The 72089-nt window shown below is 35.4% G+C and overlaps 3 protein-coding genes across 3 annotated transcripts in view; all 3 read left to right on the top strand.

Annotated features, from left to right (window-relative positions):
- Positions 1-14139: 14139 nt before the first annotated feature.
- On the top strand, positions 14140-17120 carry LOC131864833 (ankyrin repeat-containing protein At5g02620-like). Its single transcript, XM_059215301.1, has 3 exons — positions 14140-14870; positions 15281-15840; positions 16111-17120. Exons 1-3 carry the CDS (start codon positions 14351-14353, stop codon positions 17008-17010), a joined length of 1980 nt encoding a protein of 659 aa, XP_059071284.1. The 5' UTR covers positions 14140-14350; the 3' UTR covers positions 17011-17120.
- Positions 17121-43045: 25925 nt separating this feature from the next.
- LOC131864829 (ankyrin repeat-containing protein At5g02620-like) lies at positions 43046-46026 on the top strand. Its single transcript, XM_059215297.1, has 3 exons — positions 43046-43776; positions 44187-44746; positions 45017-46026. The coding sequence occupies exons 1-3, from the start codon at positions 43257-43259 to the stop codon at positions 45914-45916; spliced, it is 1980 nt and encodes a 659-aa protein (XP_059071280.1). The 5' UTR covers positions 43046-43256; the 3' UTR covers positions 45917-46026.
- A 25928-nt stretch (positions 46027-71954) lies between these two features.
- Positions 71955-72089, top strand: part of LOC131864830 (ankyrin repeat-containing protein At5g02620-like) — a 2981-nt gene continuing 2846 nt past the window's right edge. Inside the window, exon 1 of the mRNA XM_059215298.1 lies at positions 71955-72089. This exon is cut by the window's right edge and continues 596 nt beyond it. The gene's annotated coding sequence lies outside the window, so the exon portion shown is untranslated.

Here is a 72089-nt window from a genome sequence, read left to right as displayed (position 1 = left end):
TAACTGAAATACTAAAGTAAATTCTATATCATAATACCTCAAATCAGTAATGACTTATTGAAGTTGATTGTGCAATCCTCTTTGAATGTGATCACATATGTCAATGCAATAACATGACTTGACATAACATGAACATGACCTAATAGAACATACATGCTTGCATGAGGAATGATACAATTTTCTCCATGATGTTTTAAGAATATGGTGGGATGAAATCCTACCTTGAGTGCTTAAGAATGCTTGATAACAAATGATTGGTGTATGCACAAATGATGGGGTATGAAAATGATAATCAAATTTAATTGATAGGATGCCTTTATATATAGTTTCATTGGTAAATTACCAGTAAGGATTACCTCCAATGGTTACATTGAGGTATGTGGAGAAAAATAAATTGAGGAGGCATAGTGCCCAGTCCTATTTAATTTAGGACTTGTTTAAGGGGGACCATGGCACCCAAGACATCCTGGTCTAGATAGGGGTCCCCCAAGCGCCCTTCTCCTCCCAAAATAGGAAAAACAAGGTTGTATCTTGGAGAGCAACATTCTAGGATGGGGTCCACTAGGTCATGCAATTAGGTGACATAAAATTTCAAGTAAAATGAGCCAAAATAGGTGTAGGGAAGAACTAGGATTGGATGAACTAAAGTAGGGCCACAAGAAGGAGGTGTGAATTATATCGATTACAATTTACGATGTTATGTTTATCCCCCACTTTAACAAGAGTACGATTTTATGCAAATACTCACGATAAAGTAGAAAGATGAGGAAAAAAGAGAGGAGAAAATAGGAGCAAGATCACAAAGAGATAAGCCATCACTAATTTTGAGGAACCAAGCCCCCAATCTTAAGATCTTTACTCATCCAAACACATGCAAGGGAACACAAAACAAGACAAAATAAAAAAAGTCAAAAAAAGGAAATCAAAGACAAAAGACACAAAACAAAGGGATTAGTACTAAAACAAAAATCTCTAAGTCAACCAGTTGAAGAGACCTCAATAATAAAAATAAAAATGTCTTAGCCACTAATTTGATTCTCGGAATGTTATTACAAGAACACAAGTAGTCACCTAGAAAGAGAAAGAGCATGCATCAAATAATGAACTTGTGATCCAACAACTAGCAAAGCTATGAGTTCATGGGGAGAAGAAATGAGAAAACGTGGATGCCATAGACTAGCAAGTTGTGTTATGTTGGGTGATCTATGAGAGAGAGAAACAAGGTAACATGGATTCTACGAGCTAGCAAGCTATATCATGCTAGGCGATCCACAGAAAAATGAATTCTCATAGGACAATAAGTTGTATTATGTTGTGTGATCCATGTAGGAAGGAAGAGTCAGAATAGTCTAGAAAGTTCTATTATGTTAGTTCCACTCATCAAAAAATGCATCAAAAGGAAGGTTGAAAGGTCTAGAAAGTTTTATCATTCTATTCAACCCACCTTAAAGAAGTTGAAAAATAGGATGAGTCGACATCTATTTATATATATTGTTTGGCTTCAAGACTTAAGCATCTCGTCTAAGGCTTTGATCTGGTTTCGTGCATGTAACAACCTATCTAAGACATGTAATTAAAAATGTCTAAGACAAATAATAATTAAAATACTAATAATTGTATTTTGAATTTTATTTATATAATAAATTAAATTTCAAACTACAAAATCTAAATTGAAATTTATAGGATAAAAGAAACTACCTTTTAATTAAACATTCTCTCTCTCTCTCTCTCTCTCTCTCTCTCTCTCTCTCTCTCTCTCTCTCTCTCTCTCTCCTCCTCCTACTAAGTGTAGACCTCCAACTTAGATCTAAGACCATAAACTCATCATATAAATACATATTTAACAATATGTAGTAACTTGTTCTACTTTGTTTCTTGTTTCCATGTGGAACTTGGCTTTCACTACTTTGAATATCTACAGACTAGCCATTTTTTTTTTTTTGAAGAGTTCTCATTATGTCACAAGGAGATAAGTTTTTCTAGTTCAACCTCTCAAAACCATACAAGGATCAAATATAGTAAGCAAGGACCCTCAAATATGATTTCATCTTTCGTTTTTTGTGCACAAAATCCAATTTTTTTATGTTGATCCTCCTTTAACATTCTTAAATAAGAAATATTGTTTGAGGGATTAGAGATGTAAAATGAATGCAATTAAATGACTTAAAATACTACCACATAAAACCAATCATGTAAATGTGTGCTCAATTGATATGATAAAACATTTAGGTTAAGTTCAATTGCAATATCAAAAGGATCTATAGAAGGTAAGGGAGCATTAAATTCATGTATGTAAATAAAACACAATTTATAAACAATTTACTAGAAAATGGATACATGACATCATTTATACATAATGATTGTAGTATTTACAATTGATATTTCATTGTGGAATTGAATGAGAAATAGTAGGATGTTGGTTTTGGTAGGATCAAATCAAGGAAAGAAGTGAGGTTGGGAGTGGCTATAGGCACACATAATCATAATTTATGAATCGCTCAAGTAGCTGGTGTGGTTGAAATTTCCCACTTCCATAGCCTAGAGTGATCATGCTTATATCATGGTCTCCTCTTCCAATAACTCTTCAACTTATTCTAGATGGACAAAGATGTATGTTTGTATCCTCGCTGCAAATTAATATAGTTAAGCCTAGTCATTCCCACTTCCATAGCCTAGAGTGATCATGCTTATATCATGGTCTCCTCTTCCAATAACTCTTCAACTTATTCTAGATGGACAAAGATGTATGTTTGTATCCTCGCTTGCAAATTAATATAGTTAAGCCTAGTCATTGTAAATGTAGCTAGAAGATTGAGATTTGTAATTAGTGACAAGAGGCAAGAGTATAAGAATGAGGTAGGAATCTTTAATGGTGATTATTAGGTTTAAGATTAGAATGTGCAAGTTAAAGGGCTCCATATTATTTAATTCTACAATTATTTGATAATAAAATGTGAACCAAATTTATTAAAATATGAAATATTAATATTTTAATAAACATTTCCAATAAAATATATAACCTAATGTTTAAGAGACCTTCAAATATTATTGAAATTGTGCGGAAGAACTAATAGATGATCATCTATGCACAAATACATTGCTCATTACTTTTCCGTTTTAGGTCTATCATACAACTATTATTAATCTTTTATACAAATACTGATCAATTCTTTAATATAACTACTTCAACATTATCATCCGCATAATAAATGAACTATCTAAAATGCAAATCACCATTTAAACACTGAACTGAACAACATTTGTGCTATTGCTCTGCTGCAACCAAATGTCCTTGCCACGCTAACAAAACTCCATATTTGAGCGGTACGTACATATCAACTCACCAGTTTTTCTCTACAGGACTTGGCTTCGTTTCAGAGCTCACATGACAATTTTGTCAATTAGTGGAACTTGGCTCTTTAATGATGAAAGCGCTATAATTATCAACTTTGCGCATGTGAGAAATCCCTGCAAAATGCAGATGCTTTACAACTGTGTTTTTACAGTACACCTCTAAGTTGATCTCAGGATCATTTTCATCAGTTGCTAGTTGCATCGCTTGGCATGTGAACTCTGAAATAAGGTCATTAATGCACAGGAAAACAATCAAGTTGATCTGTGTGCACGATCGAACTACTGACGGAGTTTAACTAGACTTTAATGATAGTGTTTACTTGGTAATGTGCCTAATGAGCCGTACGTACATATCGTCTCATCTGTTTTTAGGCGCTGGCTATGGGGTCCTTTAAACAGCACCCCATGGCCCCCTACTTCCTAGCCTCCTCCTGCAGCATCGTGCAACCTATGAAGTAGGGAGCTATGGGGTGCTGTTTAAAGGGCCTCATAGCAAGCGCCATGATGTACCACCCAAACCCTTTTTTAGCGAGAGCTGCAAGCAGCGAAGTTCCTGTCGGGAGTGGTAGGAAGGAGGTGTGATTGGTTTGAGTTGTTGTTGAGAAAGTCGGTGGAAGCGAAGTTGTATGAAGATCTAATAGTTCTTTATTTTGATTTAATGAAAGTTAAATTTCAGATAATTATAAATGCAACTATCAGGATCATTGTGTAGGAAAGCACAAATGAACAATTTCATTTTTAAAATGTACGACGGAAAGGTCGAGATTGCTGCTATGGCTCCTTATAATAGATCTGAGTATTATAGAGAGAGCCTGAGTGAGCTAGCAGAAGCGGTGACATAAAGAATCGATTCTTGCTATTACAGTGGATTCACCTTCATGAGGGATCTGAAGCTTATTATAGCTCAGATTGCAGCCAAGGACTGGACTGATATTGACAGCAAGCGAGTGGCTATGACAGTTGATATCCTGAGGAGAAATCTTACGTCTGCGGTCCACATGGGATGCCTTTCTGTGACAGATACAAATGAAGAATTAAGGGTTTTGGATAATTTCAACACACAGGAAGGAGTTCCTGATTTTCCTGTTGCTGTCGGGGAGTCTTCTATAAGTTCAAACACCACAGATTTTTGTGATGATGACGAGGAGCAAAGGTTGCAGCTAGAGGCTAATGTAGCTCTTGGCAAAGTAAAGCAAGGACTATCAGTTTGTGGATGCAAATGTTCTGTTTGCTTCTGGAGATGTGTGATGGAGAAAGGGCATGGTGACCGTCATTCTTGCATGGGGAGTCATTTGTGTACAGAAAACTGCAGTTATTGTACTCGAGAAGGAGACAGCTTAAGCTTATGCGGGGATTTAGCAGGGCATGAAGGAAATCACAATTGCAAAAGGAAAAATCATACATGTGGCCAGAGCTGTTACTTATATGAGACATCTTCAAATTGTAATGAGAAATGTTCTCTGTGGCCAGGGCAGCCTGGCCAGCACAAGTGCGATTCCCCTCAACATATGTGCAACAGAAAATGCTCTCTTCCAAGCTGCATTAATCCCTGTGTTGTGGCGATTGAATCGAACCATAAAGCACATCAGTGCAATGAGAAATATTGTCCAACCAAATGCACGATAAATGGGTGCAGCAGCTCATTTCAGTCCTCCACCATACTTGAACAAGGTTTCATCATAAAAAAGCCTCTCCAAGAGGTGACAATTTAGAAATCCTTCTTGTATCAATTTAATAATTATGTTGAATATTGTAATAACAAGATTCTTTTTTAAAGGCAACAATACCACAATCACCTAAAGAATTTTCAGCATCCCTGATAACAAAGTCCCTCAAGGAAGCTCCCTTAAAGGTCCATGATGTATTGCTAGAAGGGAAAGAATGTGTGGAACAAGTGGATGAGTGATGAAGGCTTATGCTTGTGAAAAGAAGTGAAAGTATCATGACATGATAGAGACTTCAGATCAACAAGTATGCTTTTTGACTTAAAATTGTAGAACTTTTGCCCCCAGTTATTTTGATATTAGGGGAGATCAACTCTTGTTCTTTTTCTTTCATAGGATTTTTATCCTTGACCTTGATTTTTTCAGAGTCCAATAGCTTTTGATTTTGATTTGAACTAAAAGACTTTTCTTTAGTTTTCACTTTTAGTTTTTTCTTTTCAAGGCTTAATTTTTCATCCCCAATTAGTAAGGGCTTTTGTAATTCTTGTTGATCCAAGTCTGGGAGAGGACTGGAAATGGAATAAGTGGATGATATGGTAAAGCTATGTGAGTTATCAAGAGGGTTGGTGATATGCTCAATAGATTCTTTGTTGGAACCACTCTTAGGACTATTGATATCAAGAGCTGCTTGCAGCACTAGAGGTGATTTGCATTCAGACATAGTAGCCACAACACTAGGTGGTTCACACCCAATTCCTTGGCATTGCAAATTTTTTGTAGGTTGTTCCTGTCGACTGAATGTCTTAGGAGATAGTGGGAGTTGATCAGCATGACAGATATACTCACCACATCTCATGTCTTTAATCTTGAATTTTTCTTTTAGCTCTATTTGTTTGGATGTAGAAGCCTTTAATGATTCTGGATCCACATAAGTTGATGAAGGAATAGCCTCTAAATTGATTGGGATTGTTATTTCTGATCTAGGTCATAGATTGTTGCAATATATGAATGGGTTAGGATCAGCTTTGATGATAACTTCAACTCCATTGTGTGAAAACTTGATACATCGATGGTATGTAGATGGTAATGCGCTCATCTCATGAATCCATGGACGTCCTAGCAATATGTTGTATGTGAGATCGAGGTCAAGGACTTGACAAACCTCATCTTTTGTAATTGGCCCAACTCTAAGAGGTAAAGTGACTATGCCTTTGGATGAATGCTCTTCATCATCATATGCTTTGATGGTAATTTTGTTTGTAGAATTCACAGCTTTATCAGAATATCCCAATTGTTTGATAGTGCTCAATGTACAAATGTTTAGACCTGCTCCTCCATCTATCAAGACTCGCTTTATTCAATGTTTATGTAGGAAGGTTTCAATGTGTAAAGGTGCATTATGTGGTTGGCTCACAGAGGCGTCATCAGCTTCTGTGAATGTAAGGGAGTGTGGAACAGAAAGGTATCCCACCAAGGATTGAAACTGGTCCATGTTTAGATCAATAGGGATGGAAGTGTCTCTCAAGGTTTTGTCAAGAATGGCCTTATGTGCAGGGGATATGCGTAAAAGTTCAAGGATGGAGATAGGTGTGGGTTTCTTCCCTAACTGTTCTACAAGGTCATACTCAAGTTTGGTTGATAAGGAAGTAGTCTTTTTAGCTGGAGCACCTTGTAAAGTGAATTTTCCTCGATGAGTTGTAACATTACACTAAGAGGTAGGTTCGGAAGAAGATCTAATTCCTTTCAGGACAACCTTGGGTCTTTGGGTAGAATTCTCATGCGTTTTGTCCTTGATGATAATGGTAGAGACATAATTGTCCATTGAAATGTGATCAACAATTGAATCATAGTTATAGGATTCTTTGGTATAGTTGGTTTGCTCATCTATGGCTTTAGCTTTTTCCTTGTCATGTTTTGGGAATGGATCTTTAAAGATCTGATTTTTTAAGAATTTTTTTGCATCAAAATTAAAATCACAAAGAACAGATGTTGTGTATAATTATGAGATATTTCCAAAAATGTAAGAAAACCCGAACAATTCACTGATTTGCTCTCAAAATTAATTGTTTATGAAAAATCATAAAAAATTCATAGAAAATGAAAATGTGCTCCAAAAATTCTAAATTTTGGATTGAAATCTATTGATACTGTCTTCAACTTGCCAATAAAATTCTGTGCAAAAATTCTAATACGTTTGTGAGATAGGATCAAATCTCTCCAAGATCTTGATTTTGTGTCCAAAACCCTAGCTGCACAAGGTTTTCTCCAAATTGTTTTACAAAACAGCAATATAGGGTTAGAAAAACCTGCAAAAAACATAGATCTAACAAAAATCTATGTCCCATGGGGCGTGCCAAAATGTATATGGTGAAAATGGAAAACAACAATATTGAAAGACTAAATGAATTCAACCACAAAACCCTAGCCTAACAACAACAAAGATCCACCATAACTTATGAAGATTACCTAAGACAATGCAAATCAAATGAAATCACAAAGATTATACCATCACATGTCCAATAGGGTTTAGATCTCCATTCTTCCTATCTCCATTTATCTTGCTTGATATATTTGCTCTTAGATTTTATATGTGCACAAGAGCTCAACAAAGAACGGAAATGTGGTTGAAAGTAGGCTTGATCGCATATGCAAGTTTGAAAGTGTAATGTAGTTGAGAAGTCAACTAATCAGGGTTGATAATGAAGGAAGTGTCCTCTTATATAGAAGACACTGTAGGAAATGGAGGGATAAGATTGGAGGTGTAAGAGATAAATAGTCAGCTAGGATTAGAGGGTAGGTAGAGAAAATAAGAAAATAATGAAAGGGTAGGTAGTGTAGGAATTAAGAGATGAATGACATGTGTCATGGGTAGAAAAGGTTAATGAATTAATTAAATAAATAAAGATTTATTTAATTAATAGAGGAAGTGGGATCAATTAAATAAATAAGATATCTATTTAATTTAGGAAAAGGATAATTTAAATAAATAAAAGTATTTATTTAAATGAGAAATAAGGCTAAAAGAGGATAAATGAATTAGTTAAATAAATAAAGATTTATTTAATTAATAGAAGAATTAGGCTTAAAATAATTAAATAAATAAAGATATTTATTTAATTAGACTAAACAATTTTAGGTGTCTACAACTATAATTTAGTTGCATTTCATTTAAGTGAATTTGTTATAAAGAACATTCATTCATCCATGTAGTGCATTCATTTTAAATATGCATTCCTTTCATCATCCTTTAAGTTCATTTAGAATTCATTTCATAGGTGCATTTTTCCCCATTTTGTTTCATCTAGATTCATGAGATGCATGCATTATCCTCCAATTGCACTAAGGTGCAGTTATTCATTATCCTTTAATTGCATTAAGGTGCAGTTATTCATTATTCTTTATCCCCTATTTGCATTTATTTGCATTATCATTTCAATCTCATTTATCACTTAGTTATGTTTTGAATCATTTTAGTCATTTAGATTAATTTTAAATACATCTCATAAACATTACATCATTTAGATACATTCATTTAAGTGCATTCATACATAAACATTTGTATCAACATTTGTTCATCCATTTAAAGTGCATTCATACATCACATTTGCATACACATTTGATTCACTTAGATTCATCTTACAACATGCATCATTTACTCATATCATATCATAAAAAATGAACAAGTATTATCTATCACAAACATCATTATGCATTATTTCAACTCATTATTTTTGCATACATCATCATCATTACATCATAATTAACATCATTACCACAAGCATCGTCCATCTTCTACCTGCATCCACATAATTAGACAAATCATCCATAGCATGCATCTAGAAATCATATCATCACCATGTATATATAGTAATCAAATCATCCATAGCATGAATCTAAGCATAACTCATAATCATCATCCTGTATCAACAATATAGGTGTCATCATACATATGCATATAATATCAAAGCATGGGATCTCTTCATATATCACATTAAAAAAAAAGATTACATGTATCATAGTACAATGATGTCAAAATATATCGACTACCAAAATCCATCCAAGTCACAGTCCAAAATAATAATGTAACAAGTACCTAAAATATCTCAAATGGCACTCTGGCCAGATGCTGCACCACGACTACCCCCTACTCCTCCCCCACCACCTCACTGAGGAGGACCCATAACACCCCCACTTCTCTGAGCCCTCTGTGACCACTTTGATCTTGCCCACCGCATCTTAGAATAGCTCAGTGCTTGCTGACTAACTGGCACAACCAGCTCATATATTCCCCACCAATAGTCAATCTCTCCACTTGCCTGTCACATCTCCCTCAACACCACCTCAGTTGGACCCTATGCCTATGCTCCCTCCAAGACTTGGACTCTATCCTGCACCTCCCTCAACCTGTCCACCAGATCATCTCTCTCTTTCCTCACTACAGTCAGCTCCACCTCCCATGCAAATAGTTGGACATCTCTAGCTGCAATCTCTGCCTCGCTATCCTCTAACCGAGTCTGTGAGTGTAAAATCATATACTCCCATACATCTCCATCTCCTCCACCTATCTCTCCCCCTCCCATCTCCATAGGAACCTCTCCTCCACCTATGGCTCCCTCTCCCATCTCCATAGGCACTACACCCCCACCAATATCCCTACCTCCTTCTTTGGCAGCCCCTCGTATCAGTGGACCCTGTGATAGTCGCAACGACTCTCCCCCTCTACCTCTCCTCTGTAATCATCCTCCTCCACCACCTCCACCTCCAAATCCCCCTCCACCACCAAATCCTCCTCGTCCTCCACCTCCTCCTGCTCCACCAAATACTCCACCACCTCCATCTCCTCCTCCACCTTTTCCTGCTCCACCAAATCCTCCTCCACCACCTCCATCTCCTCCTCCTACTCCTCGACCTCCTCTCTTCCTCCTTTATCATCTCCTCTCATCCTCAAAAGGTGGTATAGGCTCGATCGGATCTGAAATCTATATAATCAGATGTGCAGTATGATACTGTGTGTACTCCTCTGTCACCCCTGCATCGACAATCTCAGGCCTCATATGCCCTGGTCTCGCCTGTAAATTCTGGAACTCTATCAAGGCCTGATCATATGGTAACATTGGTCCCCACTAAAATCTCTCCCGTACTACCCATGCATACTCCCCTGAGCCTCTCGACAATCCCTACCTCCGTCAAAACTGCCTCATCACTCTCCCTGGCACCTGTCTCTCTATAAGGTAGGATGTGCGCCCAATCAAAAAGTGTGTCATAAATACATACAGTAGCACTTCTGCATCATCCTCCCAAGGCTCACACTCGATATACAACCTCCATATCACTGTATCTAGGTCATCTAAAGCCCGTCACAAAAAATCCAACTTCCTCAGATGGGGCTGGCTCATCATCCCTCCATACATATAAACATAGGGCTGATATATCACCCTAAATATCAAGTAGACTGTTCGTGTGACTGGCAAGTGCTCCCAAGCCCAGATGTGTAGTAATGTGATCCCTACTGCTAGTGATCTCTTCTCTCGGTACACCACCTCGTGTAGCTCCCTATAAATATGTGCTAGCACACATGGTCCCCAGGCATAGTGGGTCCTCTCAGTCATCATCTTCTCAATCACCTGGTCCCAACCAACGGCTAGTCCATGTGAACGTCAGTCGGGGCACACCAAACCCCCGACGATCCTGGATAAAACTATTGGTAAAGGCTCATACAATGCTACTATGTCCTCCTAGGATACAAAGTCATCCTCAATATAAACATCATCAGCAAATATTCTCTACACCGTCGTCGTCCCTAATGCTTGATCATAGGTCACCAGCTCCCCTCTAATCAGGATGTGTAGTATCCTCCACACATCCTCTAGCATCACTGTCATCTCTCCCATCGCCAGGTAGAAGGTACATATCTCACTATGCCAATGCTCGGCCAGTGCTGTCATCAGTCCGCAATTCATCCGAATCACGGGACGATAGATCATATCGTACAAACTAGTCGCAGCGACGCAGAATCTGTCTGCCTCTGTCAGCTGCTATGTGGCAGGATGCTGCTCCGGCATCTGTAGAACAGGCACGTCCTCTTACACACATCAACAAACATTAGTTGTTTTGGTACAAACTTTCTTAAGTTTTCAACCTAGACTATCAACAGATACTTTGATCAAGTATCTTCGGGTCTCAATAGGTAATCGATTATGGCAATCCTAGACTACAACAGACATTTATCATAATGACCTAGTCTCAAGGGGGCTGCTATAATTCACCAAAACAACCAATCAAACAATCAACTGAGACATCAGGCTATGTTCTCTAACACTGGGGAATTTTTATCACAATAGTGCTATTCTGCTCACAATAGCGCCACAATTTGTGCACAAAAGTGCTAAACAATCAAACACGCTAAATTAACTACACAACAATGCTATTCAATAACAACAGCACTACAACAAACATACAAACGTGCTAATACTACAATACCACTACTACTATGTAATGAAAGCACTAAACCTAACACAAGCGCTACAACTACTATACAATAGCACCATTGCGGCATAATAGTGCTATTCTAGGCGACAATAGCATTAAAACATGGTTTTAGCGCTATTATCTTGATTGGACTTTGATGCCTGAAAAAACATGCCAAAAATGCACAAAACACAAAATTCAAAATTTGTGTATAGCTGGTTTGTAGTTGTCTGGCTGTTGGAATCGACAGATCCACTCTAGCCGGTGATCTTCTATAGGCATAGGCATGATGATCGTTGCTCACTCCTTCACCAAAAATTCCCTATCAGAGCTCTAAACTGCCAAGGAGATAGGTGCAAATGAGCCTATTTTTTCCCCTTCCCCCCCATATATACCATCCAGCCCTAACCCTAATTCACCCCGCTTACTGTTGTGGTCCCTCTAAACTTCCAACGTCTCTCATTTCCTCATTTTACCCCCATTTTTCTCCCATCATTTCACCGTTATTGCTAATTTCTTGTATTCTACCTCCCCTCAACTTCTTGTTCTTTTTCGAGAGATCACCCGATTTTTTGAAATTTTTTAGCCCATCTGTCGAGGGGACATAGCACCCACTAAATTAACATTTATGGGGCATATTTCTTCACACCTATTTTTCTTTCTTTGAAACGATGTGATAAACCGCACCGTCTCAAAGAGGGGCAAAAGTAGTCACATAAATCTGTCCATTTAATTAAATGAATATTTACTATTTATTTGATTATTTAACTATTAATAATCAGTTAATTAAATTAAAATTTAATTAATTCATCCTCAGCCTCTTCTCCTATTAATTAAATAAATTATTCAATTTATTTAAATATTAATTAAGCTACATTCTTAAGGAATTAAATGAATAAAACATATTTATTGAATTTAACCCTCTTTCCTCTTTTAAATAAATAATAAAATATTTATTTAAATCCTTAAACTACTCCCCCCCTCCCCCCACTTGCATTCTCCTACAAATGCAAGTTGCACCTATTTAGTTGAAATAAATGAATTTTATTTTAATTAAAATCCTATTTTCCCTCACCCACCAAACCCACTTACATCTTAAATCCCCTTCTAGACAATTCTAACCACTTTCTAAATTCTTCTAAACCATTCCTAATTTGCCTAATCCATTTCCTAAATATTGTCACATTCCTAGGCAACTTGAAGTCACTTCTCAAAGCCTCAAAGTCTTTGAAAAGCATTAAAGGCTTTATGTATTCAACAGGTTAACGCCTAAAGTATTCCAAACCATTAATGGCTCTTACATGACCATTAATGCTTAACTCAACTCACCCACATGGTTAGAGACTTTCCTCTAACTTAACCATCCTTTTGACTCATGGGTCTCTTCAAGCATTAATGGTTAACTCAACTCACCCACTAACTCTTGTACAAGAGTTTAGCCATTGGATAAAGGCATTATTCATTGGATAGCGACTTTATTCATTCAACTCAAGCTTAACCTTAACTCCTAACCTAACCTTCATGTCATTTCAAGCATTTAATGCTTCTTCCCTCTCCTCTCAAGCCATCTCATGTTGGCATTTGTCATCCTGGGATTGGGTTGAAAGCCCTCACATGGATCATAAATCTTTCTATCTTGACCCTTGTTGAGATTACTTAATCTCAACCATCCATTGCCCTATTTTTCCTATAAATAGAGCCCATTCCTTCATAATTCAGATCCAGAAATCTTGTATGCATCTAATCTATAGTGAAATTTAAGAGATCATTTTAGGAGTCATCTAATCTACATTGTTATTTTGGTTAAAACCAAGATAGCTTAATTAGGCTTTCTCATATTTCGCTTGCATTTGCATATTTTAAATCATTTTTCATAAATCTTGAATCTCCATAAGACTTCCATAGTAGTGCAAAGAGCTAAGGGCTACACTCATGTGGAACTTGGAGAGGAGAGGAACAAGGGAGAAGCTACTATGAACATGTTGGCAAGCATTTGGAAGGGTCTTGTGTCTTTCTTTTGTTTTTGCATACTTTCCATTAAATGTTTGATCTCTCTTCATATGCTTGCTTAGGATCGTATTTCGTTTATGATACTAACACTAACAGTTGATTCTTGAGTCTTTTGTTTGTGTTCCTAACATCCTATTTTGCAGTGCATCGGTTATAGTAAATGGTACATGTATAAAAATGTGTGTAAATAAAGACAACATAATGTGCAATGTATGAAAATATATGTAATTGAATAAGAATGATAGAATGAAAAGAAAGAAATTAATTTAAACAACAGTTATATCGTTTATTGAAATATAACTATATTAAATAATTATCTAATCCACTGAAATAAACTCAACATTAAATAAAATGTGTACATATTTCACATAGAATAAATTATTAAATTATAAATGATAAAAAAAATTTGTATTTGATTTCAATGTACACTTTCATCTAAGAAAAATAGACATTCCAACTATGAAAAAGTTGTAGTAATTTTGACGTGTAGGATCACTTCAAGTATTAAAAAAATAATGTTCTAGCAGAACACCCCATAGTCATATTATTCGCACCAAACTAGAGTAATTACTTGGCACCCAATCAAAGCTAATTAACACTGGTTATTTGCACCCAGTCAAGGTCAAAATGTTGTATCTGTTCCAACGAAAGAAAAAGTGAGATTCCAACTAAAGTTGTGGAAACCCTGAAGTGTAAGATGTGGATACTTGTATTTTTAATGTTTCCCTTGTGGAAAAACTGAGACCACATATTCTATTATGTAGTTTCTGGCATAATACTGAATGTAGTATTATTCAATCCTATTACAAAGAAGCGTGCCTTGGTGTTGAAGGCTGTAACGGCAGATATTTAGCATGGCCACTGAGGGTCAACAACTCGGCGGAAGGATCGATCCTGACGCCTTCAAAGCTGCGGTAACGCGTTTAAGGATCGATCAACAACTGAGTTCCCAACTTAAAGCAGCTCTCAACAATATTACACCTGGAGGGGAAAATACTCTTCTCCATTTGGCTGCTAGTGTAGGAAATCTACACTTCATTCAACAGCTCCTGCAACTCAATCGTCAACTTCTGAAGGAAACCGATCCCGAAGTGAAGCCTCTGCTTGTGAATGCTACCAATGCCGAAAAGGATACTGCGTTACACTTGGCTGCGCAGGGAGGTTTCTCCAACGTTGTGAAGATTCTACTCCAACAACCAGAAAGTGGTGTGGATCTCCGCAATAAGCTTGATGAAACAGCTTTGTTCAAAGCCTACGAAAGCGGCAATTTAGAGACAGTGAAGGCAATATTTGACGCATCTCCGTCGAGCTTACTCGAAAGTACGGTGCACAAGAGGAACTGTTTATCTGTTGCAGTAAACAGAGGAGATTCAGGTTATTTTATTTCGATTTTAGGATTTCTTTGCCTATAAGTTTGTAAAAGTATCTGCTAAGCATCTCCTAATTTAACGGTTCAAGACAAATATCATTTTGTCCCCAATTTTTTCTTTATCTTAAATAACACGAGGATGATTGTCTATCATGTTTCAGTTCTTTCTATTTTTTCAAGTCGTTTGATTATGTTGTTTCTATTTTACTTCAGCTTCTGTTCGTTTACAGTTGATAACCAATGAGTTCTTCTTTACTTCTTCGTGTATTTAGTTGAATTCTGTATTTATGTTGTTATATTAGTTGAGGTCTGTATCGCTTCAACAAAGGTAAATTAGGCATTCTCTTACCCTTGGCCCTTCTTGAAGAACATCTTATCTAACTTAAGGCAATGATTTTGGATGCTTCTTTTACAGATCTAGTTGATCATATACTAAATTTATCAGATGCGAAGCAGTTAATCCAACGTAAGGACGAACTTGGCAACACAGCTCTGCATATAGCTGTTGAAAGAAACTACGTGCATATAATAAAGAAGTTAATAAAATTTGAGGCCGAACTGTGTTATTGGGTTAATGACAGCCAAGAAACTCCCATCTGTGTGGCAGCGAAATTGGGTCATCTGGAAGCAGTACAAGAGTTGATAAATGAGAGGCCAGACGCTGTCGAAATACGGAATAGTTGTGGAATGAACGTTCTGCACTTAGCTGCCCTAGTTAGGCAAGTGCGAATTGTTGATTACCTGAACGAAGAGGTAGGCTTATCATACTTGGTCAACAAGGGACTTGACAAACCTCCACATGAAGAGCCTCTGCGAAGTGGAGGAAAGACAGATCCGGCTGAAAAGAAAGATCCAAAAGATGAGCCCGTGAAAAGTGGAGGAAACACAGATGCGGGTGAAATGAAATCTCCTTTTTCGAGGATAAGTGAAGGAGACACACCACTGCATATTGCAGCAAAGAAAAAAGACTTGAATGTAAGTCTCTTTTTATACAAACCTCTGTTTGTCACTGCTGAAGTTTGTTCTTTCAACCAATTACTGTGTACAGCTATATAAGTTTTGGGTTTGTGTAGATTCTTAATCTAATCTCGTCTATATATAGAGTCAAATTACTGAAAGTATTTCTACTGAAGACAGAAATTAAAATCATCACGGCAAGAACTTCCGTAGAAGAAATCTTTATGCATAGTTAGTTCCAATAGATCATTTAATTTTTATGAACTTATTTGAGTTTGCATTTTTCAGATGGTGAAGTCGTTGCTTTGTATAGCGGGGATAAACAAGTTTGCTGTCAACAAGGCAGGCTTAACGGCCTTTGATATCGTGAGAGAGAACACGCACTATCACGAATCTGACAAGATAATTTCAGTTCTGGCCAGTTATCCTTCCAATCGCAAGCCATTCTTGTACAGCGCTCCAAAGGTGAGTGCAGAGAAACATGAGGTTGCTGTTGAGATGGTGGACAAAACATATGAGGACAGGCGCAACACAGAACTAGTGGTGGCAGTTCTATTAGCGACAATGTCATTTACGGCAGCTTTCACTGCTCCGGGCAGTTTCGTGACGGACGATGGGAATGGAAATGGGGACTCAAAGGGATCGGGAATTTCGCCTGCGCCTGCGCCTGGAACTGGCTCAGACAAGAGTTTAGGTTCGCCGATTCTGCTTCCGTTGGCCTCCTTCAAGGTTTTTCTCATCTTTGATTGTGTGGCATTCTTTCTGTCGCTCTTAGTGGTGCTGATGTGGCAGATGAGTACACCTATTACCACGGGAAATAAGGTATTGTTCCTCTGTATTACCAACCTATTGGTTTGTGCCACGTTTGCCTTTACGGCCTATGGCTTCATGCTTGCAGTGTATGCCATGCTTTCCAACATGAATCCCGAGCTGGCTTGGTTCATTCTTGGGGCGTGCTTGATCATCTGCTTCTGTGGTAATTTCACTTTTTTCTACATGGCTGCAAAGTTTACAGTGAAGAAGGCTAGGTTTAACCACCTGAACGGTCTACTTCCTTTTCTTTCTGACCGTCTGGGGGAATACGTGTGGATAAAATTAGAAAGATGGGGGCTTTTGGACTTGGTGCGCCGGTCCAAAACCAAGTGGCTTGCTATCCTATACTACCATAGCAATGAGAACGATAAATAAGGTTTGGGAAAGTTGCTTTTGCAAGTCTGATACAGTGTTGCAGCTTCTTATTTCTACATGACTTTGATCGTATTCAACTATGTCTTATAATATTAAATGTTTTCATATTATTAGAAGTGTACAAAGTATCTACATCTGTGTTCAAATCAGATACTTGCGTGCTTAGAGCTGATTTGATATGTGTATGCTTCAAGTTGAATGTTAGATTTACTGTCAATAATATTTTTGTAAATTATTTTTATATTTAAATGATTATATTTATGATTCTTGAAAACAAATAAAGTGTATAAGGGTGTTTAGTCTTTTGATTGAAGATTGTGGGTTCTTGATGAATGGATAGATTATTTTGCCTTTGTATTTGGAAATGCAATCTCTCTTCATTACAAAAGAGGGTGGGTCCATATAAAGTAAGGGACCTTATCTAGACATGATCATACAAGTACATCATTAAAAATGCATTCCTTATGAGAGCCTAAAAGATAGAAGAAAAATATTCCATGAATAGCTTCCATCTCACAAGTGAACTTTTACGAATAAAATAGGAGATTGCTCAACTAAGTAAGAAATATGAACATTTGACTAACCTAAATTTACATTTATAAATATGAAACCAAAAAATCCAACAAAAATCATTTGTAAACATAAAAATTAATAGGTAACACAGTAACACAAAACATCTGATCATCCAAGCTTGTACTTTTGCAACTCTAGATGGGGAAGGTAAAGAGCATTAGTTGGTAATTTATTTATTTATTTTTGTTTAAATATGAGGCTAAGGTGTGTAATTATGTGGTCAATCATGTGACTATAGAAATGATCCTAGACAATCAAATGACTAGATCTAAGGAAAAAAGAACTAGATGAGAGTTCGTGTGTGGATAAGTGTCATAACTTCTTAGATAAGTATAATGTATGGTAGTGTGCGCATATAAAATTAGGTAACTATTCATGGGAATGCATATGTATATTAATATACCTAAGGATAGGAGAATAGTCAAAATTCCATACAATATTGCAGTATTGTTCATAAGATATATGTATCCAAGCATTTCCTAAAAATATTCACAATATTGCATAGAAAATAACATATATATGCTAGTTTCATAATTATATTTTCCGTTACATTGAATTGTGTCTGAATCCTAATTGATCATGCATCAAAAATATTATAGCACTCAAAAATGTTCATGTAAATTTGATATCTAATTAGATATAGATTATATGAAGTTGATGTGTCCATATAAGTAATCAACCCTATTAAGACATGATAACTTAAATAATAATTTAACTATATACTTTCAACATGCTCTCATCATGAGAACCTACAAAATAGAAAAACAAATGTCCCATTGGTAGCTTGTATCTTACAAGTGAAATTTGAGAACAAAAGAGAACATTACTTATCAAAATGTCCCCTTAGTTTGAATTAATTAAAGATAGGTGGGTAATAGAAAATTGATAACTATATCTATTATATTTAGAAATACATATCATGAATAAGGGTATGTAATATTTTGATTAACTAATTTTGATTTCTAATGAAGATTCTAGATTATTTTATCTTTGTAATTTAGAAAGGCAATCTCTCTTCATAAATATGGTCTCAAATTCTATATTAATCCTTTGTTCTATAAAGTTAAAGATTAGAATTATGGGTCGAATTTGTGATCATGAAATCTTTATATTCTTATGGCTTGACAAACATTTTGCTTCCCTCTAGGTGAAACTCAATCTAGTCTTATCTTCTTAAACATCTCGAGACTATCAATAGTTTGAAATAACTTGAATGATCTTTATTATGTCTTTAAGAGATAAATTTCCTTAATTAAATCCCTAGAAAATGTACAAATATTGATGATAGCAAGCAAGGGCTATCAATTACAAGTTTGTTATTCTTTTTCATTTATTAAATCTAAATGTTTCACTATTTATTCTACTTTAATACTAGACAATGAGAGAGGATTCTTGAAAGATGACAAATATGGAATAAATAAAACTAAATTTCATTAAATTGTAACTCATAACACCTAATGATGTAAGCTTCTTTTTTTTTTCAACTCTAGGTGAAAGTAAAAAGGATTATTTGGTGAAAATTAATTATATTTATTAATTTTTAAATATGAGGCTTAGGTGCCGAATTTTGTGGTCAATCATGTGACTAGAAAAATAATCTTACACAATCAAATGATTAGATCTAGACAAGTAAGAACTAGATGAGATTTTTTTGTAAGGGTGAGCGTCATAACTTCTTAAATATAAACAAAATGTATGGCAGCATGCACATATAAGGTTGGGTAACTATTCATGGGAATAAATGTGTGTAATAGGTAGATAGAAGGATATGGGAATAATTTCAACTCCAAATAAAATTTCACCATTGTACATAAGATACATGTATCAAAATATTTCCTCAAAATAATCACAACATTGCATCGAACATAACATATATATGTTAATTTATGTCCTATCCTTTTGGTGGTTCTTTATTCTCTATCTTTTGATGACAAGACTCCCTTTTCAAAATAATGTGATGATTAGAAAAGTTCATTTGTCTGCTTTGAAGGTGCCTACTCCACTACTCTGAAATGTTTTACGAGTAATGTTGATGCTTCTTTGACTATTGTTCATTGTAAGAAAAGAAGTTAGTCCTTGATTGTTCCTAACATAAATGCAACCTGACTAAAACATTGGAAATATGTCATATTGTTCTCTTTTTAATTTATTAAATACAATAAAGCTATTATTCATTTTCAAAACAATTTACTCCACTTCCAAAAACTGACAGCCATGAAATCAATTTCTTCAAGAGAATCACCTTTCTGTCATATTGTCATTTCATGTCTTTTTTAACAGCTATGCCCATTTTTCTACTTTAAAGTGAGGATGCATTCTAATGTGTAGAGCCGTATCCATTTCACAACAGAATAGTTTATGTCACATTATTCACTGATATTATAAGGAAGCATCTTGACCAGCCTTAGAAAATGACGAAAGAAAGATGTCATGTCAACTAACCACGAATAGACAAACAGAACGATTAATCACTTTAGTGTTGGCACTCTTTCGCGAGGTCGTAGTCATGGGGTTAATGTTGACGATGGACACTTCTTTCTGTCATATATTTTCCACGCCTTTTAGACTTGATGTCCATTTTTCTCTTTATGTTTAAAGAAAGTCTATTATTGCAATATGTGGAGCCGCATCCATTTCACAGCATAATACTTTGTAATCACATTATTTAATATTGTGTAAACAGATGTTCAAGACTATCGTCAAGAGCCTAGCAGAATGATCAATCACCCTAGAAAAAAAATTATCTTGAATCTAAGGGTCGGTAGGTTAGATAAAGCTAAGAGTCGTCACTAACCTGCAAATTTTTTAGAGTATAAATGTAGTAGAAAAATAAAACTTCATGGCAATAGAAAAGAAATTTCATGGCAACTGAGCGTGAATAGCAAAAAAAAAGTGAAAGGTCACTTCAGGTAGCTACTATTTGAAAAAAAAAGGTTAAAAAGTTCTATGAGAAGGCAACGAGACTCACATTACCACTATTTTGGCAGTGTCACAGTCGTGAGATTTATCTTGTCGATGGAATCTCCTCATAGTCTTATTTCTTCCACGCCTTTTGGACGGGTATTCCCTCTGTAGACACGACATAATACTAGTGTTGAAGGTTGAAACACAGAAATTTGCTATAGATCATACTGTAGGTTGAATTATTTGATGACATTATAATAAAGCATATTTGATAGCGCTGAAGGTAGCAATGTAAAAAAAAATCTATGGCAACTGAGTATGAAGAGGCCAAGAAAGGGATCGATCCTGACGCGTACAAAGACGCAGTAAGCCTTGGAACAAAAATTGATGAATTTTATTATGGTGTTCTTAGTATATTACTTCAGCTTTGGATTCTTTACAGTTGATAACTATATTATATATTTTATATATACTAATTTATTTTTCAATATTTTTGACGCCTAATGGTTTTATTTCACAATTCAGTTAAGGGCAAGAGGTCCAAGGAAATTCATTTTATTCTCTTCTTTCCTCTAAGGGAGTTCCTATTCCTTCTTACAAAGAGATTGTTGAGGAAGCCATTAGAGTTTTTGCAGAATTGTTAAAAGAGGACTCTATTTTGGCCAATGTATAGGAAGGGTTTGTGCTTGATAGTATTCCTGCCATTACTAGTGATGCAATGAATGAGGATCTCCTTAGAACTATCTCTCTTCTTGAGAGTGGAAAAATTGTGTTTCTCTTGAAGAAGGGGAAAATTCCCTAGCCTAGATGGGTTCCCTATAGAATTTTATCAAGAGTTTTGGGATATAATTGTTGGAAAAATGGTGTCTCAACTTGGCATTTACATGATGTTACTATTTATAGTTAATTTTTGTTTATAATTCACATATTGGTATCCATTGGTGTTAAGATGGACAAAGAGGAGAAATGTGGCATCTTGCTTTGTTCTTTGCTTATGTTTATTTTTTTGATGATTTTAGTAGGACAGGGGTATACTTACTAAAGAGTAAATCTAAAGTTTTCAATCGTTTTAAATAATTTAAAGAAATGGTCGAATTGTAAACTAGAAAAAAAAATTAAATGTTTGAAGATTGATAATGGTGGTTAATTTTCTCTAATGATTTTGATAGATTCCATAAAAATTATAAATCTGTATTCTCTACAACAGAATGGAGTTGCAGAAAAAATGAACAAGATATTGATGGAGAGGGCTAGGAGTATGCTGAGTTGTGCTGGCCTAAAATTAAAAATTTGGGCTGAAGCAATTGTCATTGCTTGCTACTTGATTAACGGTCTACTACATCAACTCTTGTTGATAAAATGCCTATGGAAGCATGGTCAGGTCACAAGCCTTCTTTGAGACATCTTAGAGGTTTTAGTTGCGAGGCATATGCTCATGTGCCAAAAGAGAAGTGTACGAAGTTGGAGGAGAAGGTTGTGAAATGTATCTTCATCAGTTATAGTTATGGTGTAAAAGGATACAACCTTTGCGACCTTGTTGCATAAAAGGTAATTAATAGTAAAAGTGTTATTTTTAGAGAAATTAAGTCTCCTTTTGCTACATTGCAACCATAATAGACTAAACAGGAAGATATGATTCAATTCCCTTCTATGCCTAAAAGAGTTGAATTGAGTCAACTTGATAGGAAAGAAGTTGAGGAGAGCTCATCTAGATCTGAATCTTTAGAAGATGAGGAAGAACCTCCAACTTGGCTTGTTCAAAGGTGTACATGACATAGACAACCAACTAAAAGGTATTCACCTAATGATTGGAGATGTATTTTTGTTTTGAATACTAATGTGGATGAACCTATTTCTTTAGAAGAGGCATTAGGTAGGAATGATGCAGAATCTTGGAAGAATGCTATGGAAGAAGAAATGAAAGCTTTGAAAAAAAATGATGAATGGGATCTTGTACCATTGTCTAAAGGACGAAAGCCTGTTGGTTGCAAATGCGTGTTCAAGAAAAATATTGGTTCAGATGGAAGCATTGAGAAGTATAAAGTAAGGTTGGTTACAAAAGATTACTCTTAGGTTGAGGGTATTGATTATGGTGAGATATTTTCTCCTGTTGTAAAAATGACATCCATTAGATTTTTGCTTTCTATTACTACTTCTTGTAATTTAGAGGTCGAGCAAATGGATGTGAAAATTACTTTCCTTCATGGTGATTTAGAGGAAGGTATTTATATGACACAACTAGAGCACTATGTGGTGAAAGGTAAAAGTAATTTGGTCTATAAATTGAAGAAATCATTGTATGGCCTCAAACAGAGTCCTGGGATGTGGCACCAAAAATTTAATACAAATGTGTTGATTTTAAGATCTGAGCATTCTAAATCAGATCACTATGTCTTTTATAAATCTAATGGTGATCATTTCTTGTACATTGCATTATATGTTGATGATATGTTATTCATTGGTAAAGGAAAATGTATGATTTCAGAATTGAATTCTCAGCTTGCTGCTAAATTTTAAATGTATAATCTTGGTGCAGCGAAAAACATTGTTGGGATGTAAATTAGAAGAGATAGAGTGAACATAAAGCTATGGCTAGGGCAGAGTAAGTATGTGAATTCAGTTTTACAGAGGTTCAACATGCAGGATTGTAGACCATTATGTGTTCCCTTCACAGTTTGAATGAAATTATCTATTTTAGATTGTCCTACATCTCCATCAGAGATGAAAGAAATGAGTAGAGTGCCTTACCAGAGTGCAATTGCAAGTTTGATATATGCAACGGTTTGTACTAGACCAAACATTACCCAAGAAGTGGGAGTTCTTTCCAAACATATTTCTAATCCTGATAGAGTTCATTGGGATGCAGTCAAAAGAGTCTTTACATATTTGAAGGGTACCTCTAAGTATTCTCTTTGTTATCATGGTAATTTGGTTGGAGATGTGATTTACCTTGATATTCATGGATATGTGGATTTAGATTGGGCAGGTTATATTGATAGCAGAAGATCCACCATTGCTTATGTATTTACTTTATTTGGCGGTGCAATTAATAGGATGAGTAAGCGGCAAGTTGTGGTTTCTTTGTCCACTACAAGAGAAGAGTATATGGTAGCTACTCATGCTTGTAAAGAATCCATTTGGGTTAAGAGACTTTGTTAAAATATTCAAATAAAACAAGAAATAGTGACACTTTACTGTGACAGTCAGAGTGTGATCTGCATTTAACTAAGAACCCAGCATTTCATGCCCAGACTAAGCACATTGATGTTTAGTATCATTTTGTCAGAGATATGGTTGAAGATGGTAAGGTGAAGTTGGTTAAGGTAGAGACTTTGATGAATATTCTAGATTCTTTAACTAACACTGTGAGCATAAAGAGGTTTAAATGGTGTTGTGAGTCTATGGGCCTCATGGCCCCTAGTAGTTAAATTATTGTGTTGATACTCCCTTTGCTCTTGAAAGTTCTTCGACAAGTGAGAGAATGTTGGGACATGGTGTCTCAACCTTCAATTTACATGTGTTACTATTTATAGTAAGTTTTTGTTTAAGCATGAAATGGTGCGAAATTATCCCTAAAGCTTCTAGTTCGCTAGATAAGCACGTCGGTAAAAATTTGTTGTAAGATCATAGCTAGTTTTGAAAATATTAAAGTTTCCATTTTGGAGGGGTGTGATAGAGCATTTCTCTAGCTTTCTGATGCTTCAAACAGTTCGTCAATCAGACACACGGTTCACAAGTTATGGCCTTCGGAAGTTTGGACTCCTGAAATAGAAAATATAAAATGCATTGGACACATAAATGAGATGTATAATGGAGGAACACATGTTGATGTGTGTTTTGACACATCATAACACATCTATAATGGGGATAACCTCTGCTCTAGTTTATTGGGTGGTTTTAGCCCATGGTTTTGTAATTCCGTTTGATGCTTTCTTATATTGTATCTCCTATATATGAGGTGTGTGAGATAGAGGTTGTGTGTAAGAGTCTTACGGCTATTGTGTTACCTCTGAGTCTTTGATTAGTAGTTCTCTTCTGAAGAGATTTCTCTGCAAGTATATTGTAATCTGTTATTGATTGTTGAATAATTTATTGAGCTACTTTTGGAGTGTGGGGTTTTTCTCCTGAACGGGTTTTCCCATGTAAATGATTGTGTTGGTGAGTTGTGGTATGCATGATATTTTGTTTATTTGTGTTAAGTTTCTGTAACTGCTATAAGGATCTGTAAAATTTTTTGCATTATACTCCTCTCAAGGTTAGTGTAAGAAGTTGTTTCACTACTTCACTTCCTTCCAATAATTAAGTTGGATATTTTGAAGGTGGTGTGGGAGTCTTATATAAATAAACAGAAGCTCAGGGATATGAACGCTACTTTCCTTGCTCTCATACCTTAGAAGGAGGGAGAAAATTCTCTGAGTTCTTTCGATCCTATAGCCTTTTGTAACGTGGTTCATAAAACAATCACTAAACTGATTGTTGAAAGGCTCAAGTCATGGCTCAATAAACTTATTTCAGAAGAGCAACATGGTTTTGGGGTTGGAAGGCAAATTTTGGATGAGATTTTTATAGCATCAGAAGCCATTCATTCTATGGAGATATCTAAGGAGAAGGCTATGTTTATTAAATTGGATATAGCCAAAGCTTATGTTAGAGTCAAATGAAAATTCCTTTATAAAGTGCTTATTGCCTTTGGCTTCAAAATTGAATGGCTTCATTTGCAGCCCTTATTAACAGTGAGCCCATGGATTTATTTGGTGCATGCAGAGGTCTTCGACAAGGGGAACCTCTTTCCCAATTCTTATTCACTCTCATGGTAGAGGGTCTCGGTAAATTTATCAAGTCTTGTGTTCGGCAAGGTTTAATTTAGGGTTGGAATTGGGGTGATCGCCTTCATCCATATGCTTATCTCCAATTTGTGGATGCCACTGCATTGATGGGTCTTGCTAGAATTAATATTTAACCCATTATGATGTCGAATATTCCAAGATGCACCACAATTAATTATTAATTTTATATTTTATATTATTAAACTCTCATTAGTCAATGTGTCCAACACATCTATAACAATAGTACATATCTCAAGATGTGGTGTGCACATCATTCATAATTAGATGACCAATCAAAATTTATTGATAAGTTCTTGAAGACCCATTTTGATTTCTTTGTGTATAATAAACAATGTTAGACAAAACAGTTACCACGTGTAGAATGGTTTTATAATATAATTTTCAACACCATAACCAAGCTATGAATGGACAATATCCCCTATCTATCCAAATATATATACCAAGTAGTTCCGAAGTACAAGTCATGGATTCCACCCTTCACACACATGACACAATTATATAAACCCTTAAGGATTATTTTTAGATCACATATATTTACATATGAAGTAAAAAACAATCAAGATTACTCCAAATAAAATTTTGACATTGATGAAATGGTCCTTTTTGCATCTAACTGTATATAAATAATCTTCCCTAAAGTTGAAGATTAAATAAAAACGAGCACAAATGATTCATGGGACCTACATTTTTTTACAAAAATATTAAATCTATGGCATACAAATTGGAGCTTTCTCTTTCCTCCAAGTTCCACCTAGTAATCCATTTTTTTTTTTAAGATGAATATTTTCTAGTGTATTCACGCTTAGTTGGTACATTACCTATGTTTGATATGAAGGGAGTAATCCATTTTTGTTTTTAAGATGAATATTTTCTAGTGTATTCACGCTTAGTTGGTACATTACCTATGTTTGATATGAAGGGATTTATGCTCTTGGCACCAGAATGTATACTTGATTGTCATTCATACCAAATACAAATCTACATTATAATTTAAGTTCTCTTCTAGTAGCATGCTATGCAACACAAATATGTAATGTGGTCTAATCACTCTTCGAAAGGCAACAAAAAAATTCTCATCTCAAGATTTGATAATAAATCCTCGTTTAAGAGTGAGGGCATATAAGGAACCATAGTCCTAACTATTTTATTAAATAATTACTTTTGCATTGAGGTATACATAAGGAAAGAATTGGATATATACGCTTTGTAAATCATCTCTTTTCCTATGTTAGTTAATCTCACATGTTTGAAAATAATAACCACGTATTAGGTAAAATTAGTACATGTAGAGCGTATGTATACTACTATAGTCATTTATGAATTTTATTGTTGCAAGCATGAACTCATGATATTGCCCCCTCAAAGAGACCAATGATGTTCTACATTGAAAATTTTCTTAATTCAATATATTAATATATGTTTTGTCTCAATTTTGTGCAATTATTTCTGTACTTTGTGATTTGCTAATATATTTTAAGAGGTTCATTGTAATAGCATTGGGTAATAAATTTTACTAAGAAAATTTGTGTCTAAACCCACAATAATAGATACAAGACACAAAGAAAGTATTTAATTTTTTATATAAAATCATCAAAGCTAGTTTTAAATTAAATTTATTCCATCACATTAATTATAAAACTAAGTATCATTATCCATCATGTTTCTTTTGATGCTTATTTTTCTATTCTAAATTGACACTAGAACACAACTATTGTTTACTAATCTAGATTAATTTGTACCATTAGATTTGAATAGCCTAGATCAAAATTTGAAAAGGTTTATTTTCCTTTTGTACATATACATGTATATAAAAATATTAAAAATTAGATTTTAAGATCTGATAAATTTAATTTTTTTTAATTCGAGCCATTATATGCTCCCAATAGCACATCTAAATCTATTTTTATAGGAGTAATTATAACCAAACAAAACTTCTAATATTTCAATAGTATACCATTTCCAACACCAAAATTTTATAATTCCCTGCCCTAAAATTTTTTCTTTTTTTCTTATGGCCCATCTTCTCATGGTAGCCTAATTAAATTTTTATTGGTGCCTCTAATTCTCTATGTACACTTGCAGTGTGGATTTTAAAGTAGATTTCTTTAGCTATTCTTGAGTTCAAGATTGATTATGTTTCCTAGTACATTATTTGAGGTTGTTTGATCAACTATTCTTGAGTCCAAGATTGATATTTTTGCTTAGTAATTTATTTATCAAGGTCTTCCATTTATCTCTCACATCTTTCATCTATGAATTATTAACCCCTAGGGTCCATTTTTGTGGAGAACTTGAAACTCTCAAGAACTTTTTTTTGTTGTATACTATAGCGAAGAAATTTTGTGCTTAGTTTGATGACTTCAAACCATCCAAGCCTACTCCCTTCTTATGTCATGTGATTTTTCCGAGAGATTTGTCCTACTTCCCTTTCAAATTTACCTACATCTAGCGTAATTTTAAAGGGAAAATATTTCAGCACTTGTATACTATAATGAAGTAATCTTGTACTTGGGTTGATGACTTCAAACCATCCAAGACTACTCCCTTCTCCTGACATATATTGGGAGATTTGTCATACTTCCATTTCAACAACAAAAAATAGGTCATTAAATAGTACAAATCCGAAACCCTCACATAAGTTTTTAAACAACAACAACAACAAAAATTATTTGATACAAAATAAATTTGATACCATTTTGGCAATTTGTTGTTAATGTTTCTTAGAGAATAGAATGGATGCTAAAAAGAATGAAATGAAGCCTTCTGAATTTTTTTGGGGGGAATACCCAACTAGAAAAATGTTCTATTTTTATTGATATAATTAGGAACACATTTTGGGTTTAGAAATAATCTTTTCCATTGCAAGTCACCATTGAAAAAAATCTTACTTCAAAACTATATAATTAAATTATACAAATTGTAAGGTATTGATAAATTAGGGTTTCACCACCTGGATTGATAATAAAGCCACTAATTTCACTTGGGACCAACCTCACATCAAGGGAAGGAATTTAATTTATTCAATCCTGAAATAACTAAACTCGGATCAAGTTAATCCTTACCTTGTTAGAGTTAAATTTGAATAGCAATTAGGGTTAAGTTGTAATGCTAGATCTAGGAAAAATAATGAGAAATGGATATTGAATAATAGTAACATAATGTTCTAGATATCATGCAGAGATGTAAACTTAGATCTGAGGTGGGAAAATGGATCAGAACCTACAAAGAAATATTTAGGCATAATTGTCAAGACTAAGGGAGCAGATTGCCCTAGTCCTCCAAGTATCAGGGGCAAATAGACTGGATGTTTTCCAAATTAGGATGACATACATAATCCATCATTGAAAGGTTGTCAAAAATTCATGAGATCGAGGGGATTTGATCACCCTAGTCCTCTACTTTTTGCACCTTCAAAAGTTGAGTCTGATCGTTGTCATTGACACTAGTACCAGATTTCCCAATCACAACTCTTGAGATAATTCCCTTCACACAAAAAGAAAGAAATAGGGTTGTTGATGGGGATTTGCCTTAAAGGTTAAACCCCAGTTCAAGAGATAAAGCCTTGAATTAAATTCAACTTGTAACTGAAATACTAAAGTAAATTCTATATCATAATACCTCAAATCAGTAATGACTTATTGAAGTTGATTGTGCAATCCTCTTTGAATGTGATCACATATGTCAATGCAATAACATGACTTGACATAACATGAACATGACCTAATAGAACATACATGCTTGCATGAGGAATGATACAATTTTCTCCATGATGTTTTAAGAATATGGTGGGATGAAATCCTACCTTGAGTGCTTAAGAATGCTTGATAACAAATGATTGGTGTATGCACAAATGATGGGGTATGAAAATGATAATCAAATTTAATTGATAGGATGCCTTTATATATAGTTTCATTGGTAAATTACCAGTAAGGCTTACCTCCAATGGTTACATTGAGGTATGTGGAGAAAAATAAATTGAGGAGGCATAGTGCCCAGTCCTATTTAATTTAGGACTTGTTTAAGGGGGACCATGGCACCCAAGACATCCTGGTCTAGATAGGGGTCCCCCAAGCGCCCTTCTCCTCCCAAAATAGGAAAAACAAGGTTGTATCTTGGAGAGCAACATTCTAGGATGGGGTCCACTAGGTCATGCAATTAGGTGACATAAAATTTCAAGTAAAATGAGCCAAAATAGGTGTAGGGAAGAACTAGGATTGGATGAACTAAAGTAGGGCCACAAGAAGGAGGTGTGAATTATATCGATTACAATTTACGATGTTATGTTTATCCCCCACTTTAACAAGAGTACGATTTTATGCAAATACTCACGATAAAGTAGAAAGATGAGGAAAAAAGAGAGGAGAAAATAGGAGCAAGATCACAAAGAGATAAGCCATCACTAATTTTGAGGAACCAAGCCCCCAATCTTAAGATCTTTACTCATCCAAACACATGCAAGGGAACACAAAACAAGACAAAATAAAAAAAGTCAAAAAAAGGAAATCAAAGACAAAAGACACAAAACAAAGGGATTAGTACTAAAACAAAAATCTCTAAGTCAACCAGTTGAAGAGACCTCAATAATAAAAATAAAAATGTCTTAGCCACTAATTTGATTCTCGGAATGTTATTACAAGAACACAAGTAGTCACCTAGAAAGAGAAAGAGCATGCATCAAATAATGAACTTGTGATCCAACAACTAGCAAAGCTATGAGTTCATGGGGAGAAGAAATGAGAAAACGTGGATGCCATAGACTAGCAAGTTGTGTTATGTTGGGTGATCTATGAGAGAGAGAAACAAGGTAACATGGATTCTACGAGCTAGCAAGCTATATCATGCTAGGCGATCCACAGAAAAATGAATTCTCATAGGACAATAAGTTGTATTATGTTGTGTGATCCATGTAGGAAGGAAGAGTCAGAATAGTCTAGAAAGTTCTATTATGTTAGTTCCACTCATCAAAAAATGCATCAAAAGGAAGGTTGAAAGGTCTAGAAAGTTTTATCATTCTATTCAACCCACCTTAAAGAAGTTGAAAAATAGGATGAGTCGACATCTATTTATATATATTGTTTGGCTTCAAGACTTAAGCATCTCGTCTAAGGCTTTGATCTGGTTTCGTGCATGTAACAACCTATCTAAGACATGTAATTAAAAATGTCTAAGACAAATAATAATTAAAATACTAATAATTGTATTTTGAATTTTATTTATATAATAAATTAAATTTCAAACTACAAAATCTAAATTGAAATTTATAGGATAAAAGAAACTACCTTTTAATTAAACATTCTCTCTCTCTCTCTCTCTCTCTCTCTCTCTCTCTCTCTCTCTCTCTCTCTCTCCTCCTACTAAGTGTAGACCTCCAACTTAGATCTAAGACCATAAACTCATCATATAAATACATATTTAACAATATGTAGTAACTTGTTCTACTTTGTTTCTTGTTTCCATGTGGAACTTGGCTTTCACTACTTTGAATATCTACAGACTAGCCATTTTTTTTTTTTTGAAGAGTTCTCATTATGTCACAAGGAGATAAGTTTTTCTAGTTCAACCTCTCAAAACCATACAAGGATCAAATATAGTAAGCAAGGACCCTCAAATATGATTTCATCTTTCGTTTTTTGTGCACAAAATCCAATTTTTTTATGTTGATCCTCCTTTAACATTCTTAAATAAGAAATATTGTTTGAGGGATTAGAGATGTAAAATGAATGCAATTAAATGACTTAAAATACTACCACATAAAACCAATCATGTAAATGTGTGCTCAATTGATATGATAAAACATTTAGGTTAAGTTCAATTGCAATATCAAAAGGATCTATAGAAGGTAAGGGAGCATTAAATTCATGTATGTAAATAAAACACAATTTATAAACAATTTACTAGAAAATGGATACATGACATCATTTATACATAATGATTGTAGTATTTACAATTGATATTTCATTGTGGAATTGAATGAGAAATAGTAGGATGTTGGTTTTGGTAGGATCAAATCAAGGAAAGAAGTGAGGTTGGGAGTGGCTATAGGCACACATAATCATAATTTATGAATCGCTCAAGTAGCTGGTGTGGTTGAAATTTCCCACTTCCATAGCCTAGAGTGATCATGCTTATATCATGGTCTCCTCTTCCAATAACTCTTCAACTTATTCTAGATGGACAAAGATGTATGTTTGTATCCTCGCTGCAAATTAATATAGTTAAGCCTAGTCATTCCCACTTCCATAGCCTAGAGTGATCATGCTTATATCATGGTCTCCTCTTCCAATAACTCTTCAACTTATTCTAGATGGACAAAGATGTATGTTTGTATCCTCGCTTGCAAATTAATATAGTTAAGCCTAGTCATTGTAAATGTAGCTAGAAGATTGAGATTTGTAATTAGTGACAAGAGGCAAGAGTATAAGAATGAGGTAGGAATCTTTAATGGTGATTATTAGGTTTAAGATTAGAATGTGCAAGTTAAAGGGCTCCATATTATTTAATTCTACAATTATTTGATAATAAAATGTGAACCAAATTTATTAAAATATGAAATATTAATATTTTAATAAACATTTCCAATAAAATATATAACCTAATGTTTAAGAGACCTTCAAATATTATTGAAATTGTGCGGAAGAACTAATAGATGATCATCTATGCACAAATACATTGCTCATTACTTTTCCGTTTTAGGTCTATCATACAACTATTATTAATCTTTTATACAAATACTGATCAATTCTTTAATATAACTACTTCAACATTATCATCCGCATAATAAATGAACTATCTAAAATGCAAATCACCATTTAAACACTGAACTGAACAACATTTGTGCTATTGCTCTGCTGCAACCAAATGTCCTTGCCACGCTAACAAAACTCCATATTTGAGCGGTACGTACATATCAACTCACCAGTTTTTCTCTACAGGACTTGGCTTCGTTTCAGAGCTCACATGACAATTTTGTCAATTAGTGGAACTTGGCTCTTTAATGATGAAAGCGCTATAATTATCAACTTTGCGCATGTGAGAAATCCCTGCAAAATGCAGATGCTTTACAACTGTGTTTTTACAGTACACCTCTAAGTTGATCTCAGGATCATTTTCATCAGTTGCTAGTTGCATCGCTTGGCATGTGAACTCTGAAATAAGGTCATTAATGCACAGGAAAACAATCAAGTTGATCTGTGTGCACGATCGAACTACTGACGGAGTTTAACTAGACTTTAATGATAGTGTTTACTTGGTAATGTGCCTAATGAGCCGTACGTACATATCGTCTCATCTGTTTTTAGGCGCTGGCTATGGGGTCCTTTAAACAGCACCCCATGGCCCCCTACTTCCTAGCCTCCTCCTGCAGCATCGTGCAACCTATGAAGTAGGGAGCTATGGGGTGCTGTTTAAAGGGCCTCATAGCAAGCGCCATGATGTACCACCCAAACCCTTTTTTAGCGAGAGCTGCAAGCAGCGAAGTTCCTGTCGGGAGTGGTAGGAAGGAGGTGTGATTGGTTTGAGTTGTTGTTGAGAAAGTCGGTGGAAGCGAAGTTGTATGAAGATCTAATAGTTCTTTATTTTGATTTAATGAAAGTTAAATTTCAGATAATTATAAATGCAACTATCAGGATCATTGTGTAGGAAAGCACAAATGAACAATTTCATTTTTAAAATGTACGACGGAAAGGTCGAGATTGCTGCTATGGCTCCTTATAATAGATCTGAGTATTATAGAGAGAGCCTGAGTGAGCTAGCAGAAGCGGTGACATAAAGAATCGATTCTTGCTATTACAGTGGATTCACCTTCATGAGGGATCTGAAGCTTATTATAGCTCAGATTGCAGCCAAGGACTGGACTGATATTGACAGCAAGCGAGTGGCTATGACAGTTGATATCCTGAGGAGAAATCTTACGTCTGCGGTCCACATGGGATGCCTTTCTGTGACAGATACAAATGAAGAATTAAGGGTTTTGGATAATTTCAACACACAGGAAGGAGTTCCTAATTTTCCTGTTGCTGTCGGGGAGTCTTCTATAAGTTCAAACACCACAGATTTCTGTGATGATGACGAGGAGCAAAGGTTGCAGCTAGAGGCTAATGTAGCTCTTGGCAAAGTAAAGCAAGGACTATCAGTTTGTGGATGCAAATGTTCTGTTTGCTTCTGGAGATGTGTGATGGAGAAAGGGCATGGTGACCGTCATTCTTGCATGGGGAGTCATTTGTGTACAGAAAACTGCAGTTATTGTACTCGAGAAGGAGACAGCTTAAGCTTATGCGGGGATTTAGCAGGGCATGAAGGAAATCACAATTGCAAAAGGAAAAATCATACATGTGGCCAGAGCTGTTACTTATATGAGACATCTTCAAATTGTAATGAGAAATGTTCTCTGTGGCCAGGGCAGCCTGGCCAGCACAAGTGCGATTCCCCTCAACATATGTGCAACAGAAAATGCTCTCTTCCAAGCTGCATTAATCCCTGTGTTGTGGCGATTGAATCGAACCATAAAGCACATCAGTGCAATGAGAAATATTGTCCAACCAAATGCACGATAAATGGGTGCAGCAGCTCATTTCAGTCCTCCACCATACTTGAACAAGGTTTCATCATAAAAAAGCCTCTCCAAGAGGTGACAATTTAGAAATCCTTCTTGTATCAATTTAATAATTATGTTGAATATTGTAATAACAAGATTCTTTTTTAAAGGCAACAATACCACAATCACCTAAAGAAGTTTCAGCATCCCTGATAACAAAGTCCCTCAAGGAAGCTCCCTTAAAGGTCCATGATGTATTGCTAGAAGGGAAAGAATGTGTGGAACAAGTGGATGAGTGATGAAGGCTTATGCTTGTGAAAAGAAGTGAAAGTATCATGACATGATAGAGACTTCAGATCAACAAGTATGCTTTTTGACTTAAAATTGTAGAACTTTTGCCCCCAGTTATTTTGATATTAGGGGAGATCAACTCTTGTTCTTTTTCTTTCATAGGATTTTTATCCTTGACCTTGATTTTTTCAGAGTCCAATAGCTTTTGATTTTGATTTGAACTAAAAGACTTTTCTTTAGTTTTCACTTTTAGTTTTTTCTTTTCAAGGCTTAATTTTTCATCCCCAATTAGTAAGGGCTTTTGTAATTCTTGTTGATCCAAGTCTGGGAGAGGACTGGAAATGGAATAAGTGGATGATATGGTAAAGCTATGTGAGTTATCAAGAGGGTTGGTGATATGCTCAATAGATTCTTTGTTGGAACCACTCTTAGGACTATTGATATCAAGAGCTGCTTGCAGCACTAGAGGTGATTTGCATTCAGACATAGTAGCCACAACACTAGGTGGTTCACACCCAATTCCTTGGCATTGCAAATTTTTTGTAGGTTGTTCCTGTCGACTGAATGTCTTAGGAGATAGTGGGAGTTGATCAGCATGACAGATATACTCACCACATCTCATGTCTTTAATCTTGAATTTTTCTTTTAGCTCTATTTGTTTGGATGTAGAAGCCTTTAATGATTCTGGATCCACATAAGTTGATGAAGGAATAGCCTCTAAATTGATTGGGATTGTTATTTCTGATCTAGGTCATAGATTGTTGCAATATATGAATGGGTTAGGATCAGCTTTGATGATAACTTCAACTCCATTGTGTGAAAACTTGATACATCGATGGTATGTAGATGGTAATGCGCTCATCTCATGAATCCATGGACGTCCTAGCAATATGTTGTATGTGAGATCGAGGTCAAGGACTTGACAAACCTCATCTTTTGTAATTGGCCCAACTCTAAGAGGTAAAGTGACTATGCCTTTGGATGAATGCTCTTCATCATCATATGCTTTGATGGTAATTTTGTTTGTAGAATTCACAGCTTTATCAGAATATCCCAATTGTTTGATAGTGCTCAATGTACAAATGTTTAGACCTGCTCCTCCATCTATCAAGACTCGCTTTATTCAATGTTTATGTAGGAAGGTTTCAATGTGTAAAGGTGCATTATGTGGTTGGCTCACAGAGGCGTCATCAGCTTCTGTGAATGTAAGGGAGTGTGGAACAGAAAGGTATCCCACCAAGGATTGAAACTGGTCCATGTTTAGATCAATAGGGATGGAAGTGTCTCTCAAGGTTTTGTCAAGAATGGCCTTATGTGCAGGGGATATGCGTAAAAGTTCAAGGATGGAGATAGGTGTGGGTTTCTTCCCTAACTGTTCTACAAGGTCATACTCAAGTTTGGTTGATAAGGAAGTAGTCTTTTTAGCTGGAGCACCTTGTAAAGTGAATTTTCCTCGATGAGTTGTAACATTACACTAAGAGGTAGGTTCGGAAGAAGATCTAATTCCTTTCAGGACAACCTTGGGTCTTTGGGTAGAATTCTCATGCGTTTTGTCCTTGATGATAATGGTAGAGACATAATTGTCCATTGAAATGTGATCAACAATTGAATCATAGTTATAGGATTCTTTGGTATAGTTGGTTTGCTCATCTATGGCTTTAGCTTTTTCCTTGTCATGTTTTGGGAATGGATCTTTAAAGATCTGATTTTTTAAGAATTTTTTTGCATCAAAATTAAAATCACAAAGAACAGATGTTGTGTATAATTATGAGATATTTCCAAAAATGTAAGAAAACCCGAACAATTCACTGATTTGCTCTCAAAATTAATTGTTTATGAAAAATCATAAAAAATTCATAGAAAATGAAAATGTGCTCCAAAAATTCTAAATTTTGGATTGAAATCTATTGATACTGTCTTCAACTTGCCAATAAAATTCTGTGCAAAAATTCTAATACGTTTGTGAGATAGGATCAAATCTCTCCAAGATCTTGATTTTGTGTCCAAAACCCTAGCTGCACAAGGTTTTCTCCAAATTGTTTTACAAAACAGCAATATAGGGTTAGAAAAACCTGCAAAAAACATAGATCTAACAAAAATCTATGTCCCATGGGGCGTGCCAAAATGTATATGGTGAAAATGGAAAACAACAATATTGAAAGACTAAATGAATTCAACCACAAAACCCTAGCCTAACAACAACAAAGATCCACCATAACTTATGAAGATTACCTAAGACAATGCAAATCAAATGAAATCACAAAGATTATACCATCACATGTCCAATAGGGTTTAGATCTCCATTCTTCCTATCTCCATTTATCTTGCTTGATATATTTGCTCTTAGATTTTATATGTGCACAAGAGCTCAACAAAGAACGGAAATGTGGTTGAAAGTAGGCTTGATCGCATATGCAAGTTTGAAAGTGTAATGTAGTTGAGAAGTCAACTAATCAGGGTTGATAATGAAGGAAGTGTCCTCTTATATAGAAGACACTGTAGGAAATGGAGGGATAAGATTGGAGGTGTAAGAGATAAATAGTCAGCTAGGATTAGAGGGTAGGTAGAGAAAATAAGAAAATAATGAAAGGGTAGGTAGTGTAGGAATTAAGAGATGAATGACATGTGTCATGGGTAGAAAAGGTTAATGAATTAATTAAATAAATAAAGATTTATTTAATTAATAGAGGAAGTGGGATCAATTAAATAAATAAGATATCTATTTAATTTAGGAAAAGGATAATTTAAATAAATAAAAGTATTTATTTAAATGAGAAATAAGGCTAAAAGAGGATAAATGAATTAGTTAAATAAATAAAGATTTATTTAATTAATAGAAGAATTAGGCTTAAAATAATTAAATAAATAAAGATATTTATTTAATTAGACTAAACAATTTTAGGTGTCTACAACTATAATTTAGTTGCATTTCATTTAAGTGAATTTGTTATAAAGAACATTCATTCATCCATGTAGTGCATTCATTTTAAATATGCATTCCTTTCATCATCCTTTAAGTTCATTTAGAATTCATTTCATAGGTGCATTTTTCCCCATTTTGTTTCATCTAGATTCATGAGATGCATGCATTATCCTCCAATTGCACTAAGGTGCAGTTATTCATTATCCTTTAATTGCATTAAGGTGCAGTTATTCATTATTCTTTATCCCCTATTTGCATTTATTTGCATTATCATTTCAATCTCATTTATCACTTAGTTATGTTTTGAATCATTTTAGTCATTTAGATTAATTTTAAATACATCTCATAAACATTACATCATTTAGATACATTCATTTAAGTGCATTCATACATAAACATTTGTATCAACATTTGTTCATCCATTTAAAGTGCATTCATACATCACATTTGCATACACATTTGATTCACTTAGATTCATCTTACAACATGCATCATTTACTCATATCATATCATAAAAAATGAACAAGTATTATCTATCACAAACATCATTATGCATTATTTCAACTCATTATTTTTGCATACATCATCATCATTACATCATAATTAACATCATTACCACAAGCATCGTCCATCTTCTACCTGCATCCACATAATTAGACAAATCATCCATAGCATGCATCTAGAAATCATATCATCACCATGTATATATAGTAATCAAATCATCCATAGCATGAATCTAAGCATAACTCATAATCATCATCCTGTATCAACAATATAGGTGTCATCATACATATGCATATAATATCAAAGCATGGGATCTCTTCATATATCACATTAAAAAAAAAGATTACATGTATCATAGTACAATGATGTCAAAATATATCGACTACCAAAATCCATCCAAGTCACAGTCCAAAATAATAATGTAACAAGTACCTAAAATATCTCAAATGGCACTCTGGCCAGATGCTGCACCACGACTACCCCCTACTCCTCCCCCACCACCTCACTGAGGAGGACCCATAACACCCCCACTTCTCTGAGCCCTCTGTGACCACTTTGATCTTGCCCACCGCATCTTAGAATAGCTCAGTGCTTGCTGACTAACTGGCACAACCAGCTCATATATTCCCCACCAATAGTCAATCTCTCCACTTGCCTGTCACATCTCCCTCAACACCACCTCAGTTGGACCCTATGCCTATGCTCCCTCCAAGACTTGGACTCTATCCTGCACCTCCCTCAACCTGTCCACCAGATCATCTCTCTCTTTCCTCACTACAGTCAGCTCCACCTCCCATGCAAATAGTTGGACATCTCTAGCTGCAATCTCTGCCTCGCTATCCTCTAACCGAGTCTGTGAGTGTAAAATCATATACTCCCATACATCTCCATCTCCTCCACCTATCTCTCCCCCTCCCATCTCCATAGGAACCTCTCCTCCACCTATGGCTCCCTCTCCCATCTCCATAGGCACTACACCCCCACCAATATCCCTACCTCCTTCTTTGGCAGCCCCTCGTATCAGTGGACCCTGTGATAGTCGCAACGACTCTCCCCCTCTACCTCTCCTCTGTAATCATCCTCCTCCACCACCTCCACCTCCAAATCCCCCTCCACCACCAAATCCTCCTCGTCCTCCACCTCCTCCTGCTCCACCAAATACTCCACCACCTCCATCTCCTCCTCCACCTTTTCCTGCTCCACCAAATCCTCCTCCACCACCTCCATCTCCTCCTCCTACTCCTCGACCTCCTCTCTTCCTCCTTTATCATCTCCTCTCATCCTCAAAAGGTGGTATAGGCTCGATCGGATCTGAAATCTATATAATCAGATGTGCAGTATGATACTGTGTGTACTCCTCTGTCACCCCTGCATCGACAATCTCAGGCCTCATATGCCCTGGTCTCGCCTGTAAATTCTGGAACTCTATCAAGGCCTGATCATATGGTAACATTGGTCCCCACTAAAATCTCTCCCGTACTACCCATGCATACTCCCCTGAGCCTCTCGACAATCCCTACCTCCGTCAAAACTGCCTCATCACTCTCCCTGGCACCTGTCTCTCTATAAGGTAGGATGTGCGCCCAATCAAAAAGTGTGTCATAAATACATACAGTAGCACTTCTGCATCATCCTCCCAAGGCTCACACTCGATATACAACCTCCATATCACTGTATCTAGGTCATCTAAAGCCCGTCACAAAAAATCCAACTTCCTCAGATGGGGCTGGCTCATCATCCCTCCATACATATAAACATAGGGCTGATATATCACCCTAAATATCAAGTAGACTGTTCGTGTGACTGGCAAGTGCTCCCAAGCCCAGATGTGTAGTAATGTGATCCCTACTGCTAGTGATCTCTTCTCTCGGTACACCACCTCGTGTAGCTCCCTATAAATATGTGCTAGCACACATGGTCCCCAGGCATAGTGGGTCCTCTCAGTCATCATCTTCTCAATCACCTGGTCCCAACCAACGGCTAGTCCATGTGAACGTCAGTCGGGGCACACCAAACCCCCGACGATCCTGGATAAAACTATTGGTAAAGGCTCATACAATGCTACTATGTCCTCCTAGGATACAAAGTCATCCTCAATATAAACATCATCAGCAAATATTCTCTACACCGTCGTCGTCCCTAATGCTTGATCATAGGTCACCAGCTCCCCTCTAATCAGGATGTGTAGTATCCTCCACACATCCTCTAGCATCACTGTCATCTCTCCCATCGCCAGGTAGAAGGTACATATCTCACTATGCCAATGCTCGGCCAGTGCTGTCATCAGTCCGCAATTCATCCGAATCACGGGACGATAGATCATATCGTACAAACTAGTCGCAGCGACGCAGAATCTGTCTGCCTCTGTCAGCTGCTATGTGGCAGGATGCTGCTCCGGCATCTGTAGAACAGGCACGTCCTCCTACACACATCAACAAACATTAGTTGTTTTGGTACAAACTTTCTTAAGTTTTCAACCTAGACTATCAACAGATACTTTGATCAAGTATCTTCGGGTCTCAATAGGTAATCGATTATGGCAATCCTAGACTACAACAGACATTTATCATAATGACCTAGTCTCAAGGGGGCTGCTATAATTCACCAAAACAACCAATCAAACAATCAACTGAGACATCAGGCTATGTTCTCTAACACTGGGGAATTTTTATCACAATAGTGCTATTCTGCTCACAATAGCGCCACAATTTGTGCACAAAAGTGCTAAACAATCAAACACGCTAAATTAACTACACAACAATGCTATTCAATAACAACAGCACTACAACAAACATACAAACGTGCTAATACTACAATACCACTACTACTATGTAATGAAAGCACTAAACCTAACACAAGCGCTACAACTACTATACAATAGCACCATTGCGGCATAATAGTGCTATTCTAGGCGACAATAGCATTAAAACATGGTTTTAGCGCTATTATCTTGATTGGACTTTGATGCCTGAAAAAACATGCCAAAAATGCACAAAACACAAAATTCAAAATTTGTGTATAGCTGGTTTGTAGTTGTCTGGCTGTTGGAATCGACAGATCCACTCTAGCCGGTGATCTTCTATAGGCATAGGCATGATGATCGTTGCTCACTCCTTCACCAAAAATTCCCTATCAGAGCTCTAAACTGCCAAGGAGATAGGTGCAAATGAGCCTATTTTTTCCCCTTCCCCCCCATATATACCATCCAGCCCTAACCCTAATTCACCCCGCTTACTGTTGTGGTCCCTCTAAACTTCCAACGTCTCTCATTTCCTCATTTTACCCCCATTTTTCTCCCATCATTTCACCGTTATTGCTAATTTCTTGTATTCTACCTCCCCTCAACTTCTTGTTCTTTTTCGAGAGATCACCCGATTTTTTGAAATTTTTTAGCCCATCTGTCGAGGGGACATAGCACCCACTAAATTAACATTTATGGGGCATATTTCTTCACACCTATTTTTCTTTCTTTGAAACGATGTGATAAACCGCACCGTCTCAAAGAGGGGCAAAAGTAGTCACATAAATCTGTCCATTTAATTAAATGAATATTTACTATTTATTTGATTATTTAACTATTAATAATCAGTTAATTAAATTAAAATTTAATTAATTCATCCTCAGCCTCTTCTCCTATTAATTAAATAAATTATTCAATTTATTTAAATATTAATTAAGCTACATTCTTAAGGAATTAAATGAATAAAACATATTTATTGAATTTAACCCTCTTTCCTCTTTTAAATAAATAATAAAATATTTATTTAAATCCTTAAACTACTCCCCCCCTCCCCCCACTTGCATTCTCCTACAAATGCAAGTTGCACCTATTTAGTTGAAATAAATGAATTTTATTTTAATTAAAATCCTATTTTCCCTCACCCACCAAACCCACTTACATCTTAAATCCCCTTCTAGACAATTCTAACCACTTTCTAAATTCTTCTAAACCATTCCTAATTTGCCTAATCCATTTCCTAAATATTGTCACATTCCTAGGCAACTTGAAGTCACTTCTCAAAGCCTCAAAGTCTTTGAAAAGCATTAAAGGCTTTATGTATTCAACAGGTTAACGCCTAAAGTATTCCAAACCATTAATGGCTCTTACATGACCATTAATGCTTAACTCAACTCACCCACATGGTTAGAGACTTTCCTCTAACTTAACCATCCTTTTGACTCATGGGTCTCTTCAAGCATTAATGGTTAACTCAACTCACCCACTAACTCTTGTACAAGAGTTTAGCCATTGGATAAAGGCATTATTCATTGGATAGCGACTTTATTCATTCAACTCAAGCTTAACCTTAACTCCTAACCTAACCTTCATGTCATTTCAAGCATTTAATGCTTCTTCCCTCTCCTCTCAAGCCATCTCATGTTGGCATTTGTCATCCTGGGATTGGGTTGAAAGCCCTCACATGGATCATAAATCTTTCTATCTTGACCCTTGTTGAGATTACTTAATCTTAACCATCCATTGCCCTATTTTTCCTATAAATAGAGCCCATTCCTTCATAATTCAGATCCAGAAATCTTGTATGCATCTAATCTATAGTGAAATTTAAGAGATCATTTTAGGAGTCATCTAATCTACATTGTTATTTTGGTTAAAACCAAGATAGCTTAATTAGGCTTTCTCATATTTCGCTTGCATTTGCATATTTTAAATCATTTTTCATAAATCTTGAATCTCCATAAGACTTCCATAGTAGTGCAAAGAGCTAAGGGCTACACTCATGTGGAACTTGGAGAGGAGAGGAACAAGGGAGAAGCTACTATGAACATGTTGGCAAGCATTTGGAAGGGTCTTGTGTCTTTCTTTTGTTTTTGCATACTTTCCATTAAATGTTTGATCTCTCTTCATATGCTTGCTTAGGATCGTATTTCGTTTATGATACTAACACTAACAGTTGATTCTTGAGTCTTTTGTTTGTGTTCCTAACATCCTATTTTGCAGTGCATCGGTTATAGTAAATGGTACATGTATAAAAATGTGTGTAAATAAAGACAACATAATGTGCAATGTATGAAAATATATGTAATTGAATAAGAATGATAGAATGAAAAGAAAGAAATTAATTTAAACAACAGTTATATCGTTTATTGAAATATAACTATATTAAATAATTATCTAATCCACTGAAATAAACTCAACATTAAATAAAATGTGTACATATTTCACATAGAATAAATTATTAAATTATAAATGATAAAAAAAATTTGTATTTGATTTCAATGTACACTTTCATCTAAGAAAAATAGACATTCCAACTATGAAAAAGTTGTAGTAATTTTGACGTGTAGGATCACTTCAAGTATTAAAAAAATAATGTTCTAGCAGAACACCCCATAGTCATATTATTCGCACCAAACTAGAGTAATTACTTGGCACCCAATCAAAGCTAATTAACACTGGTTATTTGCACCCAGTCAAGGTCAAAATGTTGTATCTGTTCCAACGAAAGAAAAAGTGAGATTCCAACTAAAGTTGTGGAAACCCTGAAGTGTAAGATGTGGATACTTGTATTTTTAATGTTTCCCTTGTGGAAAAACTGAGACCACATATTCTATTATGTAGTTTCTGGCATAATACTGAATGTAGTATTATTCAATCCTATTACAAAGAAGCGTGCCTTGGTGTTGAAGGCTGTAACGGCAGATATTTAGCATGGCCACTGAGGGTCAACAACTCGGCGGAAGGATCGATCCTGACGCCTTCAAAGCTGCGGTAACGCGTTTAAGGATCGATCAACAACTGAGTTCCCAACTTAAAGCAGCTCTCAACAATATTACACCTGGAGGGGAAAATACTCTTCTCCATTTGGCTGCTAGTGTAGGAAATCTACACTTCATTCAACAGCTCCTGCAACTCAATCGTCAACTTCTGAAGGAAACCGATCCCGAAGTGAAGCCTCTGCTTGTGAATGCTACCAATGCCGAAAAGGATACTGCGTTACACTTGGCTGCGCAGGGAGGTTTCTCCAACGTTGTGAAGATTCTACTCCAACAACCAGAAAGTGGTGTGGATCTCCGCAATAAGCTTGATGAAACAGCTTTGTTCAAAGCCTACGAAAGCGGCAATTTAGAGACAGTGAAGGCAATATTTGACGCATCTCCGTCGAGCTTACTCGAAAGTACGGTGCACAAGAGGAACTGTTTATCTGTTGCAGTAAACAGAGGAGATTCAGGTTATTTTATTTCGATTTTAGGATTTCTTTGCCTATAAGTTTGTAAAAGTATCTGCTAAGCATCTCCTAATTTAACGGTTCAAGACAAATATCATTTTGTCCCCAATTTTTTCTTTATCTTAAATAACACGAGGATGATTGTCTATCATGTTTCAGTTCTTTCTATTTTTTCAAGTCGTTTGATTATGTTGTTTCTATTTTACTTCAGCTTCTGTTCGTTTACAGTTGATAACCAATGAGTTCTTCTTTACTTCTTCGTGTATTTAGTTGAATTCTGTATTTATGTTGTTATATTAGTTGAGGTCTGTATCGCTTCAACAAAGGTAAATTAGGCATTCTCTTACCCTTGGCCCTTCTTGAAGAACATCTTATCTAACTTAAGGCAATGATTTTGGATGCTTCTTTTACAGATCTAGTTGATCATATACTAAATTTATCAGATGCGAAGCAGTTAATCCAACGTAAGGACGAACTTGGCAACACAGCTCTGCATATAGCTGTTGAAAGAAACTACGTGCATATAATAAAGAAGTTAATAAAATTTGAGGCCGAACTGTGTTATTGGGTTAATGACAGCCAAGAAACTCCCATCTGTGTGGCAGCGAAATTGGGTCATCTGGAAGCAGTACAAGAGTTGATAAATGAGAGGCCAGACGCTGTCGAAATACGGAATAGTTGTGGAATGAACGTTCTGCACTTAGCTGCCCTAGTTAGGCAAGTGCGAATTGTTGATTACCTGAACGAAGAGGTAGGCTTATCATACTTGGTCAACAAGGGACTTGACAAACCTCCACATGAAGAGCCTCTGCGAAGTGGAGGAAAGACAGATCCGGCTGAAAAGAAAGATCCAAAAGATGAGCCCGTGAAAAGTGGAGGAAACACAGATGCGGGTGAAATGAAATCTCCTTTTTCGAGGATAAGTGAAGGAGACACACCACTGCATATTGCAGCAAAGAAAAAAGACTTGAATGTAAGTCTCTTTTTATACAAACCTCTGTTTGTCACTGCTGAAGTTTGTTCTTTCAACCAATTACTGTGTACAGCTATATAAGTTTTGGGTTTGTGTAGATTCTTAATCTAATCTCGTCTATATATAGAGTCAAATTACTGAAAGTATTTCTACTGAAGACAGAAATTAAAATCATCACGGCAAGAACTTCCGTAGAAGAAATCTTTATGCATAGTTAGTTCCAATAGATCATTTAATTTTTATGAACTTATTTGAGTTTGCATTTTTCAGATGGTGAAGTCGTTGCTTTGTATAGCGGGGATAAACAAGTTTGCTGTCAACAAGGCAGGCTTAACGGCCTTTGATATCGTGAGAGAGAACACGCACTATCACGAATCTGACAAGATAATTTCAGTTCTGGCCAGTTATCCTTCCAATCGCAAGCCATTCTTGTACAGCGCTCCAAAGGTGAGTGCAGAGAAACATGAGGTTGCTGTTGAGATGGTGGACAAAACATATGAGGACAGGCGCAACACAGAACTAGTGGTGGCAGTTCTATTAGCGACAATGTCATTTACGGCAGCTTTCACTGCTCCGGGCAGTTTCGTGACGGACGATGGGAATGGAAATGGGGACTCAAAGGGATCGGGAATTTCGCCTGCGCCTGCGCCTGGAACTGGCTCAGACAAGAGTTTAGGTTCGCCGATTCTGCTTCCGTTGGCCTCCTTCAAGGTTTTTCTCATCTTTGATTGTGTGGCATTCTTTCTGTCGCTCTTAGTGGTGCTGATGTGGCAGATGAGTACACCTATTACCACGGGAAATAAGGTATTGTTCCTCTGTATTACCAACCTATTGGTTTGTGCCACGTTTGCCTTTACGGCCTATGGCTTCATGCTTGCAGTGTATGCCATGCTTTCCAACATGAATCCCGAGCTGGCTTGGTTCATTCTTGGGGCGTGCTTGATCATCTGCTTCTGTGGTAATTTCACTTTTTTCTACATGGCTGCAAAGTTTACAGTGAAGAAGGCTAGGTTTAACCACCTGAACGGTCTACTTCCTTTTCTTTCTGACCGTCTGGGGGAATACGTGTGGATAAAATTAGAAAGATGGGGGCTTTTGGACTTGGTGCGCCGGTCCAAAACCAAGTGGCTTGCTATCCTATACTACCATAGCAATGAGAACGATAAATAAGGTTTGGGAAAGTTGCTTTTGCAAGTCTGATACAGTGTTGCAGCTTCTTATTTCTACATGACTTTGATCGTATTCAACTATGTCTTATAATATTAAATGTTTTCATATTATTAGAAGTGTACAAAGTATCTACATCTGTGTTCAAATCAGATACTTGCGTGCTTAGAGCTGATTTGATATGTGTATGCTTCAAGTTGAATGTTAGATTTACTGTCAATAATATTTTTGTAAATTATTTTTATATTTAAATGATTATATTTATGATTCTTGAAAACAAATAAAGTGTATAAGGGTGTTTAGTCTTTTGATTGAAGATTGTGGGTTCTTGATGAATGGATAGATTATTTTGCCTTTGTATTTGGAAATGCAATCTCTCTTCATTACAAAAGAGGGTGGGTCCATATAAAGTAAGGGACCTTATCTAGACATGATCATACAAGTACATCATTAAAAATGCATTCCTTATGAGAGCCTAAAAGATAGAAGAAAAATATTCCATGAATAGCTTCCATCTCACAAGTGAACTTTTACGAATAAAATAGGAGATTGCTCAACTAAGTAAGAAATATGAACATTTGACTAACCTAAATTTACATTTATAAATATGAAACCAAAAAATCCAACAAAAATCATTTGTAAACATAAAAATTAATAGGTAACACAGTAACACAAAACATCTGATCATCCAAGCTTGTACTTTTGCAACTCTAGATGGGGAAGGTAAAGAGCATTAGTTGGTAATTTATTTATTTATTTTTGTTTAAATATGAGGCTAAGGTGTGTAATTATGTGGTCAATCATGTGACTATAGAAATGATCCTAGACAATCAAATGACTAGATCTAAGGAAAAAAGAACTAGATGAGAGTTCGTGTGTGGATAAGTGTCATAACTTCTTAGATAAGTATAATGTATGGTAGTGTGCGCATATAAAATTAGGTAACTATTCATGGGAATGCATATGTATATTAATATACCTAAGGATAGGAGAATAGTCAAAATTCCATACAATATTGCAGTATTGTTCATAAGATATATGTATCCAAGCATTTCCTAAAAATATTCACAATATTGCATAGAAAATAACATATATATGCTAGTTTCATAATTATATTTTCCGTTACATTGAATTGTGTCTGAATCCTAATTGATCATGCATCAAAAATATTATAGCACTCAAAAATGTTCATGTAAATTTGATATCTAATTAGATATAGATTATATGAAGTTGATGTGTCCATATAAGTAATCAACCCTATTAAGACATGATAACTTAAATAATAATTTAACTATATACTTTCAACATGCTCTCATCATGAGAACCTACAAAATAGAAAAACAAATGTCCCATTGGTAGCTTGTATCTTACAAGTGAAATTTGAGAACAAAAGAGAACATTACTTATCAAAATGTCCCCTTAGTTTGAATTAATTAAAGATAGGTGGGTAATAGAAAATTGATAACTATATCTATTATATTTAGAAATACATATCATGAATAAGGGTATGTAATATTTTGATTAACTAATTTTGATTTCTAATGAAGATTCTAGATTATTTTATCTTTGTAATTTAGAAAGGCAATCTCTCTTCATAAATATGGTCTCAAATTCTATATTAATCCTTTGTTCTATAAAGTTAAAGATTAGAATTATGGGTCGAATTTGTGATCATGAAATCTTTATATTCTTATGGCTTGACAAACATTTTGCTTCCCTCTAGGTGAAACTCAATCTAGTCTTATCTTCTTAAACATCTCGAGACTATCAATAGTTTGAAATAACTTGAATGATCTTTATTATGTCTTTAAGAGATAAATTTCCTTAATTAAATCCCTAGAAAATGTACAAATATTGATGATAGCAAGCAAGGGCTATCAATTACAAGTTTGTTATTCTTTTTCATTTATTAAATCTAAATGTTTCACTATTTATTCTACTTTAATACTAGACAATGAGAGAGGATTCTTGAAAGATGACAAATATGGAATAAATAAAACTAAATTTCATTAAATTGTAACTCATAACACCTAATGATGTAAGCTTCTTTTTTTTTTCAACTCTAGGTGAAAGTAAAAAGGATTATTTGGTGAAAATTAATTATATTTATTAATTTTTAAATATGAGGCTTAGGTGCCGAATTTTGTGGTCAATCATGTGACTAGAAAAATAATCTTACACAATCAAATGATTAGATCTAGACAAGTAAGAACTAGATGAGATTTTTTTGTAAGGGTGAGCGTCATAACTTCTTAAATATAAACAAAATGTATGGCAGCATGCACATATAAGGTTGGGTAACTATTCATGGGAATAAATGTGTGTAATAGGTAGATAGAAGGATATGGGAATAATTTCAACTCCAAATAAAATTTCACCATTGTACATAAGATACATGTATCAAAATATTTCCTCAAAATAATCACAACATTGCATCGAACATAACATATATATGTTAATTTATGTCCTATCCTTTTGGTGGTTCTTTATTCTCTATCTTTTGATGACAAGACTCCCTTTTCAAAATAATGTGATGATTAGAAAAGTTCATTTGTCTGCTTTGAAGGTGCCTACTCCACTACTCTGAAATGTTTTACGAGTAATGTTGATGCTTCTTTGACTATTGTTCATTGTAAGAAAAGAAGTTAGTCCTTGATTGTTCCTAACATAAATGCAACCTGACTAAAACATTGGAAATATGTCATATTGTTCTCTTTTTAATTTATTAAATACAATAAAGCTATTATTCATTTTCAAAACAATTTACTCCACTTCCAAAAACTGACAGCCATGAAATCAATTTCTTCAAGAGAATCACCTTTCTGTCATATTGTCATTTCATGTCTTTTTTAACAGCTATGCCCATTTTTCTACTTTAAAGTGAGGATGCATTCTAATGTGTAGAGCCGTATCCATTTCACAACAGAATAGTTTATGTCACATTATTCACTGATATTATAAGGAAGCATCTTGACCAGCCTTAGAAAATGACGAAAGAAAGATGTCATGTCAACTAACCACGAATAGACAAACAGAACGATTAATCACTTTAGTGTTGGCACTCTTTCGCGAGGTCGTAGTCATGGGGTTAATGTTGACGATGGACACTTCTTTCTGTCATATATTTTCCACGCCTTTTAGACTTGATGTCCATTTTTCTCTTTATGTTTAAAGAAAGTCTATTATTGCAATATGTGGAGCCGCATCCATTTCACAGCATAATACTTTGTAATCACATTATTTAATATTGTGTAAACAGATGTTCAAGACTATCGTCAAGAGCCTAGCAGAATGATCAATCACCCTAGAAAAAAAATTATCTTGAATCTAAGGGTCGGTAGGTTAGATAAAGCTAAGAGTCGTCACTAACCTGCAAATTTTTTAGAGTATAAATGTAGTAGAAAAATAAAACTTCATGGCAATAGAAAAGAAATTTCATGGCAACTGAGCGTGAATAGCAAAAAAAAAGTGAAAGGTCACTTCAGGTAGCTACTATTTGAAAAAAAAAGGTTAAAAAGTTCTATGAGAAGGCAACGAGACTCACATTACCACTATTTTGGCAGTGTCACAGTCGTGAGATTTATCTTGTCGATGGAATCTCCTCATAGTCTTATTTCTTCCACGCCTTTTGGACGGGTATTCCCTCTGTAGACACGACATAATACTAGTGTTGAAGGTTGAAACACAGAAATTTGCTATAGATCATACTGTAGGTTGAATTATTTGATGACATTATAATAAAGCATATTTGATAGCGCTGAAGGTAGCAATGTAAAAAAAAATCTATGGCAACTGAGTATGAAGAGGCCAAGAAAGGGATCGATCCTGACGCGTACAAAGACGCAGTAAGCCTTGGAACAAAAATTGATGAATTTTATTATGGTGTTCTTAGTATATTACTTCAGCTTTGGATTCTTTACAGTTGATAACTATATTATATATTTTATATATACTAATTTATTTTTCAATATTTTTGACGCCTAATGGTTTTATTTCACAATTCAGTTAAGGGCAAGAGGTCCAAGGAAATTCATTTTATTCTCTTCTTTCCTCTAAGGGAGTTCCTATTCCTTCTTACAAAGAGATTGTTGAGGAAGCCATTAGAGTTTTTGCAGAATTGTTAAAAGAGGACTCTATTTTGGCCAATGTATAGGAAGGGTTTGTGCTTGATAGTATTCCTGCCATTACTAGTGATGCAATGAATGAGGATCTCCTTAGAACTATCTCTCTTCTTGAGAGTGGAAAAATTGTGTTTCTCTTGAAGAAGGGGAAAATTCCCTAGCCTAGATGGGTTCCCTATAGAATTTTATCAAGAGTTTTGGGATATAATTGTTGGAAAAATGGTGTCTCAACTTGGCATTTACATGATGTTACTATTTATAGTTAATTTTTGTTTATAATTCACATATTGGTATCCATTGGTGTTAAGATGGACAAAGAGGAGAAATGTGGCATCTTGCTTTGTTCTTTGCTTATGTTTATTTTTTTGATGATTTTAGTAGGACAGGGGTATACTTACTAAAGAGTAAATCTAAAGTTTTCAATCGTTTTAAATAATTTAAAGAAATGGTCGAATTGTAAACTAGAAAAAAAAATTAAATGTTTGAAGATTGATAATGGTGGTTAATTTTCTCTAATGATTTTGATAGATTCCATAAAAATTATAAATCTGTATTCTCTACAACAGAATGGAGTTGCAGAAAAAATGAACAAGATATTGATGGAGAGGGCTAGGAGTATGCTGAGTTGTGCTGGCCTAAAATTAAAAATTTGGGCTGAAGCAATTGTCATTGCTTGCTACTTGATTAACGGTCTACTACATCAACTCTTGTTGATAAAATGCCTATGGAAGCATGGTCAGGTCACAAGCCTTCTTTGAGACATCTTAGAGGTTTTAGTTGCGAGGCATATGCTCATGTGCCAAAAGAGAAGTGTACGAAGTTGGAGGAGAAGGTTGTGAAATGTATCTTCATCAGTTATAGTTATGGTGTAAAAGGATACAACCTTTGCGACCTTGTTGCATAAAAGGTAATTAATAGTAAAAGTGTTATTTTTAGAGAAATTAAGTCTCCTTTTGCTACATTGCAACCATAATAGACTAAACAGGAAGATATGATTCAATTCCCTTCTATGCCTAAAAGAGTTGAATTGAGTCAACTTGATAGGAAAGAAGTTGAGGAGAGCTCATCTAGATCTGAATCTTTAGAAGATGAGGAAGAACCTCCAACTTGGCTTGTTCAAAGGTGTACATGACATAGACAACCAACTAAAAGGTATTCACCTAATGATTGGAGATGTATTTTTGTTTTGAATACTAATGTGGATGAACCTATTTCTTTAGAAGAGGCATTAGGTAGGAATGATGCAGAATCTTGGAAGAATGCTATGGAAGAAGAAATGAAAGCTTTGAAAAAAAATGATGAATGGGATCTTGTACCATTGTCTAAAGGACGAAAGCCTGTTGGTTGCAAATGCGTGTTCAAGAAAAATATTGGTTCAGATGGAAGCATTGAGAAGTATAAAGTAAGGTTGGTTACAAAAGATTACTCTTAGGTTGAGGGTATTGATTATGGTGAGATATTTTCTCCTGTTGTAAAAATGACATCCATTAGATTTTTGCTTTCTATTACTACTTCTTGTAATTTAGAGGTCGAGCAAATGGATGTGAAAATTACTTTCCTTCATGGTGATTTAGAGGAAGGTATTTATATGACACAACTAGAGCACTATGTGGTGAAAGGTAAAAGTAATTTGGTCTATAAATTGAAGAAATCATTGTATGGCCTCAAACAGAGTCCTGGGATGTGGCACCAAAAATTTAATACAAATGTGTTGATTTTAAGATCTGAGCATTCTAAATCAGATCACTATGTCTTTTATAAATCTAATGGTGATCATTTCTTGTACATTGCATTATATGTTGATGATATGTTATTCATTGGTAAAGGAAAATGTATGATTTCAGAATTGAATTCTCAGCTTGCTGCTAAATTTTAAATGTATAATCTTGGTGCAGCGAAAAACATTGTTGGGATGTAAATTAGAAGAGATAGAGTGAACATAAAGCTATGGCTAGGGCAGAGTAAGTATGTGAATTCAGTTTTACAGAGGTTCAACATGCAGGATTGTAGACCATTATGTGTTCCCTTCACAGTTTGAATGAAATTATCTATTTTAGATTGTCCTACATCTCCATCAGAGATGAAAGAAATGAGTAGAGTGCCTTACCAGAGTGCAATTGCAAGTTTGATATATGCAACGGTTTGTACTAGACCAAACATTACCCAAGAAGTGGGAGTTCTTTCCAAACATATTTCTAATCCTGATAGAGTTCATTGGGATGCAGTCAAAAGAGTCTTTACATATTTGAAGGGTACCTCTAAGTATTCTCTTTGTTATCATGGTAATTTGGTTGGAGATGTGATTTACCTTGATATTCATGGATATGTGGATTTAGATTGGGCAGGTTATATTGATAGCAGAAGATCCACCATTGCTTATGTATTTACTTTATTTGGCGGTGCAATTAATAGGATGAGTAAGCGGCAAGTTGTGGTTTCTTTGTCCACTACAAGAGAAGAGTATATGGTAGCTACTCATGCTTGTAAAGAATCCATTTGGGTTAAGAGACTTTGTTAAAATATTCAAATAAAACAAGAAATAGTGACACTTTACTGTGACAGTCAGAGTGTGATCTGCATTTAACTAAGAACCCAGCATTTCATGCCCAGACTAAGCACATTGATGTTTAGTATCATTTTGTCAGAGATATGGTTGAAGATGGTAAGGTGAAGTTGGTTAAGGTAGAGACTTTGATGAATATTCTAGATTCTTTAACTAACACTGTGAGCATAAAGAGGTTTAAATGGTGTTGTGAGTCTATGGGCCTCATGGCCCCTAGTAGTTAAATTATTGTGTTGATACTCCCTTTGCTCTTGAAAGTTCTTCGACAAGTGAGAGAATGTTGGGACATGGTGTCTCAACCTTCAATTTACATGTGTTACTATTTATAGTAAGTTTTTGTTTAAGCATGAAATGGTGCGAAATTATCCCTAAAGCTTCTAGTTCGCTAGATAAGCACGTCGGTAAAAATTTGTTGTAAGATCATAGCTAGTTTTGAAAATATTAAAGTTTCCATTTTGGAGGGGTGTGATAGAGCATTTCTCTAGCTTTCTGATGCTTCAAACAGTTCGTCAATCAGACACACGGTTCACAAGTTATGGCCTTCGGAAGTTTGGACTCCTGAAATAGAAAATATAAAATGCATTGGACACATAAATGAGATGTATAATGGAGGAACACATGTTGATGTGTGTTTTGACACATCATAACACATCTATAATGGGGATAACCTCTGCTCTAGTTTATTGGGTGGTTTTAGCCCATGGTTTTGTAATTCCGTTTGATGCTTTCTTATATTGTATCTCCTATATATGAGGTGTGTGAGATAGAGGTTGTGTGTAAGAGTCTTACGGCTATTGTGTTACCTCTGAGTCTTTGATTAGTAGTTCTCTTCTGAAGAGATTTCTCTGCAAGTATATTGTAATCTGTTATTGATTGTTGAATAATTTATTGAGCTACTTTTGGAGTGTGGGGTTTTTCTCCTGAACGGGTTTTCCCATGTAAATGATTGTGTTGGTGAGTTGTGGTATGCATGATATTTTGTTTATTTGTGTTAAGTTTCTGTAACTGCTATAAGGATCTGTAAAATTTTTTGCATTATACTCCTCTCAAGGTTAGTGTAAGAAGTTGTTTCACTACTTCACTTCCTTCCAATAATTAAGTTGGATATTTTGAAGGTGGTGTGGGAGTCTTATATAAATAAACAGAAGCTCAGGGATATGAACGCTACTTTCCTTGCTCTCATACCTTAGAAGGAGGGAGAAAATTCTCTGAGTTCTTTCGATCCTATAGCCTTTTGTAACGTGGTTCATAAAACAATCACTAAACTGATTGTTGAAAGGCTCAAGTCATGGCTCAATAAACTTATTTCAGAAGAGCAACATGGTTTTGGGGTTGGAAGGCAAATTTTGGATGAGATTTTTATAGCATCAGAAGCCATTCATTCTATGGAGATATCTAAGGAGAAGGCTATGTTTATTAAATTGGATATAGCCAAAGCTTATGTTAGAGTCAAATGAAAATTCCTTTATAAAGTGCTTATTGCCTTTGGCTTCAAAATTGAATGGCTTCATTTGCAGCCCTTATTAACAGTGAGCCCATGGATTTATTTGGTGCATGCAGAGGTCTTCGACAAGGGGAACCTCTTTCCCAATTCTTATTCACTCTCATGGTAGAGGGTCTCGGTAAATTTATCAAGTCTTGTGTTCGGCAAGGTTTAATTTAGGGTTGGAATTGGGGTGATCGCCTTCATCCATATGCTTATCTCCAATTTGTGGATGCCACTGCATTGATGGGTCTTGCTAGAATTAATATTTAACCCATTATGATGTCGAATATTCCAAGATGCACCACAATTAATTATTAATTTTATATTTTATATTATTAAACTCTCATTAGTCAATGTGTCCAACACATCTATAACAATAGTACATATCTCAAGATGTGGTGTGCACATCATTCATAATTAGATGACCAATCAAAATTTATTGATAAGTTCTTGAAGACCCATTTTGATTTCTTTGTGTATAATAAACAATGTTAGACAAAACAGTTACCACGTGTAGAATGGTTTTATAATATAATTTTCAACACCATAACCAAGCTATGAATGGACAATATCCCCTATCTATCCAAATATATATACCAAGTAGTTCCGAAGTACAAGTCATGGATTCCACCCTTCACACACATGACACAATTATATAAACCCTTAAGGATTATTTTTAGATCACATATATTTACATATGAAGTAAAAAACAATCAAGATTACTCCAAATAAAATTTTGACATTGATGAAATGGTCCTTTTTGCATCTAACTGTATATAAATAATCTTCCCTAAAGTTGAAGATTAAATAAAAACGAGCACAAATGATTCATGGGACCTACATTTTTTTACAAAAATATTAAATCTATGGCATACAAATTGGAGCTTTCTCTTTCCTCCAAGTTCCACCTAGTAATCCATTTTTTTTTTTAAGATGAATATTTTCTAGTGTATTCACGCTTAGTTGGTACATTACCTATGTTTGATATGAAGGGAGTAATCCATTTTTGTTTTTAAGATGAATATTTTCTAGTGTATTCACGCTTAGTTGGTACATTACCTATGTTTGATATGAAGGGATTTATGCTCTTGGCACCAGAATGTATACTTGATTGTCATTCATACCAAATACAAATCTACATTATAATTTAAGTTCTCTTCTAGTAGCATGCTATGCAACACAAATATGTAATGTGGTCTAATCACTCTTCGAAAGGCAACAAAAAAATTCTCATCTCAAGATTTGATAATAAATCCTCGTTTAAGAGTGAGGGCATATAAGGAACCATAGTCCTAACTATTTTATTAAATAATTACTTTTGCATTGAGGTATACATAAGGAAAGAATTGGATATATACGCTTTGTAAATCATCTCTTTTCCTATGTTAGTTAATCTCACATGTTTGAAAATAATAACCACGTATTAGGTAAAATTAGTACATGTAGAGCGTATGTATACTACTATAGTCATTTATGAATTTTATTGTTGCAAGCATGAACTCATGATATTGCCCCCTCAAAGAGACCAATGATGTTCTACATTGAAAATTTTCTTAATTCAATATATTAATATATGTTTTGTCTCAATTTTGTGCAATTATTTCTGTACTTTGTGATTTGCTAATATATTTTAAGAGGTTCATTGTAATAGCATTGGGTAATAAATTTTACTAAGAAAATTTGTGTCTAAACCCACAATAATAGATACAAGACACAAAGAAAGTATTTAATTTTTTATATAAAATCATCAAAGCTAGTTTTAAATTAAATTTATTCCATCACATTAATTATAAAACTAAGTATCATTATCCATCATGTTTCTTTTGATGCTTATTTTTCTATTCTAAATTGACACTAGAACACAACTATTGTTTACTAATCTAGATTAATTTGTACCATTAGATTTGAATAGCCTAGATCAAAATTTGAAAAGGTTTATTTTCCTTTTGTACATATACATGTATATAAAAATATTAAAAATTAGATTTTAAGATCTGATAAATTTAATTTTTTTTAATTCGAGCCATTATATGCTCCCAATAGCACATCTAAATCTATTTTTATAGGAGTAATTATAACCAAACAAAACTTCTAATATTTCAATAGTATACCATTTCCAACACCAAAATTTTATAATTCCCTGCCCTAAAATTTTTTCTTTTTTTCTTATGGCCCATCTTCTCATGGTAGCCTAATTAAATTTTTATTGGTGCCTCTAATTCTCTATGTACACTTGCAGTGTGGATTTTAAAGTAGATTTCTTTAGCTATTCTTGAGTTCAAGATTGATTATGTTTCCTAGTACATTATTTGAGGTTGTTTGATCAACTATTCTTGAGTCCAAGATTGATATTTTTGCTTAGTAATTTATTTATCAAGGTCTTCCATTTATCTCTCACATCTTTCATCTATGAATTATTAACCCCTAGGGTCCATTTTTGTGGAGAACTTGAAACTCTCAAGAACTTTTTTTTGTCGTATACTATAGCGAAGAAATTTTGTGCTTAGTTTGATGACTTCAAACCATCCAAGCCTACTCCCTTCTTATGTCATGTGATTTTTCCGAGAGATTTGTCCTACTTCCCTTTCAAATTTACCTACATCTAGCGTAATTTTAAAGGGAAAATATTTCAGCACTTGTATACTATAATGAAGTAATCTTGTACTTGGGTTGATGACTTCAAACCATCCAAGACTACTCCCTTCTCCTGACATATATTGGGAGATTTGTCATACTTCCATTTCAACAACAAAAAATAGGTCATTAAATAGTACAAATCCGAAACCCTCACATAAGTTTTTAAACAACAACAACAACAAAAATTATTTGATACAAAATAAATTTGATACCATTTTGGCAATTTGTTGTTAATGTTTCTTAGAGAATAGAATGGATGCTAAAAAGAATGAAATGAAGCCTTCTGAATTTTTTTGGGGGGAATACCCAACTAGAAAAATGTTCTATTTTTATTGATATAATTAGGAACACATTTTGGGTTTAGAAATAATCTTTTCCATTGCAAGTCACCATTGAAAAAAATCTTACTTCAAAACTATATAATTAAATTATACAAATTGTAAGGTATTGATAAATTAGGGTTTCACCACCTGGATTGATAATAAAGCCACTAATTTCACTTGGGACCAACCTCACATCAAGGGAAGGAATTTAATTTATTCAATCCTGAAATAACTAAACTCGGATCAAGTTAATCCTTACCTTGTTAGAGTTAAATTTGAATAGCAATTAGGGTTAAGTTGTAATGCTAGATCTAGGAAAAATAATGAGAAATGGATATTGAATAATAGTAACATAATGTTCTAGATATCATGCAGAGATGTAAACTTAGATCTGAGGTGGGAAAATGGATCAGAACCTACAAAGAAATATTTAGGCATAATTGTCAAGACTAAGGGAGCAGATTGCCCTAGTCCTCCAAGTATCAGGGGCAAATAGACTGGATGTTTTCCAAATTAGGATGACATACATAATCCATCATTGAAAGGTTGTCAAAAATTCATGAGATCGAGGGGATTTGATCACCCTAGTCCTCTACTTTTTGCACCTTCAAAAGTTGAGTCTGATCGTTGTCATTGACACTAGTACCAGATTTCCCAATCACAACTCTTGAGATAATTCCCTTCACACAAAAAGAAAGAAATAGGGTTGTTGATGGGGATTTGCCTTAAAGGTTAAACCCCAGTTCAAGAGATAAAGCCTTGAATTAAATTCAACTTGTAACTGAAATACTAAAGTAAATTCTATATCATAATACCTCAAATCAGTAATGACTTATTGAAGTTGATTGTGCAATCCTCTTTGAATGTGATCACATATGTCAATGCAATAACATGACTTGACATAACATGAACATGACCTAATAGAACATACATGCTTGCATGAGGAATGATACAATTTTCTCCATGATGTTTTAAGAATATGGTGGGATGAAATCCTACCTTGAGTGCTTAAGAATGCTTGATAACAAATGATTGGTGTATGCACAAATGATGGGGTATGAAAATGATAATCAAATTTAATTGATAGGATGCCTTTATATATAGTTTCATTGGTAAATTACCAGTAAGGCTTACCTCCAATGGTTACATTGAGGTATGTGGAGAAAAATAAATTGAGGAGGCATAGTGCCCAGTCCTATTTAATTTAGGACTTGTTTAAGGGGGACCATGGCACCCAAGACATCCTGGTCTAGATAGGGGTCCCCCAAGCGCCCTTCTCCTCCCAAAATAGGAAAAACAAGGTTGTATCTTGGAGAGCAACATTCTAGGATGGGGTCCACTAGGTCATGCAATTAGGTGACATAAAATTTCAAGTAAAATGAGCCAAAATAGGTGTAGGGAAGAACTAGGATTGGATGAACTAAAGTAGGGCCACAAGAAGGAGGTGTGAATTATATCGATTACAATTTACGATGTTATGTTTATCCCCCACTTTAACAAGAGTACGATTTTATGCAAATACTCACGATAAAGTAGAAAGATGAGGAAAAAAGAGAGGAGAAAATAGGAGCAAGATCACAAAGAGATAAGCCATCACTAATTTTGAGGAACCAAGCCCCCAATCTTAAGATCTTTACTCATCCAAACACATGCAAGGGAACACAAAACAAGACAAAATAAAAAAAGTCAAAAAAAGGAAATCAAAGACAAAAGACACAAAACAAAGGGATTAGTACTAAAACAAAAATCTCTAAGTCAACCAGTTGAAGAGACCTCAATAATAAAAATAAAAATGTCTTAGCCACTAATTTGATTCTCGGAATGTTATTACAAGAACACAAGTAGTCACCTAGAAAGAGAAAGAGCATGCATCAAATAATGAACTTGTGATCCAACAACTAGCAAAGCTATGAGTTCATGGGGAGAAGAAATGAGAAAACGTGGATGCCATAGACTAGCAAGTTGTGTTATGTTGGGTGATCTATGAGAGAGAGAAACAAGGTAACATGGATTCTACGAGCTAGCAAGCTATATCATGCTAGGCGATCCACAGAAAAATGAATTCTCATAGGACAATAAGTTGTATTATGTTGTGTGATCCATGTAGGAAGGAAGAGTCAGAATAGTCTAGAAAGTTCTATTATGTTAGTTCCACTCATCAAAAAATGCATCAAAAGGAAGGTTGAAAGGTCTAGAAAGTTTTATCATTCTATTCAACCCACCTTAAAGAAGTTGAAAAATAGGATGAGTCGACATCTATTTATATATATTGTTTGGCTTCAAGACTTAAGCATCTCGTCTAAGGCTTTGATCTGGTTTCGTGCATGTAACAACCTATCTAAGACATGTAATTAAAAATGTCTAAGACAAATAATAATTAAAATACTAATAATTGTATTTTGAATTTTATTTATATAATAAATTAAATTTCAAACTACAAAATCTAAATTGAAATTTATAGGATAAAAGAAACTACCTTTTAATTAAACATTCTCTCTCTCTCTCTCTCTCTCTCTCTCTCTCTCTCTCTCTCTCTCTCTCTCTCCTCCTCCTACTAAGTGTAGACCTCCAACTTAGATCTAAGACCATAAACTCATCATATAAATACATATTTAACAATATGTAGTAACTTGTTCTACTTTGTTTCTTGTTTCCATGTGGAACTTGGCTTTCACTACTTTGAATATCTACAGACTAGCCATTTTTTTTTTTTTGAAGAGTTCTCATTATGTCACAAGGAGATAAGTTTTTCTAGTTCAACCTCTCAAAACCATACAAGGATCAAATATAGTAAGCAAGGACCCTCAAATATGATTTCATCTTTCGTTTTTTGTGCACAAAATCCAATTTTTTTATGTTGATCCTCCTTTAACATTCTTAAATAAGAAATATTGTTTGAGGGATTAGAGATGTAAAATGAATGCAATTAAATGACTTAAAATACTACCACATAAAACCAATCATGTAAATGTGTGCTCAATTGATATGATAAAACATTTAGGTTAAGTTCAATTGCAATATCAAAAGGATCTATAGAAGGTAAGGGAGCATTAAATTCATGTATGTAAATAAAACACAATTTATAAACAATTTACTAGAAAATGGATACATGACATCATTTATACATAATGATTGTAGTATTTACAATTGATATTTCATTGTGGAATTGAATGAGAAATAGTAGGATGTTGGTTTTGGTAGGATCAAATCAAGGAAAGAAGTGAGGTTGGGAGTGGCTATAGGCACACATAATCATAATTTATGAATCGCTCAAGTAGCTGGTGTGGTTGAAATTTCCCACTTCCATAGCCTAGAGTGATCATGCTTATATCATGGTCTCCTCTTCCAATAACTCTTCAACTTATTCTAGATGGACAAAGATGTATGTTTGTATCCTCGCTGCAAATTAATATAGTTAAGCCTAGTCATTCCCACTTCCATAGCCTAGAGTGATCATGCTTATATCATGGTCTCCTCTTCCAATAACTCTTCAACTTATTCTAGATGGACAAAGATGTATGTTTGTATCCTCGCTTGCAAATTAATATAGTTAAGCCTAGTCATTGTAAATGTAGCTAGAAGATTGAGATTTGTAATTAGTGACAAGAGGCAAGAGTATAAGAATGAGGTAGGAATCTTTAATGGTGATTATTAGGTTTAAGATTAGAATGTGCAAGTTAAAGGGCTCCATATTATTTAATTCTACAATTATTTGATAATAAAATGTGAACCAAATTTATTAAAATATGAAATATTAATATTTTAATAAACATTTCCAATAAAATATATAACCTAATGTTTAAGAGACCTTCAAATATTATTGAAATTGTGCGGAAGAACTAATAGATGATCATCTATGCACAAATACATTGCTCATTACTTTTCCGTTTTAGGTCTATCATACAACTATTATTAATCTTTTATACAAATACTGATCAATTCTTTAATATAACTACTTCAACATTATCATCCGCATAATAAATGAACTATCTAAAATGCAAATCACCATTTAAACACTGAACTGAACAACATTTGTGCTATTGCTCTGCTGCAACCAAATGTCCTTGCCACGCTAACAAAACTCCATATTTGAGCGGTACGTACATATCAACTCACCAGTTTTTCTCTACAGGACTTGGCTTCGTTTCAGAGCTCACATGACAATTTTGTCAATTAGTGGAACTTGGCTCTTTAATGATGAAAGCGCTATAATTATCAACTTTGCGCATGTGAGAAATCCCTGCAAAATGCAGATGCTTTACAACTGTGTTTTTACAGTACACCTCTAAGTTGATCTCAGGATCATTTTCATCAGTTGCTAGTTGCATCGCTTGGCATGTGAACTCTGAAATAAGGTCATTAATGCACAGGAAAACAATCAAGTTGATCTGTGTGCACGATCGAACTACTGACGGAGTTTAACTAGACTTTAATGATAGTGTTTACTTGGTAATGTGCCTAATGAGCCGTACGTACATATCGTCTCATCTGTTTTTAGGCGCTGGCTATGGGGTCCTTTAAACAGCACCCCATGGCCCCCTACTTCCTAGCCTCCTCCTGCAGCATCGTGCAACCTATGAAGTAGGGAGCTATGGGGTGCTGTTTAAAGGGCCTCATAGCAAGCGCCATGATGTACCACCCAAACCCTTTTTTAGCGAGAGCTGCAAGCAGCGAAGTTCCTGTCGGGAGTGGTAGGAAGGAGGTGTGATTGGTTTGAGTTGTTGTTGAGAAAGTCGGTGGAAGCGAAGTTGTATGAAGATCTAATAGTTCTTTATTTTGATTTAATGAAAGTTAAATTTCAGATAATTATAAATGCAACTATCAGGATCATTGTGTAGGAAAGCACAAATGAACAATTTCATTTTTAAAATGTACGACGGAAAGGTCGAGATTGCTGCTATGGCTCCTTATAATAGATCTGAGTATTATAGAGAGAGCCTGAGTGAGCTAGCAGAAGCGGTGACATAAAGAATCGATTCTTGCTATTACAGTGGATTCACCTTCATGAGGGATCTGAAGCTTATTATAGCTCAGATTGCAGCCAAGGACTGGACTGATATTGACAGCAAGCGAGTGGCTATGACAGTTGATATCCTGAGGAGAAATCTTACGTCTGCGGTCCACATGGGATGCCTTTCTGTGACAGATACAAATGAAGAATTAAGGGTTTTGGATAATTTCAACACACAGGAAGGAGTTCCTGATTTTCCTGTTGCTGTCGGGGAGTCTTCTATAAGTTCAAACACCACAGATTTCTGTGATGATGACGAGGAGCAAAGGTTGCAGCTAGAGGCTAATGTAGCTCTTGGCAAAGTAAAGCAAGGACTATCAGTTTGTGGATGCAAATGTTCTGTTTGCTTCTGGAGATGTGTGATGGAGAAAGGGCATGGTGACCGTCATTCTTGCATGGGGAGTCATTTGTGTACAGAAAACTGCAGTTATTGTACTCGAGAAGGAGACAGCTTAAGCTTATGCGGGGATTTAGCAGGGCATGAAGGAAATCACAATTGCAAAAGGAAAAATCATACATGTGGCCAGAGCTGTTACTTATATGAGACATCTTCAAATTGTAATGAGAAATGTTCTCTGTGGCCAGGGCAGCCTGGCCAGCACAAGTGCGATTCCCCTCAACATATGTGCAACAGAAAATGCTCTCTTCCAAGCTGCATTAATCCCTGTGTTGTGGCGATTGAATCGAACCATAAAGCACATCAGTGCAATGAGAAATATTGTCCAACCAAATGCACGATAAATGGGTGCAGCAGCTCATTTCAGTCCTCCACCATACTTGAACAAGGTTTCATCATAAAAAAGCCTCTCCAAGAGGTGACAATTTAGAAATCCTTCTTGTATCAATTTAATAATTATGTTGAATATTGTAATAACAAGATTCTTTTTTAAAGGCAACAATACCACAATCACCTAAAGAAGTTTCAGCATCCCTGATAACAAAGTCCCTCAAGGAAGCTCCCTTAAAGGTCCATGATGTATTGCTAGAAGGGAAAGAATGTGTGGAACAAGTGGATGAGTGATGAAGGCTTATGCTTGTGAAAAGAAGTGAAAGTATCATGACATGATAGAGACTTCAGATCAACAAGTATGCTTTTTGACTTAAAATTGTAGAACTTTTGCCCCCAGTTATTTTGATATTAGGGGAGATCAACTCTTGTTCTTTTTCTTTCATAGGATTTTTATCCTTGACCTTGATTTTTTCAGAGTCCAATAGCTTTTGATTTTGATTTGAACTAAAAGACTTTTCTTTAGTTTTCACTTTTAGTTTTTTCTTTTCAAGGCTTAATTTTTCATCCCCAATTAGTAAGGGCTTTTGTAATTCTTGTTGATCCAAGTCTGGGAGAGGACTGGAAATGGAATAAGTGGATGATATGGTAAAGCTATGTGAGTTATCAAGAGGGTTGGTGATATGCTCAATAGATTCTTTGTTGGAACCACTCTTAGGACTATTGATATCAAGAGCTGCTTGCAGCACTAGAGGTGATTTGCATTCAGACATAGTAGCCACAACACTAGGTGGTTCACACCCAATTCCTTGGCATTGCAAATTTTTTGTAGGTTGTTCCTGTCGACTGAATGTCTTAGGAGATAGTGGGAGTTGATCAGCATGACAGATATACTCACCACATCTCATGTCTTTAATCTTGAATTTTTCTTTTAGCTCTATTTGTTTGGATGTAGAAGCCTTTAATGATTCTGGATCCACATAAGTTGATGAAGGAATAGCCTCTAAATTGATTGGGATTGTTATTTCTGATCTAGGTCATAGATTGTTGCAATATATGAATGGGTTAGGATCAGCTTTGATGATAACTTCAACTCCATTGTGTGAAAACTTGATACATCGATGGTATGTAGATGGTAATGCGCTCATCTCATGAATCCATGGACGTCCTAGCAATATGTTGTATGTGAGATCGAGGTCAAGGACTTGACAAACCTCATCTTTTGTAATTGGCCCAACTCTAAGAGGTAAAGTGACTATGCCTTTGGATGAATGCTCTTCATCATCATATGCTTTGATGGTAATTTTGTTTGTAGAATTCACAGCTTTATCAGAATATCCCAATTGTTTGATAGTGCTCAATGTACAAATGTTTAGACCTGCTCCTCCATCTATCAAGACTCGCTTTATTCAATGTTTATGTAGGAAGGTTTCAATGTGTAAAGGTGCATTATGTGGTTGGCTCACAGAGGCGTCATCAGCTTCTGTGAATGTAAGGGAGTGTGGAACAGAAAGGTATCCCACCAAGGATTGAAACTGGTCCATGTTTAGATCAATAGGGATGGAAGTGTCTCTCAAGGTTTTGTCAAGAATGGCCTTATGTGCAGGGGATATGCGTAAAAGTTCAAGGATGGAGATAGGTGTGGGTTTCTTCCCTAACTGTTCTACAAGGTCATACTCAAGTTTGGTTGATAAGGAAGTAGTCTTTTTAGCTGGAGCACCTTGTAAAGTGAATTTTCCTCGATGAGTTGTAACATTACACTAAGAGGTAGGTTCGGAAGAAGATCTAATTCCTTTCAGGACAACCTTGGGTCTTTGGGTAGAATTCTCATGCGTTTTGTCCTTGATGATAATGGTAGAGACATAATTGTCCATTGAAATGTGATCAACAATTGAATCATAGTTATAGGATTCTTTGGTATAGTTGGTTTGCTCATCTATGGCTTTAGCTTTTTCCTTGTCATGTTTTGGGAATGGATCTTTAAAGATCTGATTTTTTAAGAATTTTTTTGCATCAAAATTAAAATCACAAAGAACAGATGTTGTGTATAATTATGAGATATTTCCAAAAATGTAAGAAAACCCGAACAATTCACTGATTTGCTCTCAAAATTAATTGTTTATGAAAAATCATAAAAAATTCATAGAAAATGAAAATGTGCTCCAAAAATTCTAAATTTTGGATTGAAATCTATTGATACTGTCTTCAACTTGCCAATAAAATTCTGTGCAAAAATTCTAATACGTTTGTGAGATAGGATCAAATCTCTCCAAGATCTTGATTTTGTGTCCAAAACCCTAGCTGCACAAGGTTTTCTCCAAATTGTTTTACAAAACAGCAATATAGGGTTAGAAAAACCTGCAAAAAACATAGATCTAACAAAAATCTATGTCCCATGGGGCGTGCCAAAATGTATATGGTGAAAATGGAAAACAACAATATTGAAAGACTAAATGAATTCAACCACAAAACCCTAGCCTAACAACAACAAAGATCCACCATAACTTATGAAGATTACCTAAGACAATGCAAATCAAATGAAATCACAAAGATTATACCATCACATGTCCAATAGGGTTTAGATCTCCATTCTTCCTATCTCCATTTATCTTGCTTGATATATTTGCTCTTAGATTTTATATGTGCACAAGAGCTCAACAAAGAACGGAAATGTGGTTGAAAGTAGGCTTGATCGCATATGCAAGTTTGAAAGTGTAATGTAGTTGAGAAGTCAACTAATCAGGGTTGATAATGAAGGAAGTGTCCTCTTATATAGAAGACACTGTAGGAAATGGAGGGATAAGATTGGAGGTGTAAGAGATAAATAGTCAGCTAGGATTAGAGGGTAGGTAGAGAAAATAAGAAAATAATGAAAGGGTAGGTAGTGTAGGAATTAAGAGATGAATGACATGTGTCATGGGTAGAAAAGGTTAATGAATTAATTAAATAAATAAAGATTTATTTAATTAATAGAGGAAGTGGGATCAATTAAATAAATAAGATATCTATTTAATTTAGGAAAAGGATAATTTAAATAAATAAAAGTATTTATTTAAATGAGAAATAAGGCTAAAAGAGGATAAATGAATTAGTTAAATAAATAAAGATTTATTTAATTAATAGAAGAATTAGGCTTAAAATAATTAAATAAATAAAGATATTTATTTAATTAGACTAAACAATTTTAGGTGTCTACAACTATAATTTAGTTGCATTTCATTTAAGTGAATTTGTTATAAAGAACATTCATTCATCCATGTAGTGCATTCATTTTAAATATGCATTCCTTTCATCATCCTTTAAGTTCATTTAGAATTCATTTCATAGGTGCATTTTTCCCCATTTTGTTTCATCTAGATTCATGAGATGCATGCATTATCCTCCAATTGCACTAAGGTGCAGTTATTCATTATCCTTTAATTGCATTAAGGTGCAGTTATTCATTATTCTTTATCCCCTATTTGCATTTATTTGCATTATCATTTCAATCTCATTTATCACTTAGTTATGTTTTGAATCATTTTAGTCATTTAGATTAATTTTAAATACATCTCATAAACATTACATCATTTAGATACATTCATTTAAGTGCATTCATACATAAACATTTGTATCAACATTTGTTCATCCATTTAAAGTGCATTCATACATCACATTTGCATACACATTTGATTCACTTAGATTCATCTTACAACATGCATCATTTACTCATATCATATCATAAAAAATGAACAAGTATTATCTATCACAAACATCATTATGCATTATTTCAACTCATTATTTTTGCATACATCATCATCATTACATCATAATTAACATCATTACCACAAGCATCGTCCATCTTCTACCTGCATCCACATAATTAGACAAATCATCCATAGCATGCATCTAGAAATCATATCATCACCATGTATATATAGTAATCAAATCATCCATAGCATGAATCTAAGCATAACTCATAATCATCATCCTGTATCAACAATATAGGTGTCATCATACATATGCATATAATATCAAAGCATGGGATCTCTTCATATATCACATTAAAAAAAAAGATTACATGTATCATAGTACAATGATGTCAAAATATATCGACTACCAAAATCCATCCAAGTCACAGTCCAAAATAATAATGTAACAAGTACCTAAAATATCTCAAATGGCACTCTGGCCAGATGCTGCACCACGACTACCCCCTACTCCTCCCCCACCACCTCACTGAGGAGGACCCATAACACCCCCACTTCTCTGAGCCCTCTGTGACCACTTTGATCTTGCCCACCGCATCTTAGAATAGCTCAGTGCTTGCTGACTAACTGGCACAACCAGCTCATATATTCCCCACCAATAGTCAATCTCTCCACTTGCCTGTCACATCTCCCTCAACACCACCTCAGTTGGACCCTATGCCTATGCTCCCTCCAAGACTTGGACTCTATCCTGCACCTCCCTCAACCTGTCCACCAGATCATCTCTCTCTTTCCTCACTACAGTCAGCTCCACCTCCCATGCAAATAGTTGGACATCTCTAGCTGCAATCTCTGCCTCGCTATCCTCTAACCGAGTCTGTGAGTGTAAAATCATATACTCCCATACATCTCCATCTCCTCCACCTATCTCTCCCCCTCCCATCTCCATAGGAACCTCTCCTCCACCTATGGCTCCCTCTCCCATCTCCATAGGCACTACACCCCCACCAATATCCCTACCTCCTTCTTTGGCAGCCCCTCGTATCAGTGGACCCTGTGATAGTCGCAACGACTCTCCCCCTCTACCTCTCCTCTGTAATCATCCTCCTCCACCACCTCCACCTCCAAATCCCCCTCCACCACCAAATCCTCCTCGTCCTCCACCTCCTCCTGCTCCACCAAATACTCCACCACCTCCATCTCCTCCTCCACCTTTTCCTGCTCCACCAAATCCTCCTCCACCACCTCCATCTCCTCCTCCTACTCCTCGACCTCCTCTCTTCCTCCTTTATCATCTCCTCTCATCCTCAAAAGGTGGTATAGGCTCGATCGGATCTGAAATCTATATAATCAGATGTGCAGTATGATACTGTGTGTACTCCTCTGTCACCCCTGCATCGACAATCTCAGGCCTCATATGCCCTGGTCTCGCCTGTAAATTCTGGAACTCTATCAAGGCCTGATCATATGGTAACATTGGTCCCCACTAAAATCTCTCCCGTACTACCCATGCATACTCCCCTGAGCCTCTCGACAATCCCTACCTCCGTCAAAACTGCCTCATCACTCTCCCTGGCACCTGTCTCTCTATAAGGTAGGATGTGCGCCCAATCAAAAAGTGTGTCATAAATACATACAGTAGCACTTCTGCATCATCCTCCCAAGGCTCACACTCGATATACAACCTCCATATCACTGTATCTAGGTCATCTAAAGCCCGTCACAAAAAATCCAACTTCCTCAGATGGGGCTGGCTCATCATCCCTCCATACATATAAACATAGGGCTGATATATCACCCTAAATATCAAGTAGACTGTTCGTGTGACTGGCAAGTGCTCCCAAGCCCAGATGTGTAGTAATGTGATCCCTACTGCTAGTGATCTCTTCTCTCGGTACACCACCTCGTGTAGCTCCCTATAAATATGTGCTAGCACACATGGTCCCCAGGCATAGTGGGTCCTCTCAGTCATCATCTTCTCAATCACCTGGTCCCAACCAACGGCTAGTCCATGTGAACGTCAGTCGGGGCACACCAAACCCCCGACGATCCTGGATAAAACTATTGGTAAAGGCTCATACAATGCTACTATGTCCTCCTAGGATACAAAGTCATCCTCAATATAAACATCATCAGCAAATATTCTCTACACCGTCGTCGTCCCTAATGCTTGATCATAGGTCACCAGCTCCCCTCTAATCAGGATGTGTAGTATCCTCCACACATCCTCTAGCATCACTGTCATCTCTCCCATCGCCAGGTAGAAGGTACATATCTCACTATGCCAATGCTCGGCCAGTGCTGTCATCAGTCCGCAATTCATCCGAATCACGGGACGATAGATCATATCGTACAAACTAGTCGCAGCGACGCAGAATCTGTCTGCCTCTGTCAGCTGCTATGTGGCAGGATGCTGCTCCGGCATCTGTAGAACAGGCACGTCCTCCTACACACATCAACAAACATTAGTTGTTTTGGTACAAACTTTCTTAAGTTTTCAACCTAGACTATCAACAGATACTTTGATCAAGTATCTTCGGGTCTCAATAGGTAATCGATTATGGCAATCCTAGACTACAACAGACATTTATCATAATGACCTAGTCTCAAGGGGGCTGCTATAATTCACCAAAACAACCAATCAAACAATCAACTGAGACATCAGGCTATGTTCTCTAACACTGGGGAATTTTTATCACAATAGTGCTATTCTGCTCACAATAGCGCCACAATTTGTGCACAAAAGTGCTAAACAATCAAACACGCTAAATTAACTACACAACAATGCTATTCAATAACAACAGCACTACAACAAACATACAAACGTGCTAATACTACAATACCACTACTACTATGTAATGAAAGCACTAAACCTAACACAAGCGCTACAACTACTATACAATAGCACCATTGCGGCATAATAGTGCTATTCTAGGCGACAATAGCATTAAAACATGGTTTTAGCGCTATTATCTTGATTGGACTTTGATGCCTGAAAAAACATGCCAAAAATGCACAAAACACAAAATTCAAAATTTGTGTATAGCTGGTTTGTAGTTGTCTGGCTGTTGGAATCGACAGATCCACTCTAGCCGGTGATCTTCTATAGGCATAGGCATGATGATCGTTGCTCACTCCTTCACCAAAAATTCCCTATCAGAGCTCTAAACTGCCAAGGAGATAGGTGCAAATGAGCCTATTTTTTCCCCTTCCCCCCCATATATACCATCCAGCCCTAACCCTAATTCACCCCGCTTACTGTTGTGGTCCCTCTAAACTTCCAACGTCTCTCATTTCCTCATTTTACCCCCATTTTTCTCCCATCATTTCACCGTTATTGCTAATTTCTTGTATTCTACCTCCCCTCAACTTCTTGTTCTTTTTCGAGAGATCACCCGATTTTTTGAAATTTTTTAGCCCATCTGTCGAGGGGACATAGCACCCACTAAATTAACATTTATGGGGCATATTTCTTCACACCTATTTTTCTTTCTTTGAAACGATGTGATAAACCGCACCGTCTCAAAGAGGGGCAAAAGTAGTCACATAAATCTGTCCATTTAATTAAATGAATATTTACTATTTATTTGATTATTTAACTATTAATAATCAGTTAATTAAATTAAAATTTAATTAATTCATCCTCAGCCTCTTCTCCTATTAATTAAATAAATTATTCAATTTATTTAAATATTAATTAAGCTACATTCTTAAGGAATTAAATGAATAAAACATATTTATTGAATTTAACCCTCTTTCCTCTTTTAAATAAATAATAAAATATTTATTTAAATCCTTAAACTACTCCCCCCCTCCCCCCACTTGCATTCTCCTACAAATGCAAGTTGCACCTATTTAGTTGAAATAAATGAATTTTATTTTAATTAAAATCCTATTTTCCCTCACCCACCAAACCCACTTACATCTTAAATCCCCTTCTAGACAATTCTAACCACTTTCTAAATTCTTCTAAACCATTCCTAATTTGCCTAATCCATTTCCTAAATATTGTCACATTCCTAGGCAACTTGAAGTCGCTTCTCAAAGCCTCAAAGTCTTTGAAAAGCATTAAAGGCTTTATGTATTCAACAGGTTAACGCCTAAAGTATTCCAAACCATTAATGGCTCTTACATGACCATTAATGCTTAACTCAACTCACCCACATGGTTAGAGACTTTCCTCTAACTTAACCATCCTTTTGACTCATGGGTCTCTTCAAGCATTAATGGTTAACTCAACTCACCCACTAACTCTTGTACAAGAGTTTAGCCATTGGATAAAGGCATTATTCATTGGATAGCGACTTTATTCATTCAACTCAAGCTTAACCTTAACTCCTAACCTAACCTTCATGTCATTTCAAGCATTTAATGCTTCTTCCCTCTCCTCTCAAGCCATCTCATGTTGGCATTTGTCATCCTGGGATTGGGTTGAAAGCCCTCACATGGATCATAAATCTTTCTATCTTGACCCTTGTTGAGATTACTTAATCTCAACCATCCATTGCCCTATTTTTCCTATAAATAGAGCCCATTCCTTCATAATTCAGATCCAGAAATCTTGTATGCATCTAATCTATAGTGAAATTTAAGAGATCATTTTAGGAGTCATCTAATCTACATTGTTATTTTGGTTAAAACCAAGATAGCTTAATTAGGCTTTCTCATATTTCGCTTGCATTTGCATATTTTAAATCATTTTTCATAAATCTTGAATCTCCATAAGACTTCCATAGTAGTGCAAAGAGCTAAGGGCTACACTCATGTGGAACTTGGAGAGGAGAGGAACAAGGGAGAAGCTACTATGAACATGTTGGCAAGCATTTGGAAGGGTCTTGTGTCTTTCTTTTGTTTTTGCATACTTTCCATTAAATGTTTGATCTCTCTTCATATGCTTGCTTAGGATCGTATTTCGTTTATGATACTAACACTAACAGTTGATTCTTGAGTCTTTTGTTTGTGTTCCTAACATCCTATTTTGCAGTGCATCGGTTATAGTAAATGGTACATGTATAAAAATGTGTGTAAATAAAGACAACATAATGTGCAATGTATGAAAATATATGTAATTGAATAAGAATGATAGAATGAAAAGAAAGAAATTAATTTAAACAACAGTTATATCGTTTATTGAAATATAACTATATTAAATAATTATCTAATCCACTGAAATAAACTCAACATTAAATAAAATGTGTACATATTTCACATAGAATAAATTATTAAATTATAAATGATAAAAAAAATTTGTATTTGATTTCAATGTACACTTTCATCTAAGAAAAATAGACATTCCAACTATGAAAAAGTTGTAGTAATTTTGACGTGTAGGATCACTTCAAGTATTAAAAAAATAATGTTCTAGCAGAACACCCCATAGTCATATTATTCGCACCAAACTAGAGTAATTACTTGGCACCCAATCAAAGCTAATTAACACTGGTTATTTGCACCCAGTCAAGGTCAAAATGTTGTATCTGTTCCAACGAAAGAAAAAGTGAGATTCCAACTAAAGTTGTGGAAACCCTGAAGTGTAAGATGTGGATACTTGTATTTTTAATGTTTCCCTTGTGGAAAAACTGAGACCACATATTCTATTATGTAGTTTCTGGCATAATA

The sequence above is a fragment of the Cryptomeria japonica genome, unplaced genomic scaffold (genome assembly GCF_030272615.1).
Source record: "Cryptomeria japonica unplaced genomic scaffold, Sugi_1.0 HiC_scaffold_95, whole genome shotgun sequence".
Taxonomy (NCBI): Eukaryota; Viridiplantae; Streptophyta; class Pinopsida; order Cupressales; family Cupressaceae; genus Cryptomeria; species Cryptomeria japonica.
Note: the sequence above shows the minus strand (reverse complement) of the source record. Positions and strands in the feature narration are given on the sequence as shown.

Coding starts and splice junctions, on each gene's coding strand:
- LOC131864833 (XM_059215301.1), top strand. CDS start 14,351: ATGGCCACTGAGGGTCAACAACTCGGCGGAAGGATCGATCCTGACGCC. Junction 14,871..15,280: donor AGTAAACAGAGGAGATTCAG/GTTATTTTATTT, acceptor CTTCTTTTACAG/ATCTAGTTGATCATATACTA. Junction 15,841..16,110: donor CAAAGAAAAAAGACTTGAAT/GTAAGTCTCTTT, acceptor TGCATTTTTCAG/ATGGTGAAGTCGTTGCTTTG.
- LOC131864829 (XM_059215297.1), top strand. CDS start 43,257: ATGGCCACTGAGGGTCAACAACTCGGCGGAAGGATCGATCCTGACGCC. Junction 43,777..44,186: donor AGTAAACAGAGGAGATTCAG/GTTATTTTATTT, acceptor CTTCTTTTACAG/ATCTAGTTGATCATATACTA. Junction 44,747..45,016: donor CAAAGAAAAAAGACTTGAAT/GTAAGTCTCTTT, acceptor TGCATTTTTCAG/ATGGTGAAGTCGTTGCTTTG.